This window comes from Lactuca serriola, chromosome 7 (assembly GCF_051521515.1).
Source record: "Lactuca serriola cultivar US96UC23 chromosome 7, Lser_US96UC23_V15, whole genome shotgun sequence".
Taxonomy (NCBI): domain Eukaryota; kingdom Viridiplantae; phylum Streptophyta; class Magnoliopsida; order Asterales; family Asteraceae; genus Lactuca; species Lactuca serriola.
The window spans coordinates 25,467,143-25,539,231 of record NC_136414.1 but is presented as its reverse complement, the minus strand read 5'-3'; the positions used below and the strand labels follow the sequence as shown (position 1 = coordinate 25,539,231).

The 72,089-nt window shown below is 39.4% G+C and overlaps 2 protein-coding genes across 2 annotated transcripts in view; both read right to left on the bottom strand.

Moving 5' to 3' along the window:
* Positions 1-27,902: 27,902 nt before the first annotated feature.
* Positions 27,903-31,477, bottom strand: LOC145063577 (G-type lectin S-receptor-like serine/threonine-protein kinase At1g61490). The gene is made up of 7 exons (XM_079011172.1): positions 30,043-31,477; positions 29,856-29,972; positions 29,473-29,663; positions 29,162-29,372; positions 28,838-29,075; positions 28,609-28,756; positions 27,903-28,304 (listed from the first exon to the last, which is right to left on the bottom strand). Exons 1-7 carry the CDS (start codon positions 31,346-31,348, stop codon positions 28,008-28,010), a joined length of 2,508 nt encoding a protein of 835 aa, XP_078867298.1. The 5' UTR covers positions 31,349-31,477; the 3' UTR covers positions 27,903-28,007.
* A 39,310-nt stretch (positions 31,478-70,787) lies between these two features.
* Positions 70,788-72,089, bottom strand: part of LOC145063808 (G-type lectin S-receptor-like serine/threonine-protein kinase At1g61550) — a 4,597-nt gene continuing 3,295 nt past the window's right edge. The window contains exons 7-9 of the mRNA XM_079011389.1: positions 71,785-72,022; positions 71,547-71,694; positions 70,788-71,231 (exon numbers count right to left, since the gene is read on the bottom strand). Coding sequence (XP_078867515.1) covers positions 70,926-71,231; positions 71,547-71,694; positions 71,785-72,022 — 692 coding nt within the window. The 3' untranslated portion in view covers positions 70,788-70,925. The remainder of the gene's footprint in view (positions 71,232-71,546; positions 71,695-71,784; positions 72,023-72,089) is intronic.

The window sequence follows — 72,089 nt, the reverse complement described above, 5'->3', positions numbered from 1 at the left end:
TGGTTCCGAGGGCAGCGCCTATCGCCAAGGTGCCTTATCGCCTTGCGTCACGAGAGATGCAAGAGTTATCCTTGCAGCTTCAGGAGCTGCTGGGGAAAGGGTTTATTAGACCGAGTAGCTCACTTTGGGGAGCGCCGATCCTTTTTGTCAAGAAAAAGGATGGTTCACACCAGATGTGCATTGATTACTGGGAGTTGAACAAGTTGATGGTCAAGAACCGTTATCCGTTACCAAGGATCGACGATTTGTTCGATCAGTTACAGGGGGCGTCTTGGTTCTCCAAGATAGACTTGAGGTCGGGATATCATCAGATGAGGGTTCGGGATGAAGATATCCAGAAGACAGCGTTCAGAACTCGTTATGGGCATTACGAGTTCGTGGTGATGCCTTTTGGGCTCACCAATGCACCGACAACGTTCATGGATCTCATGAACAGGGTGTGCAGGCCGATGCTGGATAGGTCGGTGATCATGTTCATTGATGATATTTTGGTGTACTCGAGATCTAGAGAACAGCACGAGGAGCATCTGAGAGAGATTCTCGGGGTATTGAGATCGGAGAGGCTTTTCGCCAAATTCACCAAGTGTGATTTTTGGTTACGAAAGCTCCAGTTCTTAGGACACCTCATTAACCAGGATGGGATATTGGTCGATCCGGCCAAGATTGAGGCAGTTATGAGATGGGAGGTGCCGAGATCACCCACCAAGATTAGAAGTTTTCTAGGATTAGCAGGCTATTATAAGAGATTTATCAGGGATTTCTCCAAGATCTCCGTGCCTCTCACCAGGTTGACCCGGAAGGGTGTTGTTTTTTCATGGGGTCCAGAGCAGCAGACCTCATTTGAGACACTTCGCCAGAGATTGTGCGAAGCCCCGGTGCTAGCCCTCCCGGAAGGGATGGAGGATTTTGTGGTGTATTGTGACGCATCGATATCGGGGTTGGGTGCAGTACTTATGCAGAGGGGGCATGTGATAGCGTATGCTTCGAGGCAGCTGAAGCCTCATGAGACGAGGTATCCCACCCACGATTTGGAGTTGGGGGCAGTGGTGTTCGCCCTCAAAATCTGGCGTCACTATTTGTATAAGGTTCGGTGTACCATCTACATGGACCACAAGAGTTTGAAGTATTTGATGGACCATCCCAATCTAAATGTGCGCCAGAGGAGATGGCTGGATGTGGTAAAGGATTACGATTGTGAGATCATGTACCAACCGGGCAAGGCTAATATCGTAGCTGATGCCCTGGGCCGTAGGGTGGAGAGCGCCCTGATTCGAGATATTTGTATGCAGTTGACAGTGATGACTCTGGTATTGGACACCATTCGGGAGGCTGAGGCAGAGGCCGTGAGACCGGAGAACCGTAAGAGGGAGCGCATGATTGGGAAGGTGTCGGAGTTCATTACCGATAGTTGTGGGATGATGACCCTTCAGGGTCGGATTAGGATGTTGTATGCAGGCGGGGCGCACATCACCTTGATGGAGGAGGCGCATAAATCGAGATTTTCGATCCATCCTGGGGCCACTAAGATGTATTTGGATTTGAAGAAGGATTATTGGTGGCCATGTATGAAGAGGGATGTCGCATGGTCTGTTGAGAGGTGCTTAACCTGTCGCAGGGTTAAGGTCGAGCACCAGCGACCGCATGGCATGTTGCAGCCACTTGAGGTTCCCCAATGGAAGTGGGAACCGATTTCTATGGATTTCATCACCAAGTTGCCGAGGACCGCGAGGGGTGTCGACGCAATTTGGGTGATCGTCGACCGTCTGACGAAGAGCGCTAACTTTCTTGCTATCAGTGAGAGCTCTTCTGCTGAGAGGCTGGCAGAGTTGTATGTGAGGGAGGTGGTATCGCGGCATGGAGTGTCGATTTCGATTGTATCAGAACGGGATGTACGTTTTACTTCCAGGTTCTGGAAGAAGTTCCACGAGGAGTTGGGCACGAGGCTGCATTTAAGTATCGCTTACCACCCACAGACGGACGGACAGAGTGAGCGGACGATTTAGATGCTCGAAGACATGCTTCGGGCATGTGTTTTGGACTTCGGAGGGAGTTGGGACACATATCTGCCATTGGCTGAGTTTTCTTATAACAATAGCCACCAGTCGAGCATTGGTATGCCTCCCTTTAAGTTGTTGTATGAGAGGAGGTGTCAGATTCCCATCTGTTGGGGAGAGGTAGGGCAGCGAGTGTTGGGCAGCACTGAGATAGTGCTTCAGACGACAGAGCAGATACAGCAGGTCAAACAGAGGTTGTTGACAACTCAGAGTCGCCAGAAAAGTTACGCGGATAGGTGACTATCCGAGCTCGAGTTTCAGGTCGGGGATTTTGTACTCCTGAAAGTGTCTCCTTGGAAAGGAGTGATTCGATTCAGGAAGAGGGGCAAGTTGGGGCCCTGGTATATTGGGTTGTTTAGGGTGATCGCGAGGGTGGGCAGAGTAGCATATCGTTTGGAACTACCTGCGGAGTTGAGCTAGATTCATGATACCTTCCACGTGTCTCAGCTAAGGAAGTGTATAGCCGACGATTCGGCAGTGGTACCCTTGGAAGATATCCAGGTGGACGCGAGTCTGAATTATGTTGAGAGGTCGACCGCAATCTTGGATCGGAAGATCAAGGTTCTGAGGAACAAGGAGCTACCCCTGGTTCAGGTCCAGTGGCAGCATCGGAGGGGTCCAAGCTGACCTGGGAGCTGGAGGCGGAGATGCGGGAGCAACATCCAGAGTTGTTTTCGACATGAGACTTCGAGGGCGAAGTCTGGTTCTATTGGGGGAGAATTGTAACATCCCGAAATTCAGGTGGTGGAAGAGAAGAAGAGGCCATTTTGGAAGCTAGAAGTTTGTGGGAAAGAGTAGATCCGAGCTCTTTAGAGGTTGGAGATTCTACCTGAGGCAGGGGATAGATCATTGTGTTCGAGTGTGAGACTACCCGAGATACCCGAGTTGAGTCTTCTCACTATATTGTACTTGGAAGGGTACCTATGTGTGGCAGGAAGGTCTTATATGCTATGAGATATATGTGCTATATGCTGATATGTGATATGTACGTGTTATGTATGCTATGTATGATAAGGACCGGAAGGTCAAGATGATATGGACCGGAAGGTCAAGAGGACATGGACCGGAAGGTCAGGAGGTTACGGACCGGAAGGTCGATACGGGATTCGAGACGGAAGTCCCCTGAAACACTTGGACCGGAAGGTTCCACAGAGTTATGGACTGGAAAGGCGTATGTGTTGTATGTGGTATTTTGGGGAACTCATTAAGCATTTACGCTTATAGTGTTGTGTGATGTGTTTCAGGTACCAATGAGGATCGCGGGAAGGCGCCGACTTGATCAGTACACACACATGAGGAGTTTTACATATTATGATCTTGGGATGTGATGTTATGGGTTGTTATGTGATACAATGACATTTTTATAACAATTATGAATGAAAGTGTGTTTTTAAAATGTGAAAAATTGTTTTGAAATTTACGTCGTTACAGATGCACTCCTCGTCCTGTTTGCCCCCGTTGACATCCCTATTTACTGGAACACCATGGTTAGAGCCAACATTGATGCTCGCTCCAAATGGTAAATGTGATTTTTCACATATTTTATGTAGATCAAGATATGATTTTATGTTTCCACACTAATCTAGCTAGTAGATCCATGCTATTCCGGCTTCTTTTTTTATTATTAAAAATTAACGTGAAGGTTTATATATAATTGTGTTCAAATTTTATAGGGTTAGATATCACGTGTGTAGAAGTAAATTAGTAATAGTTGGATGATATATGAGAGTAGGGTGATGGTGGAAATCCGGATTCCTTATGGATTGTGTATGTTCACTTTTTTCCAAACTGATATTTCCACCCTATGCCTGGGTTACAGGAAATCCAGTCTAAGATAATCCAAAAGCACACTTATGTATCTATGCACAGAAACACAAGCCAAATCGCAGCGAATTCTGAGTATTCATTTAAAAGAAGATATGAAGAAAAGGTTCTCTACATGGCTCAAAGGAAGAGCTGCATATATAGATGACAAATTAGGGTTTATCTTCTAAATTAGTTATGCAAATCTCGAAATTAATAGCATAATCAATGGTTTCTAAAACTTACAAGATTTGTCAATCTTACCATAATCACCCAATAGAATTCGGATTTTCCATAAAGAAACTAATTCAAATCTTCGAAGACCTTTTAGGACCATCACCAGGGGATCTGCCCTTTGGACCCTGCTCCCCCATTTTAGTGTAACCCATGAACTAACATAAAATCATCTAAACAAACTAAACCAGTACATAAATGAAAATGTCGAAACAACTGAATTCCTATTTTAGTATCAAACAATTCAAATACTTGAGAATCAAGTTGTTCTAAGAATTGAACCCTTCAACCCAACTGAACACTTGATAGTAAAATACATATTAGTTTACTGAACTTTCTAACAAAATACAACTTGACACTATTATACAGTCGTGTGTCCTAATCCCCTCATGATTGTATCCAAGCCAAGTCCCCAATATCTTGAAATGCGGCTACACTTCACAATCACGTAGGTAATTCCTTTAGTTCATGTATCTACATATACATTTTATCAAAGGAATTATTAAGAAGTTATACTTCAACTTGGTTAACTTGTAGAACCGAAACACATACCTGTGATGTATACTTCATGTGTTCCAATATATAAGTGTGAGCTTTCCACATTGAATTCAACTCGTAATGTCATATTAGAAGGGAATTCAACGTCTCACCATTATAGAATTAAATGGAATTTAATCCCATCCCTATAACAGACTTGTACACTAAGGTGGTGTTTGTTTTTTTTGAAGAGTGCAGACCTAAAAATGTCTGCACGTCCTCTTCTTGGTTCAAATGTGGATCATAGTCTTCTAACATCTTTAGACATCTTCTAGTCTAAAAAAACACATATATCTTTATATTTTTTTTGAATTTATATTAATTCCAACTTTATTGTGATAAACAATTTGAAAAAAAATTACAATACTTAAAAAAAATCGACAACACAAACATGATATTTTTGACAAATTTATAAATAAAAATTTATTACAATAATGGTCGTTGAATATATATATATATATATATATATATATATATATATATATATATATATATATATATATATATATATATATTCTTATATTTTTATGCCAAATTTTATAAAACATTATTTAATACAGTATCGTCAATTTCTTTGAAAAATATTTATGGCATGTTTCTAATTGATTTAATTGAAAAAATCGAAGTTTATTTCCATCCATTTATGTATCAAATTCTTTGCGACTAAAATTGTTAGTTTTTATCAAATATATACGTTAATTTATACCATTTTTATTTTCACTTTTTATACAATAATACATAGAAGTTGATTTAGATTTGTTAATTATTTATAACAATGTAATAAATATATTAAAAAATCACTTTGTAGTTTAAAAAAAAATCAGTTTATTTAGATTTTAATTTATTTTAGTAGCCTACAGATGTTAAAAAAACAAACAGTCTTCTTATTTCAGACTACAGACGTTTGGTCCACCTCTTCTACTGCAGAGGTTTACAGATGTGGTTCGCAGACTGCAGACATTTTGCCTCAGAAAAAACAAACAACACGTAAGTCTCTTGTCAGACCTTTAGTCCAATGATTTGCCAAAATTTTTTTGCAATTTCACAAACTCTACCGAAATCACACAATTTATGATTAGTTCTCTAATCATACTGTTTCTAACACCTAAATGTCTAGACTTGCCATTATAAACCCGTTTGTAAGCCTTAGCCAAAGCGTCCGCATTATTATAAAGAATAGATATAGCTGATATCGTCTTTAATCATAATGGAATCTCATATACTAAATTCCTTAGCCATTCTTCTTCTTTACCAACATGAAACGTCCCAAAACTAATAACTTAAAGTTTTCGTTTTTTAGATTAATAAATCGTTAATACATAACATTTCCACAAAACCAAGGTAATCAAGATTCATCAAATCAGAGTAAATCACACAATATGAAAACATGTGGTGTGTGCTCTGCAATCATCCTGTGCTCTTCCATTTTGAAAACCGAAGTACCTGAAACATAAACTGGAAACCGTAAGCGCAAAGCATAGTGAGTTTCTAGTTTATAACCATAAATCCATACTCAGGGTAAAAAGACAATTTTACCCCTATCCTAGCTTAGTCAAAGACTATGAACTAAACTCATAGCCTAAAAGGCCCAAAAACCATATAACCAACCAAGGCCTAATTTTCCAAATTGGGCCCAAACCCCTTACATGGGCCTTACCCTAAGGCCCAACCAATTTACTAGTCCAAAACACTTATACTAAATTGGCCCATTGAGAACTCAAACAACCAAGCCCAAAAAGGAAGCCCAACCACGAAACCCAAAAGCCAAACCCTCCTAACTAAGTACGCAGGGCGTACTCAACTGTATGCTAAGTGTACATGCAATTTGGCTTGTACGATGCACGTATAGACTTGTACGACCAATGTACTAATCCATTAATCCAATTTCTAAATTAAGCTCTTAACGCTTAAGTCTAGAAGCCCAAACCACAGATCTAAGTCATAAACAACGTCTAGAACCATAAAGTCACTGACTTGGTGACCTTGCATGCCCCAAAAGAACCCAATTCGAAATATAACATCCTACTTCCATTAAATGAACTCCAACTCAATCATGGGGAATTCTAAGACTTAAAGGAGACAACTTTATGCATTAGAACCTTAGAAACACCAAGAGTGGCAACACATAGCTCCTGGAGTGGTACCAAACCACTAGATCTCATTCTCGAGACCAAAATGAACCAAAACTCATACAACATAGATCTAAGATAACAATGAAGAAGGTCAAAGGTTTTTACCTAAAACAAGATGGAAATGAAGCACATAATCAAGATCCACGAGCTCTTCCTTGATCCCCCAACCTTGCACCAAACTCCATCTTCTTGGAAATGGCCCAAAAACACTAAAATGCACATCATGAGCTCAAAATCGCATCCATGGAGGCTTAAAGACGATTTCTAGGGTTTTGGGGACTTGGATGCTGGTAAAGAGGCCAGCCCTAAAGACTTAATGAGTTTATATAGGGCCTAATACCAAAATTAGGATTTCTTAAATCCCATCGTACGCCCAACATACAAGGATTTGCATTCCCGATCAACCCTTCGTACTAAGCTCAGCGTATACCACATTATGCCTTGCGTACCCTCTTCCATAACAGTACACCCCACATACTCTATAGGTACGCTACGCGTACTAGGGTTTCCCTAAAACCCCAACACATTCCGAAGTCTATAACTTCTTCGATATAAATCCATTTACAACCATCCATATATCCCTGGAAAAGGTAACAAGAAGCTCTACACTCTAATCAACTTGTACCTGCCTTACCATATCCCGAATAAACATCCATTTTTTATAAAATCCTGAGCCGACAAATTACCAAAATACCCTTTGACTCCAAAACACAAACCGAATATCCAGATCATCCAATATACATCATCCACCTCCAAATGAGCCCAAAAATCAATTCTTCAAGGATCCTAAGCCTGTTAATACCCAATCCTTGATCACCACCCCGAAATGGAAACAATCTGAAACAGGGCGTTACACAGCAATAGCTAACACAACAAACTCAGATTCCGTTGTTGAGTTTGTAATGCAAGATTGCTTCTCGGAAGCCCAGGAAATAACATCTCCATCAACCAGGAACACCCAACCAATTATTGAGAAATGGTCCTCGATATTTTTTATCCAACTTGTATTTGTAACGCTCGTGTTTCTGGGCCAGACATTAATGATGATGTAATAGTCTAGGTTAACCTTTGTAACCCATTTTGAAATAATAAGAATGTATTATTTGAGTATTATGTGTTTTATGCTTAATTTCTTAATTATGTGGATTAAATGAATTAAGAATAAAAATAAGTGTGAAAATGAAATGTTAGATAAACCCAATAGCGATACATGAAGACGTAATGGTCGTGACGAGGTTTCCGAATATATAAAGAATGCTGAAATCCGAGTTATAACGAAGAAGTTATGATCTGTCGAAGTTTCGCGACAGAATCGGTACGACACTGCGGGACGTATATAGTGAAATCTCGATAGAGTGATATTTAGCCTTAGTGATTGTCACACCCCCGAACCAGACGGAGGAAACATCCAGGGGCTTGTGCGTGACTTCATCTTGAAATATCATTACAGTGAATATAATTGAAACATAACATCATCATCATCACACATGTAATATTACAACATTCATTGTTTACATCGAGTATTGTATTTGAATATTACATTCCAAAATAGTAAGAGTATGATGAAACAAAATATAACACAATATCCATTAGTTTGTTTCGTTCATCCTGCTTCAATGGTTTCCTGAGAATACAAGTTATTTTGAAAACGGTCAACATAAAAATGTTGGTGAGTTCATAAGCATGTTTGTGAAAATGATTTGTATAACTTTGAAAACCACCAGAAAATCCGATATTTTCTGAAAAATTGTTTAGTGTGTTTGTGTTAGATCTTGTATTAATGCATGCATGTTATTGTTTATTTGACTAAAAAGGTAAAGAGAATGTAGAGAGAATGTAAGAGCATGTAAGAGAATGTTCCCAGACAACCCGATGTTGCCTATAAAAAAAGGGTCTTCTGTAAACTTCATAATGTTAATTCCTCTAAGCGAGCCGTCATAACCATACTAAATAATGACAATTTTGCCTGTCTTGGCATCGTTGGACGCCGATTTTGACTTTGATTATAAGGTTTTCGTCACCCTAGACTGAGTTAGTCTAACTGTAGTGAACAGCTCAGGTGTGGGGTGTCAACCCCGTATAGATCTATACACAAATCCCCGTTCTCCCTCCAAGAGACTCTGGTTATAATACAGGCTACGATCGTACACTTAATATGTGCCAACCGAAAAAAACTCGCTAGATCCTTAATCGAATTTACGCGAAGAAAAATGTATAAACTCCTTCCAGGACCAATGATCCATGTAAGTGAACCACTAAGGCATCGCTAAACATGTAAATCATTTCAAGACCCAAATGGAATGAGATTATATAACATGGGCCCGAAATATATATGAAAGGACAACTAAGGCCCATTTCACATGTAAAGTATTTACATGCCCAAATGGTACACAAATAGTATCCAAGGTCCGTCGCACATGTTAATGGGTCAATGAGGCCCAATAAACATATACAGGACCTCTCACACATAAAAAAATGGGTCACTAGGGCCCAATAACCTAAAAAATGATCAAATTAAATCCATTTGTTAGTTTATCATTGGTTTTAGTTCAAGTATTTACTATAATATCATAAAAAGAAGAACGCATATAAAACGCATTCCCAGGCCCAATAAACATGTAGGTGAACCACTAAGGCCCACTATACGTGTCTATTATTTCCAGGCTCAAAAGGAATGTGAATGTCTATCCTAAGCCCAATATACATGTAAAAGGACACTAAGGCCCACTAAACATGTATATTATTTCCTGGCCCAATAAGGATATGAATACCTATCCCGAGCCCAATATACATGTAAAATGACACTAAGGCCCACTAAACATGTATATTATTTCCAGGCCCAATAAGGATATGAATATCGTTTTTAACCCGTTTGTTATTGTTTTGTTTATTTTAGCTTGATTATTTAAAAAAATTTGATATAAAAAACCCACCTTTTTGTAAAAATGACGTTCTTGGCCCAATAAGCCAAAAATTTGCAATTAAGGCCCAATTTTTGTAAGAATAACACTTTAATCTCTAATTTTGTTAAAAACTTGTGTTGATGACTACTTTGTGATAAAAATAACATTTTAAACCCATTTTTGTCAAAAATATCATTTTTGGCTTGGTTTTTGTGGAAATGCATATTTTTCTTGTTTTGGGATTTTCCGACCTAGTTTTTGGAAAAACTGTAGAAAAATCATCGTAAGTCGAAATTTGGATCTGTAAACTCTGGAAGTTTGGAAAACTTGTCTACTTTGTTCACAATTTTTATCAAAAAATTTTAATGGCCTCAAACTAGTGTGAAATTGCTCACCTTTACAGGTTGGTCCGAAAGTATTTCAAATTTGATAGGCAGTTTTGTAAAATTCACCAAAATTTTAGAAAAACCGTATGAAAACGTGAGAGTAGTCATTTTAAAGGTATAAATCTGAACTTTATCCATGTAAAACAGTTTTGAAAAATACTTCCATTTGGAGGGTCAAAACAGTCCGAGATTGGACCAAAACTTTTCTGTCAAGGGCTGTTTTATGAGTTTAGTTTATAGATCTTTGAACACAACACTTATTTTTGCTATAACAAGTATACAAATCCCAGATCTACATGTTTACATGTAATACTTGTGATAAATCATACTTTCTCAAGATTCATATGAAGATCCTAGTGATAAACTTCAAGTTTCTTAACATATTTTTAGATTAGTGAAGTAATCAACACATAATCACCAAATGTTTCAAGAAAACACACATAATCATGCAAATACACATAGATCTACACAAATAAACTTGTATTCTCTCCCAAAAACAATTAAAAACCAAAAACAATTAAAAACCAAAAACAAGGGGGGTATGAACTCACCTTTGCTTTGATGTTTCGGTTTTGAAGAAGAGATGAAGAGATTTTTGTTTCCTAGCAACACCTTGAGAAGGTCTTTGAAGTCTATGAAGTTCAAGAGCATAGATCATGAGATGATGTGGGTAAAGGAGAGATTTTGATGGAATCTTGAAGTTAAAACATAGATCCAAGTAATTACTTACCAAACATGATGATTTAGATGAAGATCTTTTGAGAGCACCCAAAATCTCGAAATTTTGGATGGGTGAAGGAAGAGTTTTTGAGATGGTATTGAGAGAGTTTGGAAGTGTAATTGTGTGTGTGTGTGTTGATATTTTCAGCCATGGTTAAGGAAATAGGAAGAGAGAGGATCAAGGTTAATGTATGATGGTTAAGGATGCATTACCTTGTTACATGAGAGTCCTTTTGCCTAGATTTCCACCAAGCAAAAGTGAGGTGTCAAGGCCTTATATTATATGGATTAAACTCTTTTTTTTTTTTTAAACTTGGGCCGAGAGTTTGGATTTTGGAAGGGAGTTTATTAATTTGGGCCTTTTCATCATCTTTGCTCGAAAATATGAGGCCCACTAAATAAGTTTTCGGCCCATTAGACATTTAGGAGGGTTCACAGCCCAATTAGTACAAATAGAATGGATTTATCGTCCATTAAGGTTAATTGGAGTTGTTATGGCCCATTAAGGCCCATTAGAAATAATATGGATCATTTTAGGCCCAAAGTAGTCAAGTTGAAAGTTTATTGGTTCGTTAGACCCAATAAGAGAATCCTAGTCCATAATAATCTTGAACCGGGATTTCTAAGGTTTCCAACCCATAGTTGAACATATGAGATGTATTTGAACGAGAATAGAGTATAGTCTTTTACAATGGATGATGTTTATATGAGAATAGAATTTCCTAGCTAAAAATGCTATTTGTGACATCATCCCCCTGTTAGAGGGAATTTTGTCCCGAAATTCTTTCGAAAGATAGGTTCATGAATGAGAGAATAGGTACTTCATCTGATCTTCGCGTTTCCCATGTGAGTTCTGGTCCACGCTCTATGTTCCATTGAACCTTCACAATCGGAATGTGGCATTGTTTTGTACACTTTACTTCCTTATCCAATACATCGACTGGTTCTTCGACGAACCGGAGATTCTTGTTTATTTCGACCTCTTTCTAAAGGAATGATAACAGTTTTGCCTGATAGGCACTTTTTCAGATTCGATACGCTGAACAAAGGGTGTACGTTGCTAAGCTCTACAGGCAGCAACAGCCTATAAGTCTTTGGACCAATCCGAGCAAGAATCTTGAACAGTACGATGTATCGTGGGTTTAGTTTTCTCGTTTCCTAAAGCAAATAATTCCTTTCCAAGGAGATTCCTTTAATAACACGCGATCCCCGAATTGACATCCTAATGGCTTACGCCGCTTGTTATAATAGCTCTTCTGTCGGTCTCGCGATGCTTGAAGTCAAGCTTTGATTTGGATTATCTTCTCTGTTGCTTCGCAAATGGTTTCTAGTCTCATGAGAGTACTAGCGAGTGATATGCATTTAAGACTATAAAGAGTTTCGAAAGGAGCAATCTTGATGCTCGTGCGATAGTTGTTATTGTATGAGAATTCAATCAAGGGCAACCGGGTATCCCATGACTTGCTGAATTCAAACACCCAGACTTGTCGTATGAATTCGACTGGTTGAACGGTCCGTTCGTTTTGGTTATTTGTTTGAAGGTGGTAAACAACGTTCATGTCCATCTATGTTCCTACAGCCTTCTGAAGTGACTGTCAAAATCTTGAAGTAATTCCATTATCCCGATCCCAGATAAGAGACACTGATATATCATGGGGTCTGACGATCTCTTTGATGTAGGTCCATGGTAACCTTTTCGTCTTGTTTGATTTATGTACTAGCAGGAAATGGGCAGATTGGGTTAACCTATCGACAATCACCAAGATAACGCCCAACTCAACTCTTATAACAATAAGCTTCGTCTTTCGACTTTGAGAGTTTTATCCATCCATGCAGTGCTTTCTTCGCGATATTCTCCGGCTTTGATGCTTTCAGGCCTGGTCGTAGATGTTGATAGTGTTTATTCTTGCTTCATGAGCAGACGAGTATGCTATTGATGAAAATAATGAAAATGCTGACTAGGAGTAGTTGAGAAAACTTGGTTCGTAGGGTCCGTGAATAGCGTGGGAGCATTCGGTAGACCGAAGGGTATCACAATGAATTTGAAATGGTCACGACGAGTTCGGAAGGCAGTTTTTGGAATGTTGTCTTCTCGGACTCGAAGTTGATGATAACCGGTTCTTGGATCTATTTTAGAGAAGTAACTAGCTCCTTGGAGTTGGCCAAATAGATCGTCAGTCCGAGGAAGTGGGTATCGATTTTTGATAGGGAGCTTATTCAATTTCCTAAAATCGATGTACCTTCGGAAGTGTCCGTCTTCTTGAAGAGCAAGACCGGAGCTCTCCAGGGTGAGAAGCTTGGTCCGATGGACTCTTTGCGCAACAATTCTTCTCAATTGACTGGATAACTTGTGAATTTTCGGCGGAAGCTAACCTATAGTGTGAATTGGCAATTGACGTGGCTCTTGGTATGAGGTCGATTCGAAATTCGACTTGTCTCTTGGAGTCTTCTCGAAAGTTCTCCAGGAAATACATCAGGAAAATCGCATGCTACTGGAATACCTTGTATACTTACTTCTTCCTTGGTCTTGTCCACAACAAGAGTGAGGAAAACGTAGTTTTTCTGGTGCAGGCACTTCTGTGCCTTGATGCACTAGATAGGAAAAGGATTGGCGCCAGGTTTATCACCATGGATTATTAGAGTTTCGTGATTGGGAAGGTGAAGGCAAACGACCTTCTCGCGACACATAATATCAGCACGGTGGGGGCTTAACCCAACCATGCCGATTATCACATCAAAACTCCTAATATTTACTGGCATCAAATCTATTTGAAATGAATGGTTGTTTAGTGTTAAGGTGTTCCCTACAGAATTATCTTTGGTTGATGCGATTTTCCCCTTAGTTATCTCCACCGTTAAGGCTTAGTTTAGCCTCCGGGGTTGTGGTTTTAGTAAGTGTTTGAATATGTTACTAACGAAGCTTCACTCAACTTTACTATTGAATAAGAGGTAAGCAAAAGAGTTGTTAAGTGGGAACATACCAATAACTACCGTTGGGTCATGGACTGCTTCGCCTTGACCCAAGGTCAGGACCATTTGCGATCCTTCTGCTCCTTGATTGTTAGCGTTGGGGCAATTGCGCCTAAAGTGACCGGTTCCTCCACACCCTTGGCAGGTGTGACTGGTCTCATCATTGGTGTTGTTGTTAGGGTTGTTGCGATTGTTGTCATTTTCATTTGGCTGACGATTCTGGCATGGATAAGTTCTACAGAATTTGGCGGTGTGATTCTTTCGGTTGCATTTGTTACAATGCATCTCCCGGCAGGCTCCATTATGATGGAATTTGCACTGGTTGCATTTTAGAAGGCTTCCAGCATATGGTCTCCTGGTTGTTGGTGTAATAGGGGTCATGGTCGCATGAACAACAACAACAACATGTTGCTTCCTTGAGAACCCTTGAGTGGGTTGTCCCTTTCTCTTACTTCCAGGATTTTGCTTCCTGCTCTTAAGCTTGGGGTTTAGTGTGCCTTAACAAGCTGTCACTTGTTGGTTCCCATGCTCGTTCCTTTGGCTGGAGTTGTCAATGCTATTTCTGCCTCCATTGGGGTTGTTTGCATTGATTTGTGCCATAGCAGCGGTTACTGCCGCCGTTACAGCAGCTTGCAATGTAGCAGAGTCCATCTGCAGGAGCGGTGTCTCGCTGGTGCGCTTGTTATTCTTGCGAGATGGCATTTTCTTGCTGCACGTTGATAATCCAGATCGTAAGTAATGATCGTCATTCCTGGTTGTACTCTATAAATTTTGCATCTTGTATAATTCTTACTGCTTCCATCTACATCCCTATGATGTATTTGCGGTAGTAGGTAATCACAGATTTGGCACGATCGTCACGTCTATCCTTAGAGTATATAGGTTGTTTTGGTTTCGAGACCCTTAAGTATCTAGTGGTTTTGAGGGTTCGCTTGTGCATATAATTGAGTCTATGTAGTAATATGAAATAAAGATAGCACATAATTGTTCCAGTGGTAAGTACCATCTTAGTACACGAAAGAGAGTCATGTTGGATAGTAGGGGGAAGTAGAAAAGGTTGATCCTAATTGTGGCGGGAAGTGTCTGGTGGTGGTGCTGATGAAGTGGATGCACCTCGGAGACGAGCTACTTGTTCCTCGGTATCTCGCAGTCGTACCTCCCAAACTAACTGTATTTCTCGGGAGTCTCCGTTCACTTCTTGTGTTTGTCTCTCATGTCTCTCAATAGCAAACCACATTTGTTCTGTTCGATTTGGGGTGTCCTGAGCTTGGTTATCAATACCTCGGGTGCGCCGGACCATGACTGGGAGGGCCCGGTCAGCTGGTCCTCTATGACTAAGATCGAAGAGACCTCAGTTCCAACCATAGTGTGGTCGTATCCCCTGCTGGTGACTCTATCTCTAAATATCGTGTGCCCAAGGGGGCATGGGGCCACTGGGGCCCACACGATATGTCAGTACTCTGGCTTTACATGGAAGATTGATGTCATCGGATTCTGCATCCGAGTCATCATCATCATTGCCCTCTGGCTCTTCCTCTTCGAGGTCCACTATTGACTTGGCGGGTCCACCTACAAGTTCTACTTCGTGTTCCTCCTGTGGTTCCTCCTTTGAGTCGAGCCACCCTGCTATTCCCTGACTAGGGAGATAGAGATTTCCTAGCTAATGATACTTGTCTATAGTGTATTGCACGAAGGGGGTATAAATACTAAAAACAAATAGGATACCAATTACTCCTATAGTAATTTAATTTTGTTTAGGTTTGGTTCTATAAACTCTTTGGATAATTAAATGGTAAGTTTTTGATTCATTGCCCATCACAATTACTCCCGAACACATGTTGGTCGTATTTTGTGTAACGCCGAAAATTTCAAAACAAATTTTCATTTAAAATAATCGTTTAATTCTTAAAAACACTTTGTTTAAAATCTCATTCATAATCGAATTACAAAACATAACTCCATTTCCACTTGTATGATAAACCAGGATCCTCAAAAGATGACTCTTTCTCTGGTGTGTACAATCGAGCCGGTGCCTTCCCGTGATACTGTAATAACCTGAAACACACAACACAAAACACTGTAAGCACGGAGCTTAGTGAGTTCCCCAAAATACCACATACAACACACATTAGCCACTCGAGGCTATAACTCTGTTTGACCCTCTGGTCAATGTGTCTCAGTGGGACCCTCCAGTCCCTCAACTCTGTGGACCCTCTGGTCCTAAGCTCGTTGGACCCTCCGGTCCGGTTTGCTTGTGCCTTCCGGCTCATGAATCGTTGGACCCTCCGGTCCGGTCTATAAACTCCGCATAGCATAAATCACAAAGACATAATGCATAGCATGTCACATACAATAGGATAACATAATACTCAATGTAAGCACATACGACCTTCCGGTCACACATAACTACCACTCAAGGTAACGTATAGTGAGAAGACTCGCCTCGCATATCTCGATAACTCGCAAATCCCGGAAATCACTCGTGCTCGATCCTCCGAGCTATAATCCTCCTATAACACCATAGATCTCTAATTAACACTTTCTCAACTAAGGTTGACTACCCCTATCAAGTCAACAATGGTCAACTCTGGTCAACGGTCAACGGTTGACCCGACTCGCCGAGTCCCTACGGGAACCCGATCCCTCTGAATCTCTTCCGACTCACCGAGTCACTCACCCGAATCGGTTACTCCACCCCTGGTTCGTAATCACTGAACAACCCGCACCAACTCGCCGAGTCTGGGAATGGACTCGGTGAGTGCATTCCATGCACAACCCCAAACGACCTACTGAGGTCAGATCCGCTTCACTAACTTATAGATCCAGTCTCCTTAAGCTTATTGACCACGTAAAGCTCAAGTCTTGATGCTCATCAAGCATTGAATAGCTCATGAATGGTGTTTTAGCCTCAAATACATTGATCACAAGCCAATACCTCCATGGATGCATAGAAAGCTTTGGTAAAGAGGTGCTCTGGACCTCTATGGGTCCAGATCCAGGACCTTAACTCGCTAAGGGACCATGAGGACACTAGATCTAGCCACAAATGGGTTCAAAAGCCCTAAATCTACATGAACATCACAATAACAGAGAATGATTCGAGATTGTACCTCATTTGTGATGTTCTGGACCTCAAATCTTCAAGAATCCACTCCTCTCTTGCTTCCTCTTAGCTAGATCTCCTATTTCCTTGCTAGACAACAACTCCAAGATCAATAATGGCTCCTTCCCTCACTTGAATCACTCATTTTCTCTAGGGTTTCACTATGGGGACTGATGAGTGCAAATGACGGCCATAAGGCCCTTTAAATATGCCTCAAACCCGAGAAATTAGGGTTTCATTAAACAGCGTGGACTAGCCAAGTCCGGACGCGAACCCGCGCCCAAATCGCGATCATACTCGGCGAGTCTGAGCTCCAACTCACCGAGTCCCCTCACAAATCACCAAAAATTATAAGAATAGCTAATACCTGGGAATCCGGGCTGTTACATTTTGAATGAATGTAGTTGATCAGGCTACATTCACCCCTTATACGACTACATAACTGCCCGAGTTTAATAGCGATGTTCAAATCCTCCAAAGACTTTTACTGTTCTTGTTGTGTTATTATTCTAAAATGCACACAAAGGTATGTATTTTAATTATTATGTTCAAAGTTGTTTAGTCCCATTGTATTTATAGTTGCATATCTTGTATGATTACATATGCTAGTTCACTATAAACAATGCTCTGATACCAATCTGTCACACCCCCAAACCAAACGGCGGAAACATCCGGGGGCTTGTGCGTGACTTCATCTTGAAATATCATTACAGTGAATATAATTGAAACATAACATCATTATCATCACACATGTAATATTACAACATTCATTGTTTACATCGAGTATTGTATTTGAATATTACATGCCAAAATAGTAAGAGTATGAAGAAACAAAATATAACACAATATCCATTAGTTTATTTCGTTCATCCTGCTTCAACGGTTTCCTGAGAATACAAGTTAGTTTGAAAACGGTCAACATAAAAATGTTGGTGAGTTCATAAGCATGTTTGTGAAAATGATTTGTATAACTTTGAAAACCACCAGAAAATCCGATATTTTCTGAAAAACTGTTTAGTGTGTTTGTGTTAGATCTTGTATTAAGGCATGCATGTTATTGTTTATTTGACTAAAAAGGTAAAGAGAATGTAGAGAGAATGTAAGAGCATGTAAGTGAATGTTCCCAGACAACCCGATGTTGCCTATAAAAAAAGGGTCTTCCGTAAACTTCATAATGTTAATTCCTCTAAGCAAGCCGTCATAACCATACTAAATAATGACAATTTCGCCTGTCTTGGCATCGTTGGACGCCGGTTTTGACTTTGATTATAAGGTTTTCGTCACCCTAGACTGAGTTAGTCTAACTGTAGCGAACAGCTGAGGTGTGGGGTGTCAACCTCATATAGATCTATACACAAATCCCCGTTCTCCCTCCAAGAGACTCTGGTTATAACTACAGGCTACAATCGTACACTTAATAGATGCCAACCGACAAAAACTCGCTAGATTCTTAATCGCATTTACGCGAAGAAAAAGGTATAAACTCCTTCCAGGACCAATGATCCATGTAAGTGAACCACTAAGGCATCGCTAAACATGTAAATCATTTCAAGACCCAAATGGAATGAGATTATATAACATGGGCCCGAAATATATATGAAAGGACAACTAAGGCCCATTTCACATGTAAAGTATTTACAGGCCCAAATGGTACACAAATAGTATCCAAGGTCCGTCGCACATGTTAATGGGTCAATGAGGCCCAATAAACACATACAGGACCTCTCACACATAAAAAAAATAGGTCACTAAGGCCCAATAACATAGAAAATGATCAAATTAAATCCCTTTGTTGGTTTATCATTGGTTTTAGTTCAAGTATTCACTAAAATAACATAAAAAGAAGAACGCATATAAAACGCATTCCCAGGCCCAATGAACATGTAAGTGAACCACTAAGGCCCACTATACGTGTCTATTATTTCCAGGCTTAAAAGGAATGTGAATGTCTATCCTAAGCCCAATATACATGTAAAAGGACACTAAGGCCCACTAAACATGTATATTATTTCCAGACCCAATAAGGATATGAATACCTATCCCGAGCCCAATATACATGTAAAATGACACTAAGGCCCACTAAACATGTATATTATTTCCAGGCCCAATAAGGATATGAATATTGTTTTTAACCCGTTTGTTATTTTAGCTTGATTATTTACAAAGTTGATATAAAAAGCCCACCTTTTTGTAAAAATGACGTTCTTGGCCCAATAAGCCAAAAATTTGCAATTAAGGCCCAATTTTTGTAAGAATAACACTTTAATCTCCAATTTTGTTAAAAACTTATGTTGATGACTACTTTATGATAAAAATAACATTTTAAACCCATTTTTGTCAAAAATATCATTTTTGGCTTGGTTTTTGTGGAAATGCATATTTTTCTTGTTTTGGGCTTTTCCGACCTAGTTTTTGGAAAAATTGTAGAAAAATCATCGTAAGTCGAAATTTGGATCCGTAAACTCTGGAAGTTTGGAAAACTTGTCTACTTTGTTCACAATTTTATCAAAATTTTTAATGGCCTCAAACTAGTGTGAAATTACTTACCTTTACAGGTTGGTCCGAAAGTATTTAAAATTTGATGGGCAGTTTTGTAAAATTCACCAAAAACTGTAGAAAAATCGGATAAAAACGTGAGAGTAGTTATTTTAAAGGTATAAATCTGAACTTTATCCATGTAAAACAGTTTTGAAAAATACTTCCATTTGGAGGGTCAAAACAGTCCGAGATTGGACCAAAACTTTTCTGTCAAGGGCTGTTTTGTGAGTTTATTTTATAGATCTTTGAACACAACACTTATTTTTGCTATAACAAGTATACAAATCCCAGATCTACATGTTTACATGTAATACTTGTGATAAAATATACTTTCTCAAGATTCATATGAAGATCCTAGTGATAAACTTCAAGTTTCTTAACATATTTTAGATTAGTGAAGTAATCAACACATAATCACCAAATGTTTCAAGAAAACACACATAATCATGCACATACACATAGATCTACACAAATAAACTTGTATTGTCCCCCAAAAACAAGTAAAAACCAAAAAGTATGGGGTATGAACTCACCTTTGCTTTGATGTTTCGGTTTTGAAGAAGAGATGAAGAGATTTTTGTTTCCTAGCAAAACCTTGAGAAGGTCTTTGAAGTCTATGAAGTTCAAGAGCATAGATCACGAGATGATGTGGGTAAAGGAGAGATTTTGATGGAATCTTGAAGTTAAAACATAGATCCAAGTAATTACTTACCAAAGATGATGATTTAGATGAAGATCTTTTTTAGAGCACCCAAAATCTCGAAATTTTGGATGGGTGAAGGAAGAGTTTTTGAGATGGTATTGAGAGAGTTTGGAAGTGTAATTATGTGTGTGTGTTGATATTTTCGGCCATGGTTAAGGAAATAGGAAGAGAGAGGATCAAGGTTAATGTATGATGGTTAAGGATGCATTACCTTGTTACATGAGAGTCCTTTTGCCTAGATTTCCACCAAGAAAAAGTGAGCTGTCAAGGCCTTATATTATATGGATTAAACTCTTTTTTTTAAACTTGGGCCGAGAGTTTGGATTTTGGAAGGGAGTTTATTAATTTGGGGCTTTTCATTATCTTTGCTCGAAAATATGAGGCCCACTAAATAAGTTTTCGGCCTATTAGACATTTAGGAGGGTTCACGGCCCAATTAGTACAAATAGAATGGATTTATGGTCCATTAAGGTTAATTGGAGTTGTTATGGCCCAATAAGGCCCATTAGAAATAATATGGATCATTTTAGGCCCAAAGTAGTCAAGTTGAAAGTTTATTGGTTCGTTAGACCCAATAAGAGAATCCTAGTCCATAATAATCTTGAACCGGGATTTCTAAGGTTTCCAACCCATAGTTGAACATATGAGATGTATTTGAACGAGAATAGAGTATAGTCTTTTACAATGGATGATGTTTATATGAGAATAAAATTTCCTAGGTAAAAATGCTAGTTGTGACAGTGATCTAAACGAAAGTCGTTGAATACGTTAAACCGAGAGCGTGCATAAAGAGAACGTCTAAATTTGACTTCGTATGAGGAAGTTATGATTTTCGAAGTTTCAGCATTAGCTGTATGCAACCCAAAGTTCGAATATGAGATTGAGCGATATTTAGCCAAAAACTTCTAAATGAGAATCGAAGATCTCATCGATAGTAGTCGAACGGAAGAAAGACAGACGAAAACGGACGTTAGACGAAGAAGTTATGAATTTCTAACGGAGTTTTCTTGTCCGGACCTACTAAAAATAATATAATAAAGATATAATAAAAATAAAGTCAAAATTAGCCAACGGAGTCTAAACGAGAGTTGTAGAGCATAATCTCACCTACGTGTGCATGTAAAGAACGTCGAAAACGAAGTTCGTATGCGAAAGATATGAATTTCTGAAGTTCGTGGCGCGAACCCCTAAGCCGTATCAAAATTCACGACGTGAACATTGTGTTCCCGACGTGAACTCAGAAGTGACGCCTTATGGAAGCTTCCAGAGCAGTTGGGCTGATGACGAACGTAATGACGAATGCCTGACTGAAATCACGACATGAATTTTAAGATTCACGACTTGAATCCAAAAAATGGCTGTATAAATAGAAACCAAAGGGCAGCCGGCCAAGGTTGCTATTCGTTTCACTCTCTCACTCCTGATACCCTCTCTGGTCATCATGAAGTACCCCCGAAGCTCCGGTATCATCCCAAGACCCGGAGAAAGTCCCGAAGCCCGAAGATCCCGAGAAGAAAAGAGTTTCCAAGCCGAAGCTCTGCCTGCGAGAAGTCCGGTGTGTGAAGATCTTCCAGATTTACCGAAGAATACTACTTTTAAAGTCGTAGTGCTCTCCGATCATTTTCTAATCAAGTGAGTGTATATTCCTTTTCTTCTAACACATAAATATAAAGTGTCTCCTAGTAAATACGTGCTATGTGTATATATATATATATATATATATATATATATATATATATATATATATATATATATATATATATATATATTATCTGTTACTTGGAATGAATCTGTATATTTAGAATGAGTATTAAATGAATATCTTATTATTTTTTAAGTTGCATATGTATATTGTTATCTACAAAATGTTGGGTAGAACTTGGGTAGATAATTGTCGTGTGATAAACTGATGAGAGGCCTCGATGTTGTAGTTGATTTGGTCATCTAGCGGAGTATGGATGACGACCACAGACTCTTTCTAGACTATCCTGTGGAACGCTGGCAGGTTTATAACCTGTAGGTGTTGTGGGCTTGATGTTCACCGGTGTACTCTATCCCCCTCATGGTTGCCTTTAGGACATCTATTGTTGAGGAAACCTCTTGCAGTAATTTTTGTCCCGATGAAAAATCCTAGATTAGGTCCCTTGAGATAGATGTTGTTTTAGGGACGTAAAGTGAGGATAACGTGAATGGGTAATCGGGTTATTGTTGATTAGTGAATTTAAATATAATTATTTATTGTGGGATAAAAACCCTATATGCTCACCAGGCTCCCAAGCCTGACCCACTCAGTTTATTTGTATTACAGGAAGTGGCGCGAGGGCATAAGATGGATGAATCATCAAGTTATTTTGTTTATAAGCCTGTAGTTGTATATAACTGTTGTATGGCTTGTAATTTGTCGTTTATGTTTTTTAGTCTGTATCGGAACATGACATCCCAAGTTTTGATATCTAAGGAAAATGCATTCCTTTATGAAATGCCTTGGTAAATATTATTTTATCATATTTTGTTTTTGGGAACAAATTCCGCAACTCTTTTAAATTAATGGATTTACTCTGAAATTATTTTAAAAGCATAAATGAAACCGGTCTTTTCTAGCCGTGATTTTAGGGATGTCACAGTATCCGAATGACCTTTTAAGACTGAATGATTTCCCAACTAACTCGACCCATAATCCATCGCCAGGGGCTCTGGACCTTCGACCCTACTAGGGGTGCTGCCCCTAGGACCCTGCAAGGGGAGTGACCCCCTTGACCCCCGCCTTTCTGTCGCACTAGCTTATAATTCGATCTTATATATGCATGCACTCCGTATTCACCAAACTTATAATACAAATTACAAACGATAAGCCCCTTAGCTCACATGTGAATACCAATTACATAAAATGTCAGGTGACACTAAAATCACCAAGAGTAATCTAGGATGGTTCCAATTTTTCATAGAGATTTAGATGAAAATTTTACAGAAATTATACTTGTTGGTTGTCACTCTGCGCCTATTACGAAGATATCCGTCTTATGCTTGAAATTACAAACACATATTATATGCGATACAATTATGTGTTATTTGTTGGTGATTTTAGTGTTATCAACATATTTTAGTGTACTAATTATTATTAATATTGATATAGACTGAGCTCCATTTACTAACCAAGACAGGAGGTGAGGGGTGCACAATCGGAATGATAAATGTGAAGTGAGAGTAAGGGGGTCCGGAGGCAGAGCCCCTGGGTGCAGGGTTCCAAGGGTATGTGCCCCTGGCGGGGTCCAAGGGGTAGAGCCTCTGGCAGTGGGGCAATGCCTAGAAACCTAAATGGATTTTTATATTTGGAAAGAGTCTAACCATGCAAATTCCTACCAAAACTAGTAGTGATATCATGATGATGTCATAATAACCAAATCTTTTTGGCGCCAAATGCATGTACCTTCCGTCAACCAACTTTCAACCGATTTTCTATCATCTATTTAAGGATGATTGAAGTTCCAAAATTCGGTTGGAACATAAATACTCTCGAAAATCATTCTTCTAATTCTATCTATCTCTTCAAGAACAGAAAACAACAAGGTATTTTTCCGTGTTTTAGATTTAGATGTAGAATGACTTCTAAATTGTCATTCTTTAGATTATCCAAAATCTGATTTCATGATACCCCAACTATAGGGTCAAATCAGAGATTTTGGAAAGTGATTGCAATCACGATCCTAGAAATATCCAAGTAAATTGATATTTTTAAGACCCCAAAATTCTAACATTATTTGTTTTCCTAAATCTAATATTAGGTTTTTTCCTCATTTTACATGGAGAATCAAATTAATCTATTGCTGATTTTATCATAATAATGTTTGGTATAATATTTAGACAAAACTGCAAAAATGGTCCCTGTGATATGCATTTTTCATGGGGTTTAGTTTAAACCTCGAATTTTTTTGGCTTCATGGTCCTTTTGAGGTAGTTTGTTTGGTGAATTAGTCCCTGTTAAACTTGAAAAGACTAATATACCCTTTTAATTTGTTTTTCTATTTTCTTAAACATATTTTCCTTGTATTTAAAATTTTAAAAGAAAAATAAATAAAAAGATGGCCCTCTCTCTCTTTCTCATATCTTCTTCGTTCTCATCGAACCTCTAAAATAAACCACTAAAGACTCAATGTTTCCGATGATCTCCACCCTCAAATAAGCCATCATCATTGATGTTTCTTCCTTCCCCCCCTCACTACACGACTACCGTTTGCTTCCTCCTCCCGCATCGTCGTCGCCTGCTCCTTCCATTCTTTGCCCTAACCTGTTTTCCCTCTCATCGCCGCTAATACGCCTACTCCTTCCCTTCTTTCCCCTAAATCCTTACATGAGCTCACCGATTTCTCTTCATCAGGCACTAATGACAAACTTTGGAAAGAACAACTATTTCTTCTTGGAATTAATCAATATAGCTCCCGCTTCCATTCTTTGTACTATACTTTTTGTTCCATCATGTACTTGACTCTTGTAAACAAACCCCAAATTAATCCACTGCGAACCAGTTCGTGTTCATTGGAGAAGTTTTTGGTTACATTTTCTAGAACTTGAGCATAGAAGGGGAATCGATGCTCGGTCCAGGACATTCACTAGGAACAGGTGATGACGCCGTTACCGGTGCAGGTGCTGGAGCATTGTGCTTATTTGATCGAAGACTGACCAATGTGGGTGGGGAACCCACTGTCACAACTAGCATCTTAGCTAGGAAATTCTATTCCTGTGTAACCATTCAACTTTTGTAAAACATATACTCTAAGTAAATCTCACTCAATGCTCATTTAGATCCACCATTTATGTTCATCAAAGAGTCTGAAGCCCTAAGAACCATGGTTTAAGTCCATATTGGACTAGGATTTCCTTATTGGGCCTAATGGACCCACTTCCATAAAACTTAGCCTTTTAGGCCATTTCGGGTGCAAAACAAATTAGTTTACCCTTAATGGGCCTTATGGGCCATTAATGAATTAATTTGCCCTAATGAGCCATAAACTCCCTTTTTCTTTCAAAATGAGCCATGAACTATCTAATGATCCCAATGGGCCGAAAATTTTGTGTTTAGGTTCCAAAAATCCTAGCTAGATGTTAATGGTCTCAAACTATTCCATCCCTACCCCTTTTGGTCCAAAAATCTCGGCCCAACATCAATTAACAAAAAAGGGAAATGTGATGAGAGTTGACTTAGGAGGTGTCACTTCCATATTGTTCAACATGTAACAATGTTAGATCCTCCATACTTCCATGCAAGTCACCTCACCAACTCTCTCCTCTTTCTCTTGATATTTCGGCCGAGAACCAAAAGAACACACACACACACACTAAAAAATTCTCTCCAAAACATCTCTAAAATCATCCTCTTCTTTCATCAAAGATCTCAAGGTTTTGCTTGAGCTCCAAGAGTAATCTTCAAGGTTTCAACTACTTGGTAAGTTTTTATTATATATAAACACATATTATCCATCTTAATGCTACAAATATTTTCTTACGTAACCTCCTTTCATGTTCTAACTCATTAGAATCACCTAAGTTCAAAAACTACTCAAGGGGGTTTGCTAGGGTCGAAAATCACTTCATCTCTTTCCATTCTTCTTCAAAAACAGAAACATCAAGCAAAGGTGAGTTCATACCCCCTTGTTTTTGGTTTTCATATGATTTTGGGGGAGAATGCAAGTAAAATGTGTAGATCTATGTGTTATATGCATGTTTTGTGTGAATTCTTAGTTTATTTGGTAAAAATGGGTTAGATCTTATTGAGCAAAGATCTATGAACTATGACATTATATACATCAAATTATCAAGCCAAAAGTGATTACATGTTTAAGATACAAAAGATTTCAACAAAAAACTTTTTAATGGTCAAAAATTGTCAAGAAAAAAAAGATAAGGGAAAAAAGTGACATTTATATTTCTATAGGGACCAAAAAGGTCCTACTTGTATAAAAAGGGATTTTTATGATAAACATACTTTCCAAAGGGTCAATAATGTAAAATTTAGCTTAATGGGCCAAATTTTTGGGCCTCACAGTTTTGGGCCCAAAATTGCGAAAAAATGAGGTTTTGGGGATTAAAATGTAAATTGGCCAATGTTTGAATCATAAATGTAAATAAACTAAATGTTGGGGTAAGAATAACATTTATTCCTAAATTGGACCAAAAATGTAACTTTTATCAAAGATTGGGCCGAAAGTGACAACTTTTACAAACAAGAGGCTGAAAATGCAATTTTCTGCAAAACTAGGCCATAAATGTCAAAATATAAAATTTTGGATTAAATTTGTGAATTTCTAAATATTTGGGACAACATTGCAAATTTTTATGAATTATGGACTAAAATGTAATTTTTACAAAACTTTGGGCCTTAATTGAAAATTTGTAGGATTATTGACCAAAAATGTCATTTTTACAAAATGAATGCTTGTTATCATCAATCTAGTAAACCTCGAGCTAAAACAAACGACGAAACAAAACAAATGAACGAAATACGTCGATAATTATTTATTGGACCTAATATTCATGTTACTTGGCCATTGGGCCCTAAGGGCCTATTTAAGTGTATCAATAATGTTTTCCATGACGTGTTTATTGGGCCTTGCGACTCACTTACATGTTAATTTGGGCCTAAGTTATAAATTACATGTTTATTGCGCTCTTGTGGCCCATTTATATGCCTATTGGGCCTAAATTACCCTCTTACATGTTATTGGGCCTTTGTGGTCTAATTACATGCTAATAGGGCTTGAAATGGAAATTTCACATGCTAGTAGACTGTAACTATACTTATGTGTAATCATTAAACTTCGTATACTTATATATGTACCTTTCGAATACAAAAACATACCACATATACGTAAACATTAAACACATAGTACAAAAAGGGGTTGAGAATCTAGTGAGACATGTCGGTTGGCACCTCTGAGTGTACAATCGTAGCTTGTAGTTATAATCAGAGTTTCCTGGTAGGAAAGCGGGAGTTTGTGTATAGATCTATACGAGGTGACCCTTCGCGCCTTAGCTGTTCGCTACATCTAGACTAGGCCAGTCTAGGGCGACAAAATCTTGAGCAATACCAACATTTGGAAAAAAAATGCCAAGACGGGCAACCTAGTCATTATCATGCATGGTTATAACGGCTCATATAGGGATTCAATACCAAAAATCTAACCTTTCAAAGATAAACTCTTCGATTGTATCAATGCAAAACGACTTATTTAAGGATACAAGAATCTAGACATTGTTATAAAACAGAAAATATCGGATTTTCTGAGGAAATTATTCATATACATTTATCATTTATTCATAATACAATGAATCTAAACTACACTCATATAAGTTATAACTATGAAATTCATACATGCATTTATACTTGATTTTCACATCATTTTCAGACAATTTACAAAAAATATCGGATTTTCTGGGTTTTTACGAAAGATAAAAAGGCTTTTATTCAACCATACTTATGAACTCACCAACATTATATACGTTGACTGTTTTCAAAATAACTTGTATTGTCAGGTAACCGTTAAGCAGGAAGGATTTGCAAGAATATATGGAATTATTTTGTGTAATATCATCTATCTTACTTTTCAAAACTTGAAACTATGTAACTATAACAATGTACTTGATGTGAACAATGCTAGTTGTTATATGTAATGTTGGTGATTAATGTGTTATGTTTCATGTTGTTGAATTATTAATAAAAGAGTTACATTTTTGCATCATGTAATCTACTTCTATCTTTTTTAGAGAGATAATCTTGGATTTCACATATAATCTTACACATACGAATGTGTATTACAAGAAACTATTACCAAGATCACAACATACAACATTAATTTTGCTTGAGAGCCAAGTCACCTAATTACAAATCATACATATATATAACAAATAGATATGTTAGCTCAATTACTTGCTATCTCCCTTCCATCATGGATAGAGTGACTGTATTTCTAGAACACATGTTTTTGAATTCCTGACCAATGCCATTGGTACTAGACAACCTTTGTAAAGTAAATAATGGCATTTTTGGCTCTGGGAGGTGAGTTTCACTGCATAACATAGACACTGCTTCTGTCATTGTTGGCCTATCCTCAACCAAATCCTGAACACAAAGAAGTCCCACGTGTATGCATCTCAAACCTTCTGTTGACTCTCCTAATGTCTCATCGATCAATTCTAATCCTCGCCCTTCATTCCATGACTTCCATGCCTGAAATATGTGTCAGGAATAAACGAGAATAATCACACGCACACAAAAAGATATAATATTTAACATGGTTCGATCAATGTGACTTACGTCCACACATGAGATAATATTCTTATTCATGAGCTTGGAACCGATATTATAGCACAAATAAAACCTATAGCCGTTATATATAGTCAAAGTACAAACGTAAACCAAAAATAGAACCGGGCCGGGCCAATCTCAAGTCACATTTAACGGTATGTCTTCTGTTATATGTAAATGGGAGAAGTTATGTGGTATGGTTTTGTACGTTAAATTTTATACTTACGTGTCCGAGTGGATAGAATTGTTCGTGATGTATGAATTCGGTATTCCTTTTACCACTTATAATCTCCAATAGCATTACTCCATAACTAAATACATCCGATTTCTCTGAAATTACTCCTCTCATGGCGTATTCAGGAGACATATAGCCACTGCATTTAATAATATAAAAAGCCGATTGTTAGAATGTTCTCAAGAATCACAAATCTACATGTGAAATGAATGATTCTCACTATGTTCCAACAATCCTGCGAGTATTTGCGAGCTCTTGTGTCATTTGAAAAGTACGTGCCAATCCAAAATCTGATATCTTGGGATTCATTTTGTCATCTAGTAGAATATTGCTACATTTCAAATCCCTGTGTATGATCCTTAAACTAGAATCCCGATGGAGATAAATAAGTCCACGACCAATTCCCTGAATGATGTTGAAACGAGTCGCCCAATCAAGTTGCATACGTTTCTTTGGATCTATTTCATACAATAATACAAGTTATTTCTAAATTATGATGATTTTACAAGTGAAAATGAAAAGTGATCAATCCATTCAAACTGACCAAATAGAAAGGTGTCCAAGCTTTTGTTTCTCATGTACTCATAAATCAATAATCTTTCTTTCCCTTCAAAGCAGCAACCCAAAAGTTTAACAAGATTCCTGTGTTGGAGCTTAGAAATCAACACGATTTCATTCTTAAACTCTTCAACTCCTTGCCCAGAGTGACCTGACAGCCTTTTCACTGCTATCTGCTGTCCATCATCTAACATTCCCTATTTTAATCATTTATGAAAATACTTAGTGCTGGTTTTGTGTCAATTAATTGCTTGGAAAATATGCAAAAAAAGAAGTTTGTAAATACTAGTTTATTACCTTATAAACTGCACCGAATCCTCCTTCACCAAGTTTGTTTCTGTAGCTAAAGTTTTCAGTGGCAGCTATTATTTGTTGGAACTTATATATAGGCAATTCATAAGACTCCTTGCTAAGATCATCTTCTTGTAGCGTATCCTTTAAAACAATATGATCCTCCGAACTGAAGTGATTCAACCTTGTTTTCTTTCCTACAAAGATAAATTTTTGACACACAAATGAGATATCTAAAGTTAGTCCATTAAATTAGAAATGGGTTCTTTTGACAACAAACATTCTTTTGGCTGTGCTTTAGACTAAGAGCAGCAACCATTGAATAAATTGTCTTTCTTCCCTATCTTATGGTAAAAGTATCTAGATAACCATAAATCGTATCTTCTTACCCTTTTTATATTTTTTCCACTTGTATAAACAAAATATGAAACCACCTAAGGCAAGTACACCACCTATGGCTGAGATACTGATGGCAATTGCTACTGCTGCTCCTTTTGTTTCTTCACCTATAAACATGTGTTAATAGCCTTATAAAGAAGTAAGAACAGTCTACAAAAATCAAGAATTTGCATTTACCTGATTCCTCATAGGCAAGGCGCAAGAAAAGATTCTCCCCACCAAATGAAAACTGCTCGATATCAATAAGCTCTTGTTCCCAAATCATGCAGTTTATCCCTTCCACAAAGGCATACGCTTTACAAGAACAGTTATCCAAACACAAGCTCTTGCAATCATCCGTATCCATGTAAGGAAAGTATTGATAATGATCTGGGAGCTTAATCCCACTTATTACCTGAAACTTATCAGGTTTACCTTTTCCAGAAGCCAAACTACTTTCATTCTTCTCACATAAAAGCTCATTTCCCCTTACACAACCCCTTGTCCAATTACTTATACTCCATTCATCTTTTGACTGTGGAACAAACCCTTTTAAGCACTCACAAATAAGAGTCTTGTTTGTACAAATTGAAAAAACACCACAAACTCCATAAACATCACAAGGATTCGCAGGTGCTTCCCAACTAAATTCCAATATGTTACGAACATCATCCAAGGAATTCAACTCCAACACACCATTATCTCTTAAATAAAGCCATCTGATATCTGATGAGCTATGAATGTTAATGCTGATGTATGCTCCTCCTTGTGAGTTTTCAGGCATGAGAGTCATTAGATTCGAGTAGCCAGAATCTAGCTCTGGTATCCCTATAAACTTTCCTCCATCCCATGGCCCACTTCTCCAATACCGTTTTACACCATGCCATGTGAAAGCCTGTGGTGGTTGTTCTCCCGAAAGCCCAACTACAAAATCTCCAGGTGTTGGATCTTTATCACTTTTCCATGATGTCAATAAATCTTTCCCTTGTGTTTTTCCATTGGTCCCAACTCTCATGCCTGGTAATAGAGTGTTACCAGGATAGTCAAAACTTTCCCACAAAGTCAACCCTGAGATGGTATCGTTAAGAGCAAAACATCCTGTGTCTGTAAGCTTTGCGATTGTTTCGTTTGACTGGACTTTTATGCTTGTTGACCAAACAGTCCTTTGGTCATCATCTAGGATTCCCAGGTTCCCATTGTTGCCAATTGTGAGGGTAGAATTTGTGTCGGAAACTGAGATTGGATTTTGTCTGTTTGCAACCCATATAAACTTTCTTGGGAGAATATTTTTGAACCATATACCGAGATATCGGTTACTTGAATTACCTGGACTGAAGAACCCTAGCTCAAAGACTTGATTGGAAGAGACAAGAGTCTGCTCTAATGAGATTGGACTATCTTTAGTCAATATATCAGTTGACTTGCAGTGTTGTAGTGAAATAATCAGGATATACATGCCTGTCATGCATAAAAAGTTTACAAAAGTGGCTCTTGTAATAGCCATACCCTTTTGCAGATTAAGTCTTTAGAATTTGGAAAATTCACAATCTATCAATTTAGCATGATGATCATATTTAATCTAAAAGCCAAGTCTTTCATTTGTTGGTCGGTGCTCTTTTCATATTGTGATAAACACTTGACTTTTCTGATCGAAATCTGATTTTTCACAATATGACATGGTCTATCTTTTAAAGAACTCAAGACTAATATCCTGATAGCTATACTTTATCTACTTTGATGTCAACCACAATATATAAAAAAGTGATATTGTACTGAGGGTTAGTAGTACAATTAATCATAGATCTGGTTAAAACCACATAAAGTCAACATAATGAAAGTAAACATTGTTTTGATCCTCTACCTGCTATTGATCTTGAATGTATAGGTCAAAATCATGAATCAGAGCATAAGATGTTACATGGTGCAAGGCATGAACTCTAGTATTAGTGTAGGTTAGTCACATTCTGAAACGATTGTTGTGCTACCTCATCATCGAAGTAATTATATGTTTGGTTGGATGGAATGAAATGAGTGAATGAATGAAATGGACTAGGTAATGAACAAAGTCATTAAATTCCATGACCACGTTTTGTTTGTCTTAGGATTAGAATGAATTTTCATATGGATTATTTTTATTTATATGTTAATAAAATGTATATTTTAACTCTATTATCATGTAATTACAATTAATGAACGAGTCATTAAATTCTATGATTAAGTTATGACAAAACATATATTTTCTAGTTATTTTTGAAAAAGAAAATTGTAATTTAATTAAAACCGTGAAATATAAAAAAAATCCTTTTAAAAATGGGTTCTCATGCAAATTCTCATCGCATTGTCCTCTTAAGAATATCATATTCCATTCCATTCCATTCATTATTGATATCATTGCAAGATGTTTAAAAATGGGGTGTCATGCAAATGTAATTTAATTAAAACTAAAGTGTTATTTGTTTATTAAGAGTTAAAGCATCTGCAGTCTGCGGACCACAACTGCAAACATCTTGTAATGCCCAAAAATTATAAGTGAAAAATTTTCTTTCAGTTAGTCAAACAACCATTCATTCATTAAGAAAATCCCATCGGAGTATAAAACATGTCATATAATCATCAGAGCACATAACAAAATCATAGAATGTGGAAAATTGGTGGATGCAGTGCTATCATGCCAGACCATTCCCTTTTGAACCAGAAGTACCTGAAACCATAAACATAAAACTGTAAGCACAAAGCTTAGTAAGTTTCCCCAAAATACCCCATACTAAACATTCATAACAACTCGAAGCTAAACCGGGTCTATTTCACCCCCGAGTCTATATCAACTCCTTCGGTTTGTTTCAACCAGTACGGGTCTATTTCAACCCCGAGTCTATTTCAACTCCTTCGATATCTTTCAACCGGTACAGGTCTATTTGACCCCGAGTCTATTTCAACTCCTTCAATATCTGTTAACCGGTATGGGTCTATTCCACCCGTACATCTAAGCATACAGTCATATCAGCAACAGTCACAAAGACAACAAAAACACACATGCATACCAGCAAGTGTCACAAAGACAACTATCAACCTACAAACATAATCCAGTGGGACGACATTGGTGCCTTCGACCCACAAGTACAATGAAGAGACTCACCTCTTAGTCGAACAAAGACAACTATCATCCTAATTTGGTGATAACCATAACGAGTTTTGAAAGTAGTCTTCTGCATAACTTCCTCTCTGACCCTCATCTGGTGATATCCAGTCTGTAGATCTATCTTTGAGAACCAAGATGTGCCCTGCAGCTGATCGAACAAATCATCGATCCTTGGGAGTGGGTGACGATTGTTCACCGTCAGCTTATTTAGCTCCCAGTATTAATACACATCCTATGGGAACCATTCTTCTTTTTTACAAACAATATTAGTGCTCCCCAGGGTGAACTACTCAGTCTGATAAACCCCTTGTCTAACAGATCCTGCAGCTATATAGACAACTCTTGCATCACTGGTGGTGCTAATCGGTAAGGTGTCTTGGCTATCGAAGCCACACCTAGAACCAGATCTATACGATACTAAACCCGCCTCTCCGGAGGTACTCCAGGTAAATCCTCTGGGAACACATCAGGGTACTCCCAAACGATCGGCACATCATCAGCCGTCTTCTTTTCCTCCTCTCGGGTATTCAACACGTAGGCCACAAAACCAGAATAACACTATTAAAGATATCTCCTAGCCCTCGCAGCTGAATAGAGAGATGGTCCAAGCTGAGCACCCTCACCATGAATAACTAGTTCTCCCCCACTTGGGGTTCAAACCCGAACTAATTGGTGCTCGCAATCGATCATCATCCCATTAGGGCTCAACTAATCCATCCCCACGATAACCTTGCTCTCGCGCAAACCAATAGGAACCAAGTCGATCAGATACCTATCTCGAAATAACTCTAGAATACAAGCCCGATGAACCCTCGATGCTCTCACTGGATGGTCATCGATGATCTCCACCTCCAACGGATAATTAAGCTCCCCAGGAGCGTCACCAAATCTCTTGTTGAGCGCAAGAGATGCGAATGATCAGGTGGCGGCTGAATCGAAAAGAACCAAGGCCGAAACACCGTTCACTAAGAATGTCCCTATACAACCACATACACATTAACCAAGAAAAATAAACAATAAAATAAGATAAGGATAAGATACATACAAGTAACCACATCTAGCGTTCCACGATCCACCTCGGCTGTCAACTGGAAAGCTCGACTTTTCACGACTGGTGCCTCCGCCTTGTCGTAGCGGCCATCAGTGATCCTCAATGTCATTGGAGCCGGTGCTGCAACCACTCCTACTACCAAACTCGGACAATCAACCTTCTTGTGGCCACTATGATTGTAATGAAAGAAAATTAGACCCAATACCTGGGTGGTGGTAGTACAATCTCTATCAAAGTGACTAGTCTTGTTGCACTTATCGCAACATGAACCACCCGCTCTATAAATCCCATCGTACACCTTGCCGCACTTGCCACAACAGCTCCGACTCTGCTGACCCCTCAATCTAGAATAAAAAGTCTTGGGCTTCTTTGTTGAACCCCCTTACTGTCTGCACCTACTCTGCCTTTCTCTTTCCGAGGTGCTCCAAATCGATCTCCTGTTCCCGGGCTCTAGCTATCATATCCTTTAATGTCTGAAAAGCTGAAATACTAACAAACTCCCTAATATCCACTCTCAGCATGTCGTGCTACCATATCTTCTTCATCTCCTCGTCTTTGGCATACTGAGGTACCAATAAAGCTCTATTTTGGAGCTTAGTGGTGATCTCCACCACAGTCTCAGTTGTCTGGCGCAAGTCTTGGAATTCCCTTGCCAATTGTTGTACCCCGACAGCCATAGCAAACTCCGCTCGAACTTGGGTCACAACGTCAGGCCAGGTCATGGCCTCAATAGCTGGTGATCCTAAAGCATAACCAACTTCCTCCCACCAATCCTGGGCTCGCTTCCTTAGATAGCCCACAGCGAACCTCACCTTCGACCCCTCAGGGCAGAAGCTCGACATCTGGGCACACTCCAGAAGTTCCTCATAATCATCATGACTTTCCATGACTCGGGTACAGATCATGTGATTTTAGTAGTATGAGCCCAATACTACCTTCCATACCTATCCTCCAAGTCACCTCTCTACTATCAATTACTTCACTTACACTACAGAGCACCCTATGTGCTAATATATCTCCTAGGATTCCTAGGGTTCCCTTCCCAACACTCTCCTCTATCAGATGCAGAAAAGACTCCCTCCAATATCTTCTATGTAACATCCCGAAATAGCAAGAGTAGAGTTGAAGGGCTAAAAGTGTTATTTGGAAAGAGTGACTCGGCGAGTCCATGGCTGGACTCGGCGAGTAGAGTCGCGATTTGGTCGCGTGTTAAGTGGCCGACTCGGCGAGTCGATGAGATGGACTCGGCGAGTAGGCGCTGGGTGGAGAAAACCCTAATTCTCGGGGTTGAGCCCTATATAAGGAACATTATGTTCCTTCCCCAGCCTCTCTATTTCCCTCTTGAGTTCCAGAAAACCCTAAATCGCAGAGGAGCTCCATTGTTGAGTGGATTGGAGCATTGGAGAAGTTTATTGAAGGAATTTTGTGGGAATTGAAGGCTTGGGGCAAGGGGCTTTGCTTGGAATCAACTTCATTGCAGTTGGGGGCGTCCATTGGAGGTAATATCTCGTTCTTGGTCAGATTGTATGTTGTTTCTTCAATTTGGGGTTTGTGGGATCTTGTCTAAGAATGTAAATGGAAGTCTAGGGGTTAGATCTGAGGTTGCTACCTCAGATCTGGAAGGGAGGAGAATCAGAGAGCATGAAAGTCCCTGTGTTGGAGTGTTTAGTGAAGCTTGCAAGTCCCAAACCCTAGTTATAAGTGATTAAGGCCTAGATCTCTTGGAATTTACGTAAAGTTTGCCACTTTACGTGATGGATGAGTTGTATAAGGCTAGATCTAGGTTTTGGATCATTTGCATGGCCTGGAATGCTTCTGAAAGGATTCAGATCGGTGGTACTCGGCGAGTCACATGGGTGAACATCTGCGAGTTGCTTGAAGATGAGCTGGGACTCGACGAGTTGGAAGAACAACTCGGCGAGTCGGATGAAGATAGCCTTGAACTCGGCGAGGTGTATGAACAACTCGGCGAGTAGGTTGATGATAGCTTTAGACTCGGCGAGTCTGTTCTTGGACTCGACGAGTCTTGTCGAAGAGTTCCGATATTCTCTGGTCGAGTCGAGAATCAGTGAGTCAAGGGATGACTCGGTGAGTTGTGTGCGAGTGGACTCTGAGTTGTTGGACTCGGCGAGTCTCGGGGTGACTCGGCGAGTTAGGTCGCGGATGGGGTGAAGTCTGAGTATGGGAACTCGGCGAGTCAAAGGGTTGACTCGGCGAGTAGGGTCAGTCAGGAGTTGACTTTGACCTTGTCTTTGTCCAAGGGTTGACCAATGGTGTCCAGGGGCATTTTGGTAATTATTGTTTGTTGTTTTGAGTTCAGCGCATTGGTGGTTGACCAGTGGTGGAGATCGTATCAGTGATCGGAGTAGCTTGGATTATCTATTCAGTCGGCAGCTTCGAGGTGAGTTATCCTCACTATATCAACGGGGTCTAAGGCACCAAGGCCGGCCCTTATCGGATTGAGATCCGGGTAGTTGTTATTATGTTACTGCTTTGTCATGTTGCATCCTGTGAGTTAGGATGGTATATGCTAGAGACCTGATTGAGATCGGTATCCAGAGAGATAGGGAGATGCTATGTTGGTGATCTGTTAGGTCGGTATCCTGGTTAGGATAGTGGCATGTTATGTGATCTGTTAGAGCTGCTTGAGGTCTGTGATTTGCTTTATGAATATATGTATGTATGTGCACATGGATGTTTGGACTGGAGTTGGGTTGAGGCGGGTCCTGCTGTGTGCAGTAGGCCAAGATACCCAGGGCGGACCGGTTGCCCCGTAGGCCCAGCGAGCGGTCCGGATAGGCTGTAGGTCCCGTTAGGGGCGGACCAGACGTGCCGAAGGCTCGGAGAGTGGACCAGACAGACTGAAGGCCCGGTATGGGCGGACCAATCACACTGCAGAGTCGATGTATGCGGATAGACTCGGAGAGTGGACCAGACAGACTGAAGGCCCGGTGCGGGCGGACCAGTCATACTGTAGACTCAGAGATTGGACCAGCGAGATTGAAGGCCCGGGAACGGGCGGACCAATCACACTGCAGAATCGATGTATGCGGATAGACTCAGAGGGTGGACCAGGTGGACTGTTGGCCGGTGCAGCGGAACAGTCACACAGTAGACCCGGAGAGCATGGTTGTTCTATGATCGGATATGTTATGGCATGTTATGAGTGTATGGTATTTGTGGTTGGTATTTTGGGGGTATCTCACTAAGCTTTCGGGCTTACAGTTGTGGTTTCATGTTTTCAGGTTGTTCAGGAGATCGTGGCAAGGCGAAGGCGTGATCGTACCGCTCCTCATGATTTTGTGGTGTTATGATTCTGGGAATATGATAAATGCTTTGTATTGAAAACCTTTTTGTAAAGAATTATTGGAATCGAGATGTTTTTGAAAAATTTAAAATTGGTTGTATTTTTCGGTTGTTACAAGTTGGTATCAGAGCCTTGGTTTGAGTGAATTGGAGAAACACTCGTGTGACTCCAGTCTCAAATCGAGGATAGTTTTCGAAAGAGTAATTAAAAACGGTTTTCAAAAATGAGTAAAGGAGGACGCGGAGGTACGATCAGCCGGAGCCAGTAAGTAACCCCAAAATACCATGCATATTATTTGTTTTTGAGATTTGATAGAACAGCATGCTAGTGTTAGGTTAGGGATCTTCAGGATTTCATGATATGTTGCCTGATTTGTGATGCCTGTAGCCTAGGGTCCCTTATGGGAGATTCTCAGTGTTTCTCTAGTGGTGAGGGTTGATTATTGTTACGCATGTTCTCTAGGGTATTGTGGTAGTACTTCATACAAATGTGGGTAGGTGTGGAAGGTAGTATGGGCCCGTACTACTGAAAGCACAGGACCCATACGCGTATCAGGGAAACCATGATCTCTAGGGTGGGTTGAGGGAGAGTTGGATCCCAGGGTGTGGGAAGAGTCTGAGATTTTGTATGCTGTTTCCTTTCAGTATGGAGATTCCGAGGCATGATGAGAGTGGATCTGGGTCAGGATCGGGAGCTGGAGAGAGGGTTTCGGGCGAATCGGTGCCGCCCAAGGTTGTCGGTCAGATGAGCACGAGCGAGTTGGACGCGAGGATTCGTGAGATCCTGCGTGAGGAGATTGCGGAGTTGTTCCGGGCTGAGTTGCCAGAGCTGTTTGGGTCGATTAAGACCGCCATGGTTGAGTATTTTGATGAGCGTTATGCGGCTCTCACCGAGACGGCTGCCGCGGCGGCTACAGCAGCTGTAGCAGCGGCAGGGGGAGGAGCTAGTCGGGGTTTTCAGTATCGGGACTTCGATAGGACGAAGCCTCCCACATTCGACGGAGTTCAGGACCCGATTGTTGCTATGAGGTGGTTGTCAGACGTGGAGGGATGTTTCTTCACGTGTTCATGCCCTGCTGATCATAGAGTGAGGTGTGCTCTGAACCTGTTGAGGCTCGGGGCGAAGGATTGGTGGAGATTGACCACGGGGTCATTTTCGGAGGCACAGAGGGCTGCGGTTTTATGGGATCAGTTCAAAGAAATGTTCAGTACTCGTTATGTTCCGCAGGTTGAGAGGGAGAGATTGGCTCAGGAGTTCCTTGAGCTGAAGCAGGATTCGGAGTCGGTGACTGAGATCACCAGGATGTTCACTGAGAGGGCGATGTTTTGCCCAGATTTTGCTTCAGAGCAGGCCCAGATGTCCCGATATCTGAGCATGCTCAAGAGGGACATCAGACAGTTTGTGTCTGCGTAGAGGTGCGAGACCTTGTTGGAGTTGCAGGAGGCCGCTAGGCGGCGTGAGTTAGAGATTGAGTTGCAGATGCATGATTTGAGGCAGGCTCCGGTGCAGTCGCAGCCGGCGCCGAAACGGTCCAAGACCATTGATGTTAGAGTGGGGGATTTGAGCAGCCACACTTGTGGGAAGTGTGGGAAGGGTCACACCGGGGTTTGTAGGACCGGTGGTGCATGCCGCAAGTGCGGAAGGGATGGGCACTATGCGAGGGATTGTCGGCAGTCAGCGCCAGTTCGGGATTTGAGGATCTGCTATCATTGTCATCAGGTTGGACATTTGAGGGCCAACTGTCCACGGTTTGCTGCTGGATCGGTGCAGGCTCTAGCACCGGCCACTTTGAGGATCACAGGTGGAGGTCAGGGTGGAGCGGAGCCCCCAAGGGCTCAGGGTCGTGTTTTTCAGCTTGTTGCAGAGGAGGTCAGGGCAGTGCCAGAGACAGCTGCGGGTATGTTTCTTTCTTGATGTCTTGTTATCTTGTGATTATTGTGGTGTAATGTTCATGAGCCGGTAATTGTTTGGGTTTCGTTGTGATATTCTTCGTTTTGCGGGTTGTGGTTTGGGTTATGGATTGTGTTTCGAGTGTTCGTCTTGGTATCCGTTGCTCCCTGAGGGTTTGATATGATTAGGGTTAGTGTTTTGGTGCTTTCGTTGGTTATCGTTAGTAAGGGTTGTTAGTGGAGATGCGGCATTGGGTTATACGTCAGGTAGCATCTTCGTTCGTGGAAGGGATAATTGGAGATCGGATTCTTCTTGAGCGGATTGATCAGTGAGGAGATGTGTTTTGCTAAGGGTTGTTTAGGCTTATGGAAGCGGCCCGTGTGTAAGTGGTCTCTTGGTGCAGGTTTGTTTTGGAAGGTCGTTGATGGCGGCTGGCGGTTGTTAGTCAGTGCTATAGTGGGGGAGAATTGGAGAATTCTCCGGGAGATCGATGAGTATTTGAGGGTGCTTATCTGTTGGGATTCAGCAGTGTTCTATCAGCCTAGAGTATAGGCTGATAGGAGCGAGTGTCGGGCATGCGGGGCGGGATACAGACCTAGGGCATTGGTTATGGAGGCCTGGAAGCAGGCCGGGATCGAGTATGTCGATGGAGTTAGAGTTCAGAACCCCTAGAGGGCTAGAACGGTATGCATGGGAGGAATCCTGAGGGGGGATAGCATGGAATGTTGGTTGATAGTGAGCGGTCCGGATAGACTGAGGGCCGGAAGGCGTACCAGTCAGACCGAAGGCTCGGAGAATGGTCCAGCCAAACTGAAGGCTCTGAGAGCGGTCCAGATTGGCTGAAGGTTCTGAGAGAGTGGTCCAGATGGACTGAAGGCCTGATGAGGCGGTCCAGTCATGCTGAAGACTCTGCGGGTATTGTTGGATCAGTTTGAGATTGCTGATTGTGTATGTTGCAGTATGATTGCATTGGAAGGTCTGGCCCCGGGTAGTGACTTTGATGAGTTGAGAGAGTGCATGGGCTTGAGAGCCCCTGCAATGAGAGCCAGAGTATGTGAATCGTGGTTACGCAAAAAGGGTGGTGTCGCATTGGGCGAGCACCGTGGCTCGTGTTGGAGTGGCAATGTGGCCAAGTAGATTCCTTGGAAAAGGAAGAGGGAAAGGTGTGTAACTCCGAAAGGGAGTGCAAATTCACGAAAGTGAAAGCTGCAGAGCAGAGTTATGATTAGAGTATTTCGGGTATGGTTTTGAGCATCGTGTTCACGGCAGTGAAGTAGGAGCTCATCCGGTTTGGGATGTCTGCTGAGGTTGCGGAGGGAATTCCGCAGGTGTAGAGCCCTGAGGCTTGGAAAGGATGCAGGGGGGAGAGTCCTGGACTCTCGGTATGATTCTGTTCAGGGTATTGGTTATGTATTAGTGGTTCATCCTGAGGGATGTTTGAGGGTGTCATCAGTGTGTCGGGTTTTCCAAACCTGGGGATGCTGGAACTAGTTCAGTATGTGTATGTGTTTGTAAGAGGAGGACTCGTGGGAGTGCTCTGTGACAGAGAATGGGTTTTCCGTCGTCACGGAATGGATAGAGTGGGATTCGGATTGGGGATCCGACGGTTCATGGTTTCCTAGTCTTTATGAGTCGAGTGATGGTTGTGATTTGGAGCAGTGTTGCATTATGGGTAATTCTCAGGGGTTAAGTGAAGTTATTAGAGGGTGAATCTGGTGCCCTATTTGAGACGGTGGTCAGGACACCGTGAGGGAAGGAAAGTGTATTCGAGTTTCGTTTAGGTATGCCTCGAGGGACCTGGTCTAGTTGAGGCCAGGTGGCGCGTAGTGGGAGTATCGTTGGAGTTGAGCTGCTATAGGCTTCGAGGGCGAAGCCTAATATAAGTGGGGGAGAATTGTAACATCCCGAAATAGCAAGAGTAGAGTTGAAGGGCTAAAAGTGTTATTTGGAAAGAGTGACTCGGCGAGTCCATGGCTGGACTCGGCGAGTAGAGTCGCGATTTGGTCGCGTGTTAAGTGGCCGACTCGGCGAGTCGATGAGATGGACTCGGCGAGTAGGCGCTGGGTGGAGAAAACCCTAATTCTCGGGGTTGAGCCCTATATAAGGAACATTATGTTCCTTCCCCAGCCTCTCTATTTCCCTCTTGAGTTCCAGAAAACCATAAATCGCAGAGGAGCTCCATTGTTGAGTGGATTGGAGCATTGGAGAAGTTTATTGAAGGAATTTTGTGGGAATTGAAGGCTTGGGGCAAGGGGCTTTGCTTGGAATCAACTTCATTGCAGTTGGGGGCGTCCATTGGAGGTAATATCTCGTTCTTGGTCAGATTGTATGTTGTTTCTTCAATTTGGGGTTTGTGGGATCTTGTCTAAGAATGTAAATGGAAGTCTAGGGGTTAGATCTGAGGTTGCTACCTCAGATCTGGAAGGGAGGAGAATCAGAGAGCATGAAAGTCCCTGTGTTGGAGTGTTTAGTGAAGCTTGCAAGTCCCAAACCCTAGTTATAAGTGATTAAGGCCTAGATCTCTTGGAATTTACGTAAAGTTTGCCACTTTACGTGATGGATGAGTTGTATAAGGCTAGATCTAGGTTTTGGATCATTTGCATGGCCTGGAATGCTTCTGAAAGGATTCAGATCGGTGGTACTCGGCGAGTCACATGGGTGAACATCTGCGAGTTGCTTGAAGATGAGCTGGGGCTCGACGAGTTGGAAGAACAACTCGGCGAGTCGGATGAAGATAGCCTTGAACTCGGCGAGGTGTATGAACAACTCGGCGAGTAGGTTGATGATAGCTTTAGACTCGGCGAGTCTGTTCTTGGACTCGACGAGTCTTGTCGAAGAGTTCCGATATTCTCTGGTCGAGTCGAGAATCAGTGAGTCAAGGGATGACTCGGTGAGTTGTGTGCGAGTGGACTCTGAGTTGTTGGACTCGGCGAGTCTCGGGGTGACTCGGCGAGTTAGGTCGCGGATGGGGTGAAGTCTGAGTATGGGAACTCGGCGAGTCAAAGGGTTGACTCGGCGAGTAGGGTCAGTCAGGAGTTGACTTTGACCTTGTCTTTGTCCAAGGGTTGACCAATGGTGTCCAGGGGCATTTTGGTAATTATTGTTTGTTGTTTTGAGTTCAGCGCATTGGTGGTTGACCAGTGGTGGAGATCGTATCAGTGATCGGAGTAGCTTGGATTATCTATTCAGTCGGCAGCTTCGAGGTGAGTTATCCTCACTATATCAACGGGGTCTAAGGCACCAAGGCCGGCCCTTATCGGATTGAGATCCGGGTAGTTGTTATTATGTTACTGCTTTGTCATGTTGCATCCTGTGAGTTAGGATGGTATATGCTAGAGACCTGATTGAGATCGGTATCCAGAGAGATAGGGAGATGCTATGTTGGTGATCTGTTAGGTCGGTATCCTGGTTAGGATAGTGGCATGTTATGTGATCTGTTAGAGCTGCTTGAGGTCTGTGATTTGCTTTATGAATATATGTATGTATGTGCACATGGATGTTTGGACTGGAGTTGGGTTGAGGCGGGTCCTGCTGTGTGCAGTAGGCCAAGATACCCAGGGCGGACCGGTTGCCCCGTAGGCCCAGCGAGCGGTCCGGATAGGCTGTAGGTCCCGTTAGGGGCGGACCAGACGTGCCGAAGGCTCGGAGAGTGGACCAGACAGACTGAAGGCCCGGTATGGGCGGACCAATCACACTGCAGAGTCGATGTATGCGGATAGACTCGGAGAGTGGACCAGACAGACTGAAGGCCCGGTGCGGGCGGACCAGTCATACTGTAGACTCAGAGATTGGACCAGCGAGATTGAAGGCCCGGGAACGGGCGGACCAATCACACTGCAGAATCGATGTATGCGGATAGACTCAGAGGGTGGACCAGGTGGACTGTTGGCCGGTGCAGCGGAACAGTCACACAGTAGACCCGGAGAGCATGGTTGTTCTATGATCGGATATGTTATGGCATGTTATGAGTGTATGGTATTTGTGGTTGGTATTTTGGGGGTATCTCACTAAGCTTTCGGGCTTACAGTTGTGGTTTCATGTTTTCAGGTTGTTCAGGAGATCGTGGCAAGGCGAAGGCGTAATCGTACCGCTCCTCATGATTTTGTGGTGTTATGATTCTGGGAATATGATAAATGCTTTGTATTGAAAACCTTTTTGTAAAGAATTATTGGAATCGAGATGTTTTTGAAAAATTTAAAATTGGTTGTATTTTTCGGTTGTTACATTCTACCTACCTCATGAATACAATTACATGTCACCGACACTAGATAATTCTTCAACCACTAGGTCCATCTCTACAATGGTTGGAATCAAACAAGAATTGTGCAATAGGGTTGAACCTAACCTTCTAAAATTATTTAGTCCCCATAATCATGTAACTTAACGTATTCGATTAATAGCTAGCTAACATCATTGGGGTCTCTAACAACACAAAGCAAGCAACATTCAAGCATCTAGTAGTCCAAACCAATGCATCACCTAAACAAACCATTCTATCCAATATCCGATACCCATACTAGCATGTAGTTCTACAGGCTCAATCAATAGTAATATAAAGGCATCTCTCCTAGCATCCTATCATGCAATCCTAAGCAGATCTTTAGCCCTAATATAGCATGCAATTCTCATATACTCATATCATAATAAAAGTATAACACATGTATGGGTATTTTGGGAAATACTTACTTGAGCTCAGCCGATTTCACACATCACACCCCTTTTCTTTTTAAAAATATTTATAGAAAAGTTATTTTCTTTCAAAAATTTTACAAATTACTCAGCTTGAGTTCAGACACACCCGAGAGTGTATCCGAATTTGTGACAACCCAAAAATTTCTTTTCTATACAAACCATTCACTTCAACAGAAGTCAAAACTGTGTCTGCTAACTTTCAAGCTTTTTGGAATAAGTTTGAGTGTTTTAAAGTTAGTGCTTCAGAAGATATCAGGAAAAAGGATACCCTAGGGTTTATTATGTAGCAATAAGTGCCCAAAACTTCAAGAGTTTGGAGTTTATGGTCCAAGATGGTATTGGGACCGTAAACCCTCAAGACTATATAAGTGGGATTTAGCCATTTTAGTTCATTTCTTCCATTTCAACTAGAGAAAACCCTATTTCTCTCCTAAGTATCTTCAACCGTTCATCCCAAATTGTAAGTACTTCAACACTAGAGTGTATTAAAGTGTATTACATGCCTAGATAACATGGAAATCATCTAAAAATCCCAAGGAAAAGGTGTTCACGGCCCAAGATCCTCTTGGATCGTGAACACTAAAAATGAGGCCAAAGTGTGCCCTATGTCCCTATAGACCTTGGAACCAAACATAGAAACTACCCTTGTCATGTTTAGACCTTAGGAGCATCAAGAAAACACCCAAAGATCACAAAGAACAAGGTGTTTACAGCCCAAGAATCTTCTTGGACCGTAAACCCTAAAAAGGGTGCTAAAGTGTCCCTATTCTCTTACCAACCCTTGGAAACAAACCTAGAACTTTCCCTTGATGTGTTTAGCACCTAAAAGTCACCAAAATACCCCATGTATATGTGTTTACGGTTTAGGAAACCTCCCAAAACCTTAAACACCTCAAATGCATGTTTTGATGCCCCAAACTCTTTCCTTAAGCCTAGAAACTAACCTAGACCTTTACCTTGAAGTGTTTAAGACTTGAGAACATCATTTGACCATAAACCATTTGGGTTTACGACTGTAAACCCAAAGACAAATGTTCCAAAAACCGTAAACCCCATAAAGGGGTGATATTTTGCTCTAATCACTTCCTAAGTCTAAGACTTGAAGTTAGGATGCTTCAAAATGACTTCTAGGACTTCAAATCACAAAATTGTCAAAGTACCATGAGTTTATGGTCGTAAACTCATGGGTTTACAACCGTAAACTCAAGTGGAATTGGTTACAAAACCGTAAACACCCTTAGATGCCATTTCACTTCCCTTTGTTGAATCACATGTGATTCCAACACTTAACCAAGGTGTTTCCTACTCCCAGAAGGTGTTTCCTTTCATATAGTTGTTTATAAACACTATATTCATGTCAATATGTGTCCTTATATGCCATTTATGACTTTTTGTGTCTCGGGACTTCATTCATGGAACTTCTCATTCGTACGCGCATACCCGTTTGAATCACCCACATCAGGTGAGTTCATACCCCGTAAATAATCTTTTAACTATTTTAATTGTTTAAGGGGGAATACAAGTTGAACACAATGATAATTGTGTAAATGTTTTTTATAAACATCTTTCAAAATGGTACTTATGTTATTTATAAGTTGTCAAAACATTTCCAAACTCTTTTAAAGGTTATGTTACTTTATAGTTATACAAAACTCCGTTTTTAAAGTACAAGCATAACTTAGTAGAGAAATGAGTCTTTTCAGTAACAGTCCAAGTAGAGCATTAGTAAACTATTATAGATATAGTTTAGGAGAATGTTATTCATTACTTCTAGTGCGATGAAGCACACAAAGAGTCAGTCCAGTTCATGAGTATATACTAACGCAATACGTTTACATAGATACACTTACATAGATACGATATCAATATACGAAAACAAAACAGAACATAGTAAGGTGCTATAGCATGGAATGTTTTCAGGATCTAACTATACCAATGAATCACAATGCATTGTGATAGTTATATTGGGTATACATGATCATAGTAATGTGGATGTTTGCGGCTTGCACTCATGCAGGGGTCGCGTGTAGTTCCTAGAATCTCTTCACAAGGGAGCGTTTAACATAGGATCTAGCCATCACATTATGCCTTAACCCTCAATTAAGGCAAAATAGTACTTAAAGTAGTCACTTATTACAAATACTACAATACTTACACTGTCAATACGACAATTACAGAAGGATATAAAATTCCAGTGTCAATATTATTAATACCTTTACCATGTGTCATATACACATAACTGATGAGGTAGGTTAGACTTAATAGTCGTACAGTCGGGTCTTGGTAGAAGGCTACTTTCAAAACAGTCGCGTCTTGGTAGAAGGCTACTTTTAAAATAGTCGAGTCTTGGTAGAAGGCCACTTTTAAAAGTTAGGACCATAATGCTAATCTTATGATTCCTTAATGTATACACTATAGGATACATATATACTAATAGATTCCGACAGCTCATAGGATGTGTGCTCTTCGCTTCATTTCCTGTTCTCGTTGGATTGTGGGCTTGGAACGAGTTCACCCAATCTATTATCTACCCGAATCTATATATATTTATGCTTAGTATACATTAAGTCATCATAAGGGTACCAGGTATGGATCAGGTTATAGGACACAGAGTCAACGCACACCCTTTGTAGTACAAAACATACTTTTCAAAGTCAGTACTTTTGGTATACAAAACTAGAAATTTCCCAGATAAGGGCTTAATCCATTTTTATTAAGCCAGTATACACTTAAAGACTTTAGGTGAATAAATCTATAACACCTTAGTTTATACACCATGTTTATATATAAAACTAATACCCAATAGATAGTTAAATGTCTGTTTTCCACCTTACTTCCTGTCCTCGTTGGGTTGTGGACTTAGGGCAGACTCACCCAATTAACTTTCTACCCGATATCAGATTATATATAGCAGTATAAACAAAGCTATTATAAAAGTAGTCACTGTGGTCAATATTTTACTATAAGAAATATAGGTTTTCTTAAAAGAACTTTTCATTAAATATAAAGGAACCATTACAAATAACTCCATGAGTAACAAGTGAATACACCAAGGTTTATATGACAACAATCTAACAACCAATTGAATGTGTGCTATCCGCCTTACTTTCTGTTCCCCGTTGGGTTGTGAGCTTAGGGCAGATGCGCACAATCGATTGTTTGTTTACTCTGAGTATATATGGCTTGTACTCACTTAGTACCCATAGAAGGGCTTGTAGTGTCATTTTACTTAAATTTCATTCAAGTAGGAAATATAGGATTTTCTAGAGGAACAGGCGAACCTTTCAAAACAGAACTTACAGCTTACATCACTTTTACATATACATTTTCCACAATGCTTTACAGCTTACTCACATCACTTAAATCTTATGAACTCACCAGCTTAATTGCTGATAAACTCTTTCAAATAACTTGTATTCTCAGGAGACTATTAGACAGGTGCTCGTGCTGGGGATTCAGAAGATGGAGCATTATAGCTTCAAGTTTTGTTTTGTTATTTGTTTATGACTTCTATGTTTTGTGAACACACACATAGTAAACACTTTCTTTCTAAATGAAATGGTTGTTCATTACTTGCTTACCATATACATATCTCGTGATACTAAACATGACACCCTCCACCCCCGAACGTTTCCGCCGTTCCGGTTTTGGGGTGTGACAGAATTCATCAAACCAAGGCTCTGATATCAACTTGTAACGTCCTAAAAGTTATAAGTGAGATTTTTTCTTTCAGTTAGTCAAACAACCATTCATTCATTAAGAAAATCCCATTTGAGTATAAAACATGTCATGTAATCATCTGAGTACAAAAAAAAATCATAGAATGCGAAACACTGGTGGATACGGTGCAATCATGTCGGGCCCTTCCCTTTTGAATTAGAAGTACCTGAAACCATAAACATGAAACTGTAAGTACAAAGCTTAGTATTTTTCCCAAAATACCTCGTACTAAACATTCATAACAACTCTAAGCTAATACGGGTCTATTTCACCCACGAGTCTATTTAAACCGGAATATGTCTATTTCACCCCCAAGTGTATTTCAACTCCTTCGGTATCTTTCAACCAGTAAGGGTCTATTTCACCCCCGAGTCTATTTCAAATCCTTCGGTATCTTTCAACCGGTACAGGTCTATTTCACCCCTAGATCTAAGCTTAAAACCATATCAACAAGACTTACAAAGACAAAAAGCACATACATGCATATCAGTAAGTGTCACAAAGACAACTATCATCCTACAAACATAATCCAGTAGGTTGGCATTAGTGCCTTCCACCCACGAGTACAGTGAAGAGACTCGCCTATCAGTCGATACTCGGCTGCTATCGCTCTCACTGCCGAAATACAATTGCTATACCCCACCCAGACATTCATACAAGGTACACCCTTAATCCAACTTCCAAAAGCTAAGAGTTGGCCAAAATTCAACTTAGGCCAAAAATTCAACGGTTAAATACAAATTCAATTTTACTTGACTTCCATGTCGTGGCCATCCTTGCCTATGTCGTGGCCCACAGGTTTAAACCCGATCTGGATCCAAGTCAAAGAAGTCAAATTGCCATCTACAACCCTCCACGTCATTGCCTTCCTTGGTCACGTCGTGGGCATAAAACAACGAAACAGTCGACTAGTCTTTGGTCGTCACGTCGTGGCGCCTTAGTGCCATGCAGTGTGGACCAGTCTGCATGGCTTATTCGAGTTAAGTTGATTTTAACTCATTTTCAAGGGTTTAAAGGCCCCGATTTACTCCTTACCGACATTTTGATGGATAAAGTTTCCAACTTTATCCATTAAGACAAGATCTCTAAACCTAGGTTATAAAGGTCAGCAAGAAGTACAACTCAACCTTTAAGTCCTTAATCACAAAGACACAAACTCAAACTTTCCGGAAGGTTTTTCCTTCACCCCAAGAGTCATAAAGTTGGTTGCTTTATGGGCATCCATGTCAAATGCATGTCTCCTCTAGTTTAGGTCAACAAGAGTGATAAAGAGGCTTCAAACTCATGCATAGAATAACATACACAATAAAACATCAGATTTACAACACATGATCTTAAAGAGACCTCTAGGATCCATAAATTTGCCAACTTTATGGAATCCTTCCCTTCCAACTAGGTCACAAAAGAAAAAAATGGGACAAAACCTTAGATCTACTATCATAGAAGCATAAAGCAAGGAGCTTGGACACTTACAAAGGTTCATAGATGCCCAAAAGAGATCTTCACTCCAGTCAAGAAGCACCACAATCCTTTCCAATGTCTCGTCTTCCTTCAAAAGCAACCAAAATCACCAAAATGGACTCACAACTCATAAGGATGAATTAGGGTTAGGGTTTCTGAAGCTTGAGGTTAGTGGAGGCCGAGGATGAATAAACCCTAGCCTCCTCATTCTCTTAAATAGGGTGCAAAGCCTGGAAATTATGTTTTTATTAAAAATCAGTTGGCATGCCATGACACATATGGCCACGCCGTGGCGGGTCCTTTAATCCCACGATCCTTAAAATGTTGCCAAACCGTGGTGAGGATCCACCACGTCGTGACCACCCAAAATTAAGATTTAAAATATATAGATTAGCTCATACCTGAAACGGGTGTTACACATCTGCAAAAAAAGATGCATACTTAACATCTGCATTCTTGCGGATAAGACCGTTTGGTTTTTAAAGTCTGTAGGCTATATAAAAAGAAGTTAAAAAAAACTAATTTTTTAAACTTAAAAGATGTTTTCAATAATTTTAGTTTGTGGAAATTTAATTAAGAAATGAAATTTGAAGTTTTTTGTTTTTTAATTATTGAAGTATGTTTTTTCAAAGTTTAATGTGTATATGCATGACAACCTACATTCATTTCTTTTATTGATTGAATATTTTATAGAAACATACTTTCACTTTTTTCTTATAATTTTCCTATAAATGTAAGTAAAAGCAATATACTTCTAGAATCACAATAACATACTTTATTTTTAATCTATAATGCGTGTTTGTGAATAAAACACGCTTTCATATCTAAAATATAATTAGTATATAAGTTTACAATAAGAGTTCAAAAGATTTAAACATGATTTCATCATTGAAGTAGAAACTCGAAAACAAGTAAAATTTCTACAAGAAGTAATCATCTCAATTATCACATTCTAAACTAAAACACCTCCATTCCTCAAATATCCATAAGAGTAATCTCTTGCTCCACTGCAGGCCCTCACTAGTCCGAAGCGACACCTCTACAACAAATACATAACTAAATCATTATAAAATTTACAATATTTTTATATAATGACCATACTTAACATTGTATTGTAAATTAATCAAATGCTTTTGATTCACTGTTTGAAGTATTTAGCCTAAATTACACATCAACCTATTCCTCATTTGCGGAATCACCTACTTGTTAAAAACCGTTGGATTTTTTTCATTTAAATGAATCATATCTAACTTAATTCACATGCTTTATGTATTAAAAGAGTTGAATACAACCCAAATGCTCAATTTGATTGGCAAAACTTATGGTTGTCATGTTAATATGTAACCTTATTGAAAAATCTAGTAACAAATAATGAATCAAATATCATGTTTTTCCAGAGACAAATTTGAAAGACAAAGTTGATGAAATCAGTTATTTCAGAAATTAAACTAGTGAGTCACTGATTCTAGAAAAAATTAAACTAGTGGTCGCCGATTTCAGAAATTAAACATTGGCAGTGAATTTGATTTCAAAAATTAAACCTAAAAGAGAACCAATTTCAGAGAAAATATTTCATACTTGTGAAGAATAAGATGAATCTGACCGGCGATGGTTGTTGTATTGGGGGAGACGCCGCTGATGGTTGTTGACATCGGGGGAGACACATGTCACGACGACATATGGAAGTTCTTATGCAAGCGATGACAGTAGAGGGAGGTGACGCTGACAGCTGTGAAGAAGAATGTGCAAGAGACGAAGTCGACGAAGGAGGAGAAGAAAGACATGAGTTATGTGGGAGTTGATGGTGGGGATGATGCGTGTGAAGGAAAGCGTGTTTTTTTGTTTTTTAATTTCATTGTGCAGAGGTCGCACAGATACAAGCCCAAGTCTGCTCGGTGAAGAGGATGTGCATACCTTTTTAGCTATGCGGTCTCCTAAAACACAAACACTCCAAGCCTTAAAGTCCACGCACAGTCTGCATGGCACAAAAAAAGAGGTCAAGAAGATCTGTATGGAAAAAAAACAACACCTAAGAGTTTTTTAGGCGACTTTCTATTATGACATAGGCGTTTATGTTATTATATAAGGATTCAACTAGGGGATTAATTTTTTTTTTATAGTGAGATCGGTTTAGTCGATTTAGTTGAATTATAAATAAGATGTTAGTGTTAGTGAGTAGGCATCTTTTTGACAATAGTATTAGGGTTGTTTAGTAAGCCTCTTAATAGTTTTATTAAGAGGCAACCTTTGAATTGTTAAGCATTCACAGTGTTTCACTATGTTAAAAATTACCTCTAAACCGTTAATAGCACCATGTAATCACTCAACGCCTATGAACCCTTCATTTTTCTAAAAGCCCCTTTTTGCCCTAACCTAAAAAACATGCTTGCATCTTTTCTTTTTGGAACATCTACGACATTCTCCCCTCTGACTCGCACCCTCCCACCACTGTTGCCGTCATCGTACTTCCTGGTAGGCACCGTCCTGGTCTTACTCCTTCCTTGCAATCATTGGCACCACCAACAACCTTAGATGGTAGTGGAAGAAGCATCGGTGATGGGGTCGAAGTAGTTAGAATGCAAATTCTGGTGGTGTATGTTTTTGAAAAGGTAAACTGTCTTCAGTCTTTTTCCATGTCTACAGAATAAAATATAGACCAAATTCTTTTTCCAAGTCTTTTAGTCTTCATAAAAAATGTTTTTTTTTAATTCTTCATTAAAGAAATACCGATGGTATTGGTGGTGGCGGCATCGGTGGGCTGCTGCGGTGGGCGATGGTGGTGGTGGTATGTAACGCCTGTATTTCCGGGCTTGCCATTTTTAGCAATGTAATAGTCTAGGTTAACCTTTGTAACCCGTTTTGAAATTATAGAAGTGTATTATTTGAGTATTATGTGTTTTGTGCTTAATTTGCTTAATTATGTGGTTTGTTTAATTAAAAATAAAAATAAGCGTCAAAATTCAAGTGTAAGATAAACTTGATATCTTTAAATAATGTTGTAGTGGTCGAAACAATGATTCCGGAGATATAAGGAATGCCGAAATCCGAGTTATAACGAAGAAGTTATGACATGTCAAAGTTTCGCGACAGAACCGGCACGACCCAGCGCGACGTAAATAGTGAATTTAAGGTAGATAGATAACTATCCTTAGTGATCTAAATGAGAATTGAAGATCTCATCGATAGTAGTGCAACGACAGAAAGACGGACGGAATCGGAGTTCAGATGAAGGAGTTATGAATTTCGAACGGAGTTTTCCTGTCCCGGCCTACTAAAGATAATATATAAGTAATATACTTATAATATATCAAAAAGTAAAGTCAAAACTAGCCAATGGAGTCTAAACGAGAGTTGTAGAGCATAATCTCACCTTCGCGGTGATATAAAGAACATCGAAAACGGAGTTCGTATGCGAAAGTTATGAATTTCTGAAGTTCGGGGCGCGAAACCCCAAAACTGTCAGAGACCACGACGTGGCAAGCAGTGCCACGACGTGGCAAGTGTCCTGACACCTCCGTGAGGCCCCCAGATGCAACTTGGGATGACGCATGCAGTGAAGACCAAGCCCACGACATGGAAAAAGGTTGCCACGACGTGGCAAGGGCCAAATTTGCCTATAAATAGATTTGAAGGGCCAGCCGTTTAGGGTTGCTATTTTCTCTCTTCTCTCTCCCGTTTTACATCGTTTTGCGTGCCAGAAGTACCCCGAAGCCCCGGTAATATCCTCGAGACCCGAAGCAAGTCCCGAGATCCCGAAGATCCCGAGAAGTGCGGTTCCCGAGCCGAAGCTCTGCCCGCGAGAAGTTCGATTTTTGTGGAGATCTTCCAGATTTGCTGAGGATTACTACTTCTGCAAGTCGTAGTGTTGTCCGATCATCTTCTGATCAAGTGAGTGTATACTACCTTTCATAAACACGATAATAATACAAGTATGGTTTGAGTGTATTAAGTAAATTGTGGTTTATATGTGTGAGTGTGTAGTTACTTTCTTCTAACGCATAATTATGAAGTATTTTATACGAAATACGTGTTATGTGTATAATTTTGTTGTTATGTGCGTGAATCTATATTCACTCTCTTCAATCTCATAGATCTGATTTGTTTTCTATGAAATACGTGTTATGTGGGTGTGCCTCATCTGTTATGTGGAATATATATTGAATGAAAATGCTATACAGGTTTTAAACTATGTATAAAAATATATATTTTTATCTACTAATATGTTGGGTAGATCATGGCTAGATAGTTGGTGTGTAATAAACAGATGAGAGGCCTCGATGTTGTTGTTGTTGATCTAGTTATTCAGCGGAGTATGGATAACGACCACAGACTCCTTCTAGACAGTCTTTGTCACACCCCAAAACCGGAACGGCGGAAACGTTCTAGGGTGGGTGACGTCATGTCAAGTATCACAATACATGCATTATAGTAATCAAAGTACAACAAAACATTGCATTATTAGTAATAATTTTACATGGTTACATTGCAACAATTTAAAGTAATACAAGTAGATCTAATAAGAACAACATGGTACTAAGCTATCTTCATCAGCAACTCCAGAGATGTACCTGTCTAATTGCTGACCTGAGATCACAAGTTATTTGAAAAGCGAGTATCAGCATTTTTACAAATGCTGGTGAGTTCATAAGTATTAGGTGACGTTTCAATCAAATAACTTTAATAAGTAGTAGTTTAAGTGTTTTCTGTGTATTAGAGTTCTCTCCAGAAAATCCTATATTTTCTTTAATAAAAGCAGTCTTCTACCAAGACTGGTCAGCGTTATGTGGTAAAAAGTAGTTTTCCCTAAATTGCTATCATTATCAAAATACTGAATTTGATTATTGAGGAAAGAAAACGACATCAGGGAATAACATATGCCTCAGCAGTGAGGACTGCTGACTAAGGTAGGGAATCATAGACTACAGGAGAATATCGAACTAACGACTCGCCTGGTTCAGTCTAACAAGTGGAGACTCAGACCCCAGAAGGTACCAAATGAAAGATACATCTTGTAAGGTCAGAAACAGTGAAAGACAGACCCCAGGCAGTATCAAATGAAAGATACATCTTGTAAGGTCAAAACAATGAAAGACAGACCCCAGACAGTATCAAATGAAAGATACATCTTGTAAGGTCAGAAACAGTGAATGACAGACCCCAGATAGTATCAAATGAAAGATACATCTTGTAAGGTCAAAACAGTGAAAGACAGACCCCAGACAATATCAAATGAAAGATACATCTTATAAGGTCAAAACAGTGAAAGACAGACCCCAGACAGTATCAAATGAAAGATACATCTTGTAAGGTCAGAAACAGTGTGACTCTGAAAATGAGTTACCGGCATACAGTGTAGATTGCCGGTGAAATACCGTTACCTTAAAGCCAAAGAATTATAAGGTAACTCGGGATACTCGTAACCATACTGACTAGAGTTCCAAACGCCCTACAAGCGTCTATAAGATGTGACATTTGTCACCCGTTGGCTTGGTAGGCCGGGACTGTAGCTAGCAGTCTGGGTGCGGGGTTGTCAATCCCGTATAGATCTATACACACAATGTCCGCTCTCCTTACAGGAGACTCTGGTTACCAACTAGACGACAGAGAAGGCCGTGTCCTGAAGATGCATCCCAAATAGTGGGTAGAGACTCCCAAACAGTGAGTAGTGTGTAAGTGTTGAACTAGAGGTAGAGACTTCCCAATAATGGGTTTCTAATGTAAGTATAGACTAGAGGTAGAGACTCTTAACTGAACTGACTAGAGAATTCCTATATGTCCGTACTCATATACATAATATATAACTAATGAGTCAAACAACCTTCGGACGGCCATCCGATCCCACCAGACCACATCTCAACGAAGAAAAGGAAATAGGGCAGACGAGCCTTCCTAAGTCTTTCAATCATTACTTATATGTACCTATATAAGCACAGACATACATCTAACTACGACTGAATGTGTATCAAGTAGAAGTGATCTTTGTGATGTAGAAGTGTCTAACAAGTGAAGTAGAAGCGGTCGCAAGTGAAGTAGAAGTGTCGAACAAGTATAAGCGCATCACGAAGTAGAGGCGACAATAAATGAAGCAAAAGCGTATCAAGTATAAGTGAGGTAGAGTCGTTAACAAGTATAAGTGAAGAAGAATCGTATCACTAAGTAAGAGCATGAATAAGTATAAGCGTCATCAGGTAAAAGCGACTACAAGTATAAGTGAAAGCATTACCGAGTAGGAGTATGAAATAAGTATAAGAGAAGCAGCAATATTTAACAAGTAAAAGTATACGTCGAAAAAAGAATCTTTGATGAAAAGCCTTTATGTACAGAGAAAATCACAAATTGTATTATTTTGTAAAATATGTTTAACAACCTTAGAGAATCTTTCATAAACCAATTTGGAATGAATTTGGATAAATCAGTATAAGTAAAAGTTATGAAATAAGTAAAATCATTATAATGTCCTACTCGGTAAAACAGTGTAAAGTGGTAAAATCTTGTGCATGCGGGTTATCAATCACATGTGATTGATATGATAACTGGCATGTTTAACTTGTAATCCCCCCTTATAAAAACATTTAAAAGCATTTAAAAGGTTCATTAAGGGGTATGAACTCACCTGGTGTAAGTAGGTCCGACGAAGGTGCCGTTTGGGCGTTCGGTGTCCCGCAAGGACTTGAACACACACAATGACCTATTTAACATATGATAACATATGTTTACATGTAATTATCACATTTAATACTAATTAAACAAATATACGTGCTCACAGGAGCGGAAAAAACACTTTGGCTAAGTGTTTGGGTGTCCCGGGTAGCGTTTAAGGGTGTGAATGGCTAAGGAATGGAGTTTGCTATCCAAGAATACCCCCTTAATACATAGTTTACGGCCCAGGGACTTCTCACCATGATTTTACGGCCGTAAACTCATGGTGATGAGTTCTAATGTCTTTAAGGATTCTACTTGCATCATGGAATTATTCTAAGCACTTTTCCTAAAAGGCATAAGTGGGTTTGAGGCTTCTAAGGGCACTAACTTGGATTTTACGGCCTAGGGACACTCCTAAGGGAGTTTACGGCCGTAAACTCTCACCCTAAGTGTTTTGTGAAGTTTCAAGCCCCTATAACCTTTCTAGCAATTTCTAATGAAGTGTGATGCTATTTTGGGGGATTAAATCTAACATTTGCATGTGTTTTAGGGAGTTTACGGCCTAGACACTAGCTTGGGCCGTAAACTCCATTTTACCCCACCATTTTATGAGTTTGAGTCCTTAAATCCTTCCTAGCATTTTATAGAAATAGCCTAAGGTCATTTGGGGGACAAAAACCACATTTTTGGGCATGTTTTGGGGAGTTTACGGCCTTGGTATAGACCTGGGCCGTAAACTCATTTTTGTCCTTCATTTTGATGTGTTTAAGTGATCTAAAGCCAAAGAACTACGCCCTTAATTTATGTGTTAAGCCCTAGTGTGGTTTGGGAGTGTTTTGGAGGCATTTAGACAAGGTTTTGAGGGGTTTACAGCCTAAGCATGTGCTTGGGCCGTAAACTCATTTTTATGCCCCAATTCATTGAGTTTTAATGTTTAAACACTCCTAGGCTAATACCTTAATTTATTTCCTAGCCATTAGGGACAAGTTTGGATCGTTTTGGCCACCATTTGGGGGTTTACGGCCTAAGGATGCACTTAGGCCGTAAACTCCTTTTTCATGTCTCAATCTTGTGATTTTTAGGCTACAACTACAGCTAGTAATGTTTAGAACAAGCTAGGGTAAGCGGACTTACAATTTGGAAGCGTTTGGTTGCGGATTCGGGGCGAAAACGGGTCTAGAGAGAGAGTATAGAGAGAGAGTGTAAAAAGTCTCCAATAGACTCCACTCACCCTTATATAGGGTTTTGAGTCGGGGCTCAGTGGGATTTTACCCGATACTGCCGTTAAACGGGGCTTTTGGTCGCACCCGATTTAGTGGTCGTAATAATAAAACTTGACATTTTCCAAATAAATGGAAATGTGTCCTGTGTTTTTATTTCCTTTTATCACGACTTAACGGTATGTTAATTGCAACCAACTAGAATGTTTATTAAATTGATGCCCTCTAAGTAACAGAACTTTTATACAGTGGAATATTTCGTTAACGGTAACGGGGAAATGTAACGGAACAACTTGGGTTGTCACAGTCTTGTGGAACGCTAGCAGGTTCATAGCCTGTAGGTGTTGTGAACGATGTGTTCACCGGTGTACTCTATCCCCCTCATGGTTGCCTTTAGGATATCTATTGTTGAGGAAACCCCTTAGCAGTGATGTTCGTCCCGATGAAAATCCTAGATTAGGTCCCTTGAGATAGATGTTGTTTTAGGGACGTAAAGTGAGGATAACGGGAATGGGTAATCGGGAAAGTGATTGGTTGATGAAATTAAATATAATTTATTTATTGTGGGTTGAAAACCCTATATGCTCACCAAGCTCCCAAGCCTGAACCACTCAATTTTATTTGTATTATAGGAAGTGGCGCAAGGGCGTAAAATGGATGAATCATCTTGTTGTTTTGTTTACAAGTCTGTATATGTATATATTTGTTGAATGACTTGTAATGTTTATCGTTTATGCTTTATGGTCTGTATCGGAACATGACATCCCAAGTTTTGATTATATAATGAAAATACATTTCTGTTATGAAATGCTTTGGTAAACATTGTTTTATCATGCTTTGTTTTGGGAACAAATTCCGCAACTCTTTTAAATCAAAAAGATTTACTCTGAAATTATTTTAAAAAGCATAAATGAAATCGGTCTTTTCTGGCCGTGATTTTGGGGATGTCACAGTTGGTATCAGAGCATTAGTTTAAGCGAACTAGGAATTTGTAGGATTTCTAGACTTAAACTTAGAATGCTAAGTGGAATTTTGAGATGTGTGTCTGTTGGATTTTGGACACAAGCACTAGCTTATTTTTAGGAAAGTTGCCTAAAATGCTTTTATGTGCTAAATGTTATATGTTGTCATATATGATATTATTTGTTCGGATCTACGGTCTGTTGCCAACCGGATCTGGAAACCTTATGTGTGTAGGATTCTAAGCGTATGCCTACGTTATTAGAACTAGCATGTAAACGTTTCGGAGTAATAAGGATGATTTGAATATCTATCGTGAATGAGGATCTAATTTCACCTTATTCGGTGTGTAGATCAAAAATGGTGAGAACAAGGAGTGGCGTTGGGAACGCGGATGAAAACAGGAATCAACCGCCAGTGATTGAGCAAATACCTGTTGTAGCAGCAGCACCAGAACCAATAACAATGGCTGGGGTGCAAGCCATGATTCGGGCTATGTTAGCCGAACAAAGGGATGAGATGCGACAGATGTTGCATGATAATAGGGATTAACCTATCATACCTATTGAGGAACCTGAATTGATTCCCGAGCAATCGGAGGAAGGGAACAATAGTCGCATGATGAGTCAAGTTGGGACTCAAGGGGAACGAAGGAACGATCCGGAAAGGAGAAACAACAAGGATGGGCGAATGTACAAGAACTTCTTAGGCGCCAAGCCGCCAAGTCTTTCTGGAAGCCCAAAGCCTGTTGAGATAATGGATTGGATCTCCGAAATGGAGATGGTATTTGAAAGTTGCGACTGTAGCAACAAACAGAAGATCGTCTTTGTGGTTAGACAACTGAAGACTGGAGTCTTGAGTTGGTGGAAGTTGTTGGCAGATACTATGCCACGAGGAGAAGCCCTGAAAATGTCATGGGAGGAGTTCTTGGAACAACTAAGGGTGCAGTATTGTTTAGAGATAGATCTGATTGATCTGAACAATGAGTTCCAAAACTTGAAGAAGGGGAGGATGAGCATAGATGATTATGCTACTGCATTCACTGAGAAAATGAAGTTATTTCCATACCTAGTGCCAACGGAACTCTCCAAGATTGAGAGGTTTGCTAATGGACTCCTGCCGACTTTGGTCCGACAGTCAAGATGGCAACTACTCTGAAAACAGTTGTTCGTGCAGCTAAGAATGTGGAGGCCCAGCAGAAGGAAAAGGGTCTGGAAAGGATAGATGTTCGTGAAAAGAGAAAGTTCGATGGAACTTCAGGGTCCAACAAGAAAAACAAGTTCTCAAAGTCTGGTTCGAGGGGAAGTGGAGGCGAAGCGAAATGGTGCGACAAATGTAAGAAGAAGCATCATGGAAAATGTGAGGTAGCGAACACATGCTACAAATGTGGAAAGCCAGGGCACTATGCCAATGAATGTACCCTCACTAAGAAAGTTTGTTATGGTTGTGGTGAGGAGGGACACATGTCGAGGGACTGCCCGAAGAAGAAGGAGGCAGCTAGACCCAACATTCCGCCAAAGCCAAAGGCGAGAGCATTCCAGATGACACTGGAAGCTGCTAAAGATGAAGCTGATGTCGCTTCAGGTACCTTTCTCGTTAACAATTTGCCTGCCCAAATTTTATTTGATTCTGGAGCAAACTACTCCTTTATATCGCATGAATTTGGTAGAAAACTAGCTTTGACTGTTGATAGACTAGATAATGCCTTATTAGTCGAAGTTGCTAGTGGCAAGTTTGTACCTGTTAGCCACCGTATGAAAAACATCTTAATTGATCTGAATGGGAATAAGTTCCACGAGGAATTATTGCCTATCGAACTTAATGGTTTCGACATCGTATTGGGAATGGATTGGCTTAGCGCCAACGATGCTGAGATTTTGTGCAAGAAGAAGATAGTGAAAGTGAACCCGCCTGGGAAAGATTCGTTTATGGTGTATGGAGATAAACGCAGAGTAAATTCTGGAATCATTTCTCTAATGAAAGCCAGAAAATGTGTGACCAAAGGGTGTACATCATACTTAGCATTCGTGATCGATGCTAAGAAGGAAAAGAAGGTGATGCAGAATATTCCAGTGGTGTGTGATTATCCGGAAGTATTTCCCGAAGATCTTCCTGGATTACCGCCTGATCGACAAGTGGAATTCCGTATTGACTTGTTGCCAGGGACGACGCCGATTGCAAAAGCACCTTATCAATTAGCACCAACGGAGATGAAGGAGCTAATGATGCAACTTCAGGAGTTATTGGACAAGGGTTTCATTAGACCTAGTTCATCACCCTGGGGAGCTCCGATGTTATTCGTGAAGAAGAAAGATGGAAGTATGAGAATGTGCATTGATTACCGAGAGCTGAACAAGGCAACAATAAAGAATAGATATCCGTTGCCAAGGATTGATGACTTATTTGATCAATTGCAATGTTCAAGTTATTTTTCAAAGATCGACCTAAGGTCAGGATATCATCAGTTGAAAGTAAGAGAGTAGTATATAGAGAAGACTGCATTCAGAACACGATATGGACACTACGAGTTTTTGGTTATGTCGTTTGGACTAACCAATGCTCCAGCAGCATTCATGGATTTAATGAACAGGGTTTGTAATCCGTTCCTTGATAAATCTGTGATAGTGTTCATAGATGACATTCTGATTTACTCAAAAAGCCAAGAAGAGCATGGCAGACACTTGCAAGAAGTGTTAGAAGTTTTGAAGAAGGAGAAGCTGTATGCTAAGTTCTCCAAATGTGATTTTTGGATTCGTGAAGTCCAATTCTTGGGTCACGTGGTCAACCAAGAAGGGATAATGGTTGATCCAGCGAAGATTGAAGCTGTAATAAAGTGGGAACAACCAAAAAGCCCCACGGAGATTCGAAGCTTTTTGGGATTAGCCGGATATTACCGAAGGTTTATCCAAGGCTTTTCTTCGATTTCTACTCCATTAACAGCTTTGACCCACAAAGGAGCTACTTATGCTTGGAATGATAAGCATAAGGAAGCATTCGAGAAGCTAAAGAATAAGCTATGCGAGGCACCGATACTTTCTCTACCTGATGGAGTTGAAGACTTCACTGTTTATAGTGATGCGTCTGGAGTTGGATTGGGTTGTGTTTTGACCCAAAGAGAAAAGGTGATAGCATATGCGTCTCGACAGCTGAAAGAGCATGAAAAGAACTACCCGACTCATGATTTGGAGTTGGCAGCGGTAGTTTTCGCTCTGAAAATATGGAGGCATTACCTCTATGGCATGAAGTGCAAACTTTTCACTGATCATAAGAGTCTCCAATATCTCTTTAATCAGAAGGAATTGAATATGAGACAACGACACTGGCTAGAATTACTTAAAGACTATGATTGTGAGATATTTTACCACCCTGGTAAGGCTAATGTTGTTGCTGATGCTCTCAGTCGGAAAGTCAATCTTGAAAGGAAAAGGCCAAGAGCATTGAGAATTGAAGTTGTCTCGACTATTTTGGAAAGTATAAAGAAAGCTCAGAGCGAAGCTTCTGAGAAGAATGACAGAAAGAAGGAACGTTTGGGCAAAACGTTGGTGTTCGGTGTAAACAGTCATGGACTGAAGGTGTTCCAAGATCGGATTTGGATACCTAAGACAGGAGGAGTCAGAGATCTTTTGTTGGAAGAAGCTCACAAAACCATGTACTCGATTCATCCTGGTAGCACTAAAATGTATAGGGACCTAAAACCCTACTACTGGTGGCCGACGATGAAGCTTGATGTTGCAAAGTATGTGGCTGAGTGTGTGACTTGTGCAAGAGTAAAGACACAACATCAGAAACCGTACGGGAGTTTAGAACCTTTGCCTGTGCCTATGGGTAAGTGGGAAGACATTGCTATGGATTTTGTCACTAAACTGCCCACAACAAAGAATGGTCACGACATGATTTGGGTGGTCGTTGATCGATTCACTAAGAGTGCGCATTTCATAGCAGCCAAGGAGAAATGGTCTATGGAAAAGCTTGTGAATTCTTACGTGAAGGAAATTGTGAGGCTTCACGGTGTTCCGTTAACGATTGTGTCGGATCGTGATAGCCATTTCACCTCGAGGTTTTGGAAAAGTCTACAAGAGGAATTGGGTACCAAGTTGTGTTTAAGTACAACTTACCATCCGCAGACTGATGGTCAGAGCGAACGAACGATACAAACACTTGAAGATATGCTAAGAGCATGTACCTTGGAATTCCTAGGTAATTGGGATGAACATTTACCTTTGGTAGAATTTTCCTATAATAATAGTTTCCACTCGAGCATTAAGATGGCACCTTACCAAGCTTTGTATGGACAGAAGTGTCGTACGCCGTCTTGTTGGCTTGAGGCTGGGGAAAAGCAGTTTATGGGACCGGAGATGGTTCATCAAACTGCTGAAAAGTTGAAAATAATTAGGGAAAGAATGTTAGCAGCTCAAGATCGTCAAAAGAGCTATGCTGACAAAAAGCGAAGACCGATGACTTTTGAAATTGGAGATTCGGTTTTGCTTAAAGTCTCGCCGTGGAAGGGACTTATAAGATTTGGTAAAAGGGGAAAATTGAGTCCAAGGTTTATTGGACCGCTTAAAGTTCTTCAGAGGATTGGGAACCAAGCTTACAAGCTCGAACTACCAGAGGAACTGAATGGAATTCATAACACTTTTCATGTGTGTTATTTGAGGAAGTTCACGGGAGAAGTTCCCGGCATGATTCCACTTTCGGAGTTGAGAATCGATGAGAACAAAAGGTTGATTGAAGAACCAGAGGCAATTGTTAACCGAAAGAATAAGAAATTGCGACGCAAGATGGTTGAGTTAGTGCTTGTCTGATGGAAACACACGAATGGTCCGAATCTCACCTGGGAGACGGAGAGTGACATGATGGGTCGCTATCCGCATTTGTTTGTTGATGTGTGATTCCGGGGACTGAATCATTCTAAGGTGGAGAGAATTGTAACTCTTGTGTTTCCGGGCTTGCCATTTTTAGCAATGTAATAGTCTAGGTTAACCTTTGTAACCCGTTTTGAAATTATAGAAGTGTATTATTTGAGTATTATGTATTTTGTGCTTAATTTACTTAATTGTGTGGTTTGATTAATTAAGAATAAAAATAAGCGTCAAAATTCAAGTGTAAGATAAACTTGATATCTTTAAATAATGTTGTAGTGGTCGAAACAAGGATTCCGGAGATATAAGGAATGCCGAAATCCGAGTTATAACGAAGAAGTTATGACCTGTCGAAGTTTCGCGACAGAACAGGCACGACCTAGCGCGACGTAAATAGTGAATTTAAGGTAGATAGATAACTATCCTTAGTGATCTAAATGAGAATTGAAGATCTCATCGATAGTAGTGCAACAACGGAAAGACGGACGGAATCGGAGTTCAGATGAAGGAGTTATGAATTTCGAACGGAGTTTTCCTGTCCCGGCCTACTAAAGATAATATATAAGTAATATACTTATAATATATTAAAAATAAAGTCAAAATTAGCCAATGGAGTCTAAACGAGAGTTGTAGAGCATAATCTCACCTTCGTGGCGATATAAAGAACGTCGAAAACGGAGTTCGTATGCGAAAGTTATGAATTTCTGAAGTTCGGGGCGCGAAACCCCAAAACTGTCAGAGACCACGACGTGGCAAGCAGTGCCACGACGTGGCAAGCGGTGCCACGACGTGGCAAGTGTCCTGACACCTCCGGGAGGCCCCCAGATGCAACTTGGGATGACGCATGCAGTGACGACCAAGCCCACGACGTGGAAAAAGGTTGCCACGACGTGGCAAGGGCCAAATTTGCCCTATAAATAGATTTGAAGGGCCAGCCGTTTAGGGTTGCTATTTTCTCTCTTCTCTCTCCCGTTTTACATCGTTTTGCGTTCCAGAAGTACCCCGAAGCCCCGGTAATATCCCCGAGACCCGAAGCAAGTCCCGAGATCCCGAAGATCCCGAGAAGTGCGGTTCCCGAGCCGAAGCTCTGCCCGCGAGAAGTTCGATTTTTGTGGAGATCTTCCAGATCTGCTGAGGATTACTACTTCTGCAAGTCGTAGTGTTGTCCGATCATCTTCTGATCAAGTGAGTGTATACTACCTTTCATAAACACGATAATAATACAAGTATGGTTTGAGTGTATTAAGTAAATTGTGGTTTATATGTGTGAGTGTGTAGTTACTTTCTTCTAACGCATAATTATGAAGTATTTTATACGAAATACGTGTTATGTGTATAATTTTGTTGTTATGTGCGTGAATGTATATTCACTCTCTTCAATCTCATAGATCTGATTTGTTTTCTATGAAATACGTGTTATGTGGGTGTGCCTCATCTGTTATGTGGAATATATATTGAATGAAAATGCTATACAGGTTTTAAACTATGTATAAAAATATATATTTTTATCTACTAATATGTTGGGTAGATCATGGGTAGATAGTTTGTGTGTAATAAACAGATGAGAGGCCTTGATGTTGTTGTTGTTGTTGATCTAGTTATTCAGCGGAGTATGGATAACGACCACAGACTCCTTCTAGACAGTCTTGTGGAACGCTAGCAGGTTCATGACCTATAGGTGTTGTGAACGATGTGTTCACCGGTGTACTTTATCCCCCTCATGGTTGCCTTTAGGATATCTATTGTTGAGGAAACCCCTTAGCAGTGATGTCCGTCCCGATGAAAATCCTAGATTAGGTCCCTTGAGATAGATGTTGTTTTAGGGACGTAAAGTGAGGATAACGGGAATGGGTAATCGGGATAGTGATTGGTTGATGAAATTAAATATAATTTATTTATTGTGGGTTGAAAACCCTATATGCTCACCAGGCTCCCAAGCCTGACCCACTCAGTTTTATTTGTATTACAGGAAGTGGCGCAAGGGCGTAAGATGGATGAATCATCTTGTTGTTTTGTTTACAAGTCTGTATATGTATATATTTGTTGAATGACTTGTAATGTTTATCGTTTATGCTTTATGGTCTGTATCGGAACATGACATCCCGAGTTTTGATTACATTTCTGTTATGAAATGCTTTGGTAAACATTGTTTTATCATGCTTTGTTTTGGGAACAAATTCCGCAACTCTTTTAAATCAAAAGGATTTACTCTGAAATTATTTTAAAAAGCATAAATGAAATCGGTCTTTTATAGCCGTGATTTTGGGGATGTCACATGGTAGCAGTGATGGCGACATTGGTGGTAGAAAAGAAATATCACATAGGGTTAGAACTTAGAAAGCGCCTTCTAAAATCATAAGTTATTTTTCTCCTTTTTATTAGAAAAAGCTCAAAAAGTTTTTTATGCCCTTTTAAAAATCAAAGTCTTTTTGTAACATCCCAAAAACCATGGATTTTTTTTTCACTTTTAAAAGACATTTTCATAAAACCATAAAATAGAAAACCATTGTCTTCAAAACAAATCCATAGAAATCTAAGTGTCAAAATAATTTCTCAAGACATAAATCAGCAGGAGGATGTGTACGATCATACATTCGCTTTTTTTTCCAATCATCTGAAGTACCTGAAAACATTTAAATCCACAAATGTAAGCAAAAACTTAGTGTTTTCCCCTAAGATATCCCACACAACAATACACATACAATGCATGCACATTGGGCTTGCAGTATAAGGTTGGACCGCCCCCTGAGCCTACAACATAAAGTTGGACAGCTCCCAAGCCTACAACATATAACTGGACTGCTCCTGGGTTTGTTGGCCAACAACACAAAGCCGTACCGCCTTAACCCAACCATATCATATCGATATATGTAAAAAAATAAAATAAATAGCAAGAAAGAGCATGTAATCATAACAGATCTACCAGTCTAACAGATCACTACAACATAACAACATCCTACACATAAGGACACATACTGCAATACAAAGTATAATGAGAAAATTCACCTCACAGACTAACAGATAACAACACAGCTCTCGTAATACTACACGTCACCTATACAAAAATCAGGGACCAGTTTCTTAAACTACAACCTAACATCCACTAATTGTCCTAAAGTCAAACTTGGCCAAAAGTCAATGGTCAATGTCTAGTTAACCTACGCTCAGCTTAGTACGCTGCTCTATGCTCAACGTAGAGCTCAAGGCGGCAAAACGGGCAACTACAGAGCTACACTCAACGTATAGAAAGCTATGCTCAACATAGCTACCTAATATCCAACTTTTCATTAAGTTTTTAAAACAGAAGGTCAGCCCCCAAACTTTCAGATCTACACTAAATGGACGTCTTAATAGAGCCCAAAACCAAATCCTATGTCTCTGACTTTATCCATTGGCATGAATACACATAGCACAAAACCAAATCCTAGGTCCATAAAGTTATCTATTGCTCAATAACTCATGCATGGGTGGATAAGAGTGACCAAACTCTCATTTTTAGGACTATACAACCCCAAAAAACGTCAGGAAATGATACTCAAATGGTCTGGAGTAGCTCATACTCACATAGACCAAGGTCATGGGGACAAAAGCATAGAAATCTCAAGAGTAACTAGATCTAACATGAAAATCATCAAGATGGAAAATCTATACCTTTTGGAGGAGGATTGTAGGATGCAAATTCCAGACCTACAAAGCTTGGAGCTCCCAAGTGCTTTCTCAATGAAGCTCTTCCTTCAAAGATGCTTATAAAACACTCTAAGATCTCAAAATTCTCGCCAGAAGGCTAGGGTTTCGAGGTGGCTACTTAAGAGGGTGGAGGCTAAGCATGCAGAGGGCCTCAAGGAGTTAGAGCCTTTAAATAGGGCTCATAACCCTTAGGGTTAAGGTTTTTGTCCGATGCATATACGCTCGGCGTAGCTTTTCCTAAGCTCATCGTAGGTCATTAAGTCCTAACATTTGATTTCCCACCTACGCTTAGGGGACTATCCTACACTCAACGTAGGGCAAAATTCTTGAAATTAAAACTATAAACAAAAGAATAATACCTGCAAAAATCGGGTGTTACACTTTTTCTCAAAAAGACTTTTTCCTAAAAAAAACAAGCACCAGCTCTGTGTTTTGATTCAATAACTTTGTGAAGGATTTTTGTTATATACGTTTTTCAGTAAATGAGTCGGAAGAAATTTCAAAATCCAAATCCTAGTTGTTAAAAATGAACAAGAACCCAAATCATTAACTTCAAAACATTTGTTCTTACATCGTTATAAACAACTTTGACTCGTGAATCCCCAACAACAAAACCACGGTAACCACCAATGGAAACTCATAAGATGATAAGAAGTCATCAACTTGTTGTTCATCTTTAGAAGCTCTTTTAGCAACAAAAGCAGTTGTCTTGACCAAGTTTTTTATTCTCGCACTTCAAACCAATTGTTATTTGTTCTAGCTTTGTGAAGGAATTATGTTCATCTTGTAGTCCATTGCATTATGTTAAACATTACTCACCACTTCCATAAATTGCAACATTTAATTATGTTACATTTTAGTGGAATTTGAATTTATTAATTTGTGTTTTGTTTTTTTTTTTCCTTTTTGTGGTTGAATTTATTAAATTGTGAATCAAATTATTAATATGTGTTCTTTGAAGTTGTTTTTGTTAGAAGTTTAAAATGATAATTTTTATCATTAAGCAAATATGTTCAATAACCTTACCAAATAGCACCGAGACATCTTAATGGTCCTGCTACGAATTACGCAATTTCTATCAAACAACCCTTAGAGTGGAAGCGTTAGAGTGAAATCTTAGGGGGAGAACTAGCCTCATGAAAGCTAGGGTTCAATTTATAAACATTCCCATTTTAGATCAATCATTAACTTCCAGTTTTCTTTTACTATTTCTGATCTATCAATGTACAATAATTGGTATAAATTGCTATCAGAGTAGTTTGATCGCTAATGTATAAATTTGTAATTTCACGGGTTGAAGGAATCAGAGGCAGTCTTGACGTTGTTCAGAGTGAAATTGGTGCTTTGAAGGGACAATTCAAGGAAAAATAGATCATTGAAGAAATTAATTGAGTAATTGTTGAAGAAATATGAAAAATGCCATAAAAACAACAAATTCGGAAGAATTAGAAGGCAATCAATCACAAATACCAATGTTAGAATTCACAGTATTAATGAGACGACAACAGAAGACTGATAAGAAGTTGGAGAGAATTTAAGCAATTGATCTTGAAACAATTTCGAACAAAAGTAAATAGAAAATTTTTCTCAAAATTTTAAGAGATTGAAGCCACAAGAAGAATTGAACTAAAGAATATGATTTTGCATCGAAAGAAAAAGAAAATCAAGAAATAAGTATCATGCTATGCTAGATTGTCTCAGTTTTGTTTAGGTGGTTAGTGTAGCGGATATTGCAAGACTTTGAGTGGTTAGAATTCAGCTCTTTGATTCATGTGAGTTTTATTACTATATTATGTAGGATAGTAGGTGTCATGGTATACTAGATTGTCTTTCTGGCTTTTGCATGAAAGACTATGGTGGTACCATAACACCTACATGAAAGACTATGGTGGTACCATAACATGAAAGAATGCACTGGTACTGTAGCAACAAAAGTGAGTATAAGACTTGATGATATCGTTTCATTCACATGAGTATGTGATATTTTGGAGAAACTCACTAAGCTTCGTGTTTACGGTTTAAGTTTAAATGTATTAGGTTGTTCCAACAACAAGGAGGATGGCACGACTTGATTGTACTGTATCCATGGTCGTGATTTGGAGACTTCCGCATTTTATGATTTTACTATCTTTTATTACTCTGATGTTTTGGATCATGGTTTGTTAGCTTAAACAAATTATTACTTATGTGTTTTGGAAACAAGTATTGGAACGTTTATCTAATTTTAAAAATGTGAATTTTGGAACTTTACAAATTTACTTAGAACTTTGATTTTCCAGATGAATGGTGGTGATGGTGAATGGAGGTGACGATGGAGGTAGGATGGAGATGGTGGATGTGGACGGAGGCAGGGGCGACGCTACATACATTCAAAGGGTGTCCTTGGACACCCCTTACTTTCAAATTTTATTTAGACGGTATATAAGACTTTCTTCAAGGACACCCTTTAATATTTTAGAATGACACCCATGAAATTTATAACCAAACCAAATCAATAATCAATAATCCATATATAATAGTAATATATTATAAAAATTTATCACATGGAAACGGTGAGAAAAATAGGAAATGTAAAGTGAGAAAAAATAGGAAAATTATAAATAACAACCAAACAACCGAATGATTTCACTAAATCACTAATTTTTCATATAAATCGAGTTTCCCAGATCGTACACCACCACTGGCCGCCGTCCTTAACCTCCACAATCAACCAATCAACCTCTATTTTGCTCTCTAGCGGCCGCCGTCACATCCTGTCGTTGCCCTATTTACCTCTCTATAGTCTCCTTCGTCTACTGACGTATGCTTCAACACCCTTCTCTACCTCGTCGGTCAGTGGTGCTTGTTCTACAGAATCATGGAGTAGTATTCTTGTCTTGAAAATCTTACAGGTGGATTTTGAGTGAGGAGTGAACAAGATTTGAAAAGTATTTTTTGTAAATTGGAAACTGTAAGAAAAAGTATGTTGTCCGAAAATTGATTAAGGTACTATACTTTTACTGTAGGGTTTAATATTTCCTATTATTTTACTATTTCCCATATTTTTATTAGATTATTTAAAAGTTTTTGATGTAAAAAATATAAAGATTTAAACTGAAACCAAATTTAAGTATAAACCAAATTATCTATCATAAATGTTAAGTAATCTCAACTCATTGACATATTTGAAATAAGAGGTTATGTTAATTCATGTTAATAACTTATATCAAATATGAGTATTAATACATAATTTAAAAACATAGAATATTTTAAATGTGATGTTAGTCCATTAGTTTTTTTTTTTTATTTAATACAAATGTTTGTATATAGTTAATAATTATTACCAGTATTTTTTTATAAATTAACTTTGATATTTGGTAATATGTTCGTACTAAATTTGACTAAGGTATTATCGACAACCGGACCTGATAAATTATATAGTTTTTTCAATTTTTTTTGTCACTCTATTTGAATTGGACACCCGTTAGTTCAAGTCCTAGATTCGCCACTGGACGGAGGTAGTGGTGGGAGTGTGAAAATGGTGGATGAAAGATGGTGGTGAGAGGATGAAGATGGTGTACGGAGGCCGTGGTGGAGGATGGTGGTGGGAGGATGAAGATGGTGGTGAAATGGTCCCTCAAATGTATATGTTTTATCAACTTTGGTCGTAGGACAAAAAACTATTTTTACAATATAATAGAGTTATGCAGTTCCCTGTTTTTTTTTTTTTTTTTTTTTTTTTTTTTTACAGTAATTAACGTGGGGGTTTATAATCGTGTTCAAATTTTACAGGGTTAGATATCATTCAAGTGAGTAGAAGTAAATTAGTAATCTAGGATGGTTCCAATTTTTCATAGAGATCCAAAAGAAAATTTTCCAGAGATAATGCTTGTTAGTTGTCACTTTGTCTATTACGAGGATAGTGGTCTGATGCTGAAATTACAAACAAATATTGTATGCTATAGAGTTCTGTGCTATTTGTTTGGCTAAATCTAATATTAGTTTTTTTTTTCCTCATTTTACATGAAGAATCAAATATATTGTTGATTTTATCGTAATTATGCTTGCTATACTGTTTATTATTAGGTTCTTAGCTCCTACCAAATCGTTGGTGATTGTTGACATAGGCTCACTTCTTTTGAAAATTGTGCTTTCACGTTTAAGTTATTTGAAGGGAGACTTTTATGTCAACATGCTGTTAGTGTATCTATCTCACATCACATCGGTATGACAGAGTCTCTTATGTCTTTGTATGTTGGAGTCTCACCTCTTCTCTCTCAATCTCTCTGCAAGGTTTTTTAAAGAGACAATCTTAGACTCCACATATATCTTACACATACAAATGTGTATTACAAAAAACTGTTACCAAGATCACAACATATATATAATATATTAGTTTTGATTGGGAGCCAAGTCACCTAATTACAAATCATACATATATAACAAATAGATGTGTTATCTCAATTACTTGCTATCGCCCTTCCATCATGGATAGACCGACTGTATTTCTAGAACACATGTTTTTGAATTCCTCACCGATGCCATTGATACTAGACAACCTTTGTAAAGTAAATAATGGCATTTTTGGCTCTGGGAGATGAGTTTCACTGCATAACATAGACACTGCTTCTGACATTGTTGGCCTATCCTCAGCAATATCCTGAACACAAAGAAGTCCCACGTGTATGCATCTCAAACCCTGTGACACACAACTTGACTCTCCTAATGTCTCATCCATCAATTCTACTCCTAGCCCTTCATTCCATGACTTCCATGCCTGAAATGTATGTGTCAGGAATAAACGAGAATAATCACACACACACACACACATACACAAACATACAGTATTTAACGTGGTTCGATCAACACACAAAAAATAGTATTCTTATTCACTAGCTTGAAACCGATATTATAATATAAATAAAACCCTAGAGTCGTTATATATAGTTAAAGTACAAACATAAACCCCAAATATAACCGGGCCAGCTGGCCCATCTACAACTCTCAAGTCACATTTAACAGGATGTCTTCTGTTATATGTAAATGGGAGAAGTTATGTGGTATGGTTTTGTATGTGGAATTTTATACTTACGCGTGCGAGTGGATATATTTGTTCGTGATGTATGAATTCAGTATTCCTTTTACCACTTATAATCTCCAATAGCATTACACCATAGCTAAATACATCCGATTTCTCTGAAAATACTCCTCTCATTGCGTATTCAGGAGACATATAGCCACTGCATGCATTTCATTATAAAAAAAAGTCTAAAGTTAGAGTATTCTCATGCAAGAATCAGAAATGTACATGGGAAATGAATGATTCTCACTATGTTCCAACAATCCTACGAGTGTTTGCTAGCTCTTGTGTCATTTGAAAAGTACGTGCCAATCCAAAGTCTGATATCTTGGGATTCATTTTGGCATCAAGTAGAATATTGCTACATTTTAAATCCCTGTGTATTATCCTTAAACTAGAATCCCGATGGAGATAAATAAGTCCACGACCAATTCCCTGAATGATGTTGAAACGAGTCGCCCAATCAAGTTGCATACGTTTCTTTGGATCTATTTCAAACAATAATATAAGTTATTTCTAAATTATGACGATTTTACAAGTGAAAATGAAAAGTAT

What these genes read in the sequence shown, in the direction of transcription:
- LOC145063577 (XM_079011172.1), bottom strand. Translation starts at nt 31,348, where the DNA reads ATGGCTATTACAAGAGCCACTTTTGTAAACTTTTTATGCATGACAGGC. An exon ending in CCTTGCCTATGAGGAATCAG is followed by an intron (nt 29,973 to 30,042) that starts GTAAATGCAAAT and finishes ACATGTTTATAG; the next exon opens with GTGAAGAAACAAAAGGAGCA. An exon ending in GTGGAAAAAATATAAAAAGG is followed by an intron (nt 29,664 to 29,855) that starts GTAAGAAGATAC and finishes TTATCTTTGTAG; the next exon opens with GAAAGAAAACAAGGTTGAAT.